A 72,089-nucleotide genomic window follows, 5' to 3' on the forward strand; every position below is an offset into this window, starting at 1 on the left:
TCTTCCACAAAAATATTTCATGGATGCTTTTGAGAATGCATTGCGACAATGGTGCCGAGATTTGTCGCCTCCCGAGAAGTATCAACTCGATTGTATGGGAGCTGGTCAATTGTTGGTGCTTCGTCAAGTCAAGGTGCAACCCTCGTTTCTTGAAGCATGTTCTCGGTTTTGGGATTCGAAACATCATGTTTTCGTTTTCCCGAAAGGTGAAATTTGTCCTCTTGCCGAAGAAGTTGGAGCCATTGGTGGGTGGCCGGGTTGTGTTCCGGTGCTTCTTCCGACTCGGTTGTGCTACAAGGAGAAATTCCGTTCCATGTTGGGCTTGTCAACAAGCCAAGTCAACTTTCTTCTTGCTCCACATGGTGTGGATATGTTGGCTCTTATCAACATCTTCTCGAATCGGTTAGATGCTAATGTCTCGGAGGTTGCTAGGAGAAGGGCTCTTGCATTTTGCCTTGTCCATGTGTACCTCTTTGTTGTTGTCTTGAAGGAGGGGCCGAGATGCCATGGTGGCATGACCCTTATCCATGTGATTGAGCAAATGGAGCATGGTAGAGATCCATCATGGTTGGTGCTTGGAGAGATTATCCAAGCTTTGAACAAGGAAGGCTCTTGTGGAGAAGCTCCCTCTTTTGGATCGCCAAGGATCCTCCAAGTGTGGCTATTGGAGAGGCTAAGGTATGTAGAGCCTCCGGTTAATCCTTCTTCTTACTCCTTCCGTCACCTCACAATGAGGAAGAAGTTGTACCCGGATAGTTTTGCTTCCACCGAGGCCTATTGGGCCGCAAGATTGGCGGAGGAGGGTGGTCCTCATATCCGTTGGGTGGTGCCGTGGTGGCACTTGAGGTCCTTCACGGGGTTGCCCGCTTCGGGTGCTAGTCCTCGTTCTTTGATGGTGGTGGGTTTGAAGGTTGTTTCCTTCATTTATCCCGAAAGGCTCATGAGGCAAATGGGGCGTCAACAAAAGGTGCCCGCTCAAGATACTCTTGTCCAAGAGAATATTTTTCGGAATTCCGAGCTTGTGGAGTTCTTCGAAAGATGGTGGGCCACTCGGCCGCTTTGGGAGGTGCCAAACCCCGTTGCCACGACATGGGTGACTTCCGCTTATGTCAAGTGGTCACGTGCTCCGTCCTTGGAAGAGAGATCCAAATTCCGTAAGGACGAGGTTGTTGACTTGAAGTACCGAGAGGTTGGCAAGGCCAACCGTGCCTTCTTTGAAGAGTATGTTGATGGAGCTACTCCCGATGTGATGAGACCACCGAAGAGGAGGAGTTCTGGCCCCAAGAGTATGGTGGGCCGTGCATTGGCTCGTCTTGGGTCAAATATGGGGTCTTGTGTTAGACCGGAGGCCGTCGCCGTCTTAGATCCGTTTAGGATTCGTTCCGAGGAGGAAGTTCATGCTAAGCGGGCCAACAAGAAGAACAAGGGGAAGATGTACCCCGAGGGAAAAGGCAAGGGTAGAATGGAAGAGTGAAGACCTCCATTACCCATTTTATTATTATGTTGTATTATTGTTGTGAGTTTGTATTATGTTGTACTAGCTAGTTGTTGTGTGTTTTGTGCTAGTTTTACTATATGAGGTGTGTTAGTTGACACCTTAGCTTTGACAAGTTGTAGACTTGTCGAGCTTTATTTGTTGTTGAAATTGTAATCCCTCCCATTATTAATTAAATGAGATGATTTCTCGTGTCGAAAGTTGTGAACGCTTGTTTCTTCCATCCATTGGTAAAGGCAATTCGATTTGAATCGTCCTAAACATTTGCACTTGGGAAAGTGGTATTTTGTGGAAAGGGAGAAAGGCTCATTTTTGTATGTTTGTGGGAAAGGGAATGGTTTTCCCTTTCTTTTTTTTGGGATGTTTTTTTTGATTGTGGGGATGGTTGTATCCTTCTTGTGTAAGAAAGGACTGCCTACGTATCCACCTAAAGAGGTGAAATCAAACCATGATCGTAGTTCGAAATGTTTTGTGAATTTGAATTGGGTTTTGTGGTTGTATCCCTCATGCATAAGAGGGATTGCCTACGTATTCACCTGAAGAGGTGAAATCAAACCATGCTCGTAGTTCAGGAGTTTGTTTTTTTGTAGTGCAAATGGACCTTGCCTTTGACGGATCAAAGGACATTCAAAACGGGCAAGGTGCCGCAGCTTAGACTCGATAAAACATGCAATTTCAAATCAGAACATATTGAGGAACTTGACTTGAAAAGGGTTGAGGTCGGTGCTAGTTGCAAAACTAGGCTAGGTTGTTGGTTGATAGGGTTCAAGGGTAGTATTTCTTGAGTTGGTCTAGGTTGGTCGGGTTTGTAAAGTCCTCCCCATCTAGGTCACTCAGTCTCACTGCGCCCCCCAAAAGTATTTTCTTGACCAGGTATGGCCCGGCCCAGTTGGGTTTGAATTTTCCCCTCGGATCGACAGGTAATGGTCCCCGGACTGACTTGAGGACCAAGTCGCCCTCCCGGATGTTTCGGGGTTTGACCTCTTGTTGAATGCCCGTTGTATACGTCGTTGGTATAGCTGGACGTTATGCAAGGCGTTGAGTTGTCGTTCGTCTAGAAGAGTGAGTTGTTCGTACCTTCGACGGGTCCATTCCGCCTCAGGGACTTGACTCTCCAATAGAATGCGTAGAGATGGGACCTCTAACTCCACGGGTTGAACCGCCTCCATACCGTATGCTAGGTAGAAGGGTGTGGCGCCTGTCGGTGTTCGAATGGAGGTTCGGTATCCCCAGAGTGCGAATGGGAGTTTTCTCGGCCAGTCGCGGTAGTTGTCTTGCATTTTCTTGATAATGGTGACAAGAGTTTTGTTCGCTGCCTCCACCGCTCCGTTAGTTTGGGGACGGTAGGGAGATGATCGATGTCGTTTGATCTTGTATTTGTCCAGCAAAGCCTGAGTTTCTGCCCGGAAGTGAGAGCCTTGATCGCTGATGATTTCATGGGGTACCCCATATCGGCAGATGATGTTGTTTTGAATGAACTTGGCCACTTGTTTGGCAGTCAAGACTGCATATGACTGTGCTTCTACCCATTTGGTGAAGTAGTCGATGGCGACGAGGACGAAGCAATGCCCCTTGGTGCCTATCGGGTTGACTTTCCCGATGATGTCGATGCCCCAGGTTGAGAATGGCCAGAGTGATGTCATGGTGTATAAAAGGGATGGTGGTATGTGTTGTATGTTGGCGAAGATTTGGCAATTGTGGCAATGTTTGACGTAGTTACGGCAATCGGCTTCCATGGTTATCCAGTAGTAACCCAGCTGCATGATTTTCCATGTAAGCATCATTGCACTCATGTGAGGGCCGCATTCTCCGTCGTGAACCTCTCCCATGACTTTCTTGGCTTTGTGATGGTCAATGCAAAGGAGGAGAATTCCTTAGGTTGTTCTTTTGTAGAGTTGATTTTGGTTTATCACGAATTGTGATGCAAGTAAATGGATGGCTCTTTGTCCTCTTTGATCAGAGTTGGGAGGGAATTCATTTTTGGTTTTGTAATTGAGGATGGCTTGGTACCAAGGTTCATCATGGCTTTCCTCGTCGTCGATAATGGCACAAATGTGAGCTGGCTCGCTCCGTCTCTCGACACATAGGGGCATCGACGTCATGTCGTCAGGTATGTTGACGAGCGCGGCAAGTTTTGCCAGGGCATCAGCAAATTGATTCTCCTCTCGCGGCAAGTGGAAGTAGACGATTTGGTCGAAGAATTCGGCCTCTTGACTGATCTTTGCTCGGTAGGGAGCTAAGCTGTCAGATCGGATTTTCCATGATCCGGATTCCTGATTGATGATGAGTGAGGAATCACCATGGACCCTCAGTCTCTTGATACCAAGTGTGATGGCTGCTTGTAGGCCGATGAGACATGCTTCATATTCAGCGGCATTGTTGGTGACGGCGAAGTCTAGCTTGACCGAGATCGGAACGTGTTCTCCTTCCGGTGATATTAGAAGGATTCCTACCCCGAAGCCTCTCAGATTAGATGCACCATCAAAGTATAGGTCTCATGCGTCGGAGTCGGCACAAAGGATGTCTTCGTCAGGAAGTGACCATGTGTCGGTCGTTGGATCCTCGCTGACGGGATTTTCTGCTAGGAAGTCGGCGACTGCTCTTCCCTTGATAACCTTGAGAGGTACAAACTTGAGATCGAATTCAGACAGCATGAGTGTCCACCTAGACAGCCTTCCGTTTAGTACGGGTTTTTCGAAGATGTATTTAACCAGGTCCATCTTGGAGTAGATGTGGACCGAGTAGCTGAGCATGTAATGCCGCAGCTTCTTTGTTGATCATACTAGGGCAAGGCATGTCTTTTCCAGCTGGGTATACCTCGTCTCGTACTCCATGAACTTTTTGCTGATGTAGTAGATGGCTCACTCCCCGTTGCCAACTGTTTGTGCTAGCATTGCTCCCATGGCTGTGTTGGTTACAGTCAGGTTTAGGGATAGAGGAATCCCCAGTTGAGACGGGAGGTTTGGATAGGATTTCCTTTATCCTGTCGAATGCCTTCTGACAGTCGTCGTCCCAATCGGTGTGATCGGAGGCGCAAAGCTTCTTGAATATCGGCTCACAAATCATAGTGAGCTTGGCGATGAACCGGCTGATGTACTGGACCTGACCGAGAAATCCCCGAATCTCCTTCTCGTTCTTAGGCCGAGGCATTTGTTGAAGGGCTTTGATTTTGGTTGGATCAATCTCAATGCCTCTTTTGCTGACGACATGTCCCAAGAGTTTTCCGGAGGTGACCCCGAATGCACACTTCTGAGGATTTAGTCTCATGTTATATTTCCGCAGACGAGCGAAGAATTTCCGGAGGGCATTGATGTGGCCGTCCCGTTCTTTTGATTTGACGAGCATGTCATCGACATATACCTCTACTTCCTTGTGCATCATATCATGTAGGAGAGTGGTAGCGGTTCTTTGATAGGTTGCTCCGGCGTTGATGAGGCCGAAAGGCATGACCGTGTAGCAATATGTCCCCCACTGTGTAGTGAACGCAGTTTTGTGCATGTCTTCCTCAGCCATTTTAATGTGGTTGTACCCGGCATACCCGTCCATGAATGATAGGAGAGCATGTTCGGCAGTGTTGTCTACCAGAATGTCAACATGCGACAAAGGGAAGTCGTCTTTTGGACTTGCCTTGTTCAGATCCCTGAAGTCGACGCAAACCCGAATTCGTCCGTCTTTCTTTGGTACCGGCACAATGTTGGCCACCTAGTCAGAGTATTCAGATACTTTGATGAACCCAGCCTTGAACTGTTTGTCCACCTCTTCTTTGATTTTTAAGGCCCACTCAGGACGCATCCGGCGTAGCTTCGCTTGTTTTCTGAGTTTAGCCGGGTTTGATGGGTATCCGGTGCTCTGCAATTTCTCTGTCAATCCTAGTCATATCTCTGTAAGACCAGGCGAACACGTCCTTGTATTCGTGGAGGAGGTCAATGAACTGTTGTCTTTCCGAGGGGTCCAGGGTTGTCCCTATCCTAAGTTCTTGAGGTGTATTGTTGGTTCCTACGTTAATAGGCTCGGTTTCCTCAATGATGAGGGTTCTGGTTTCCCGTTTGTCAAGTTCTTTGGCTAAGTGAGGTGCGTAGTCACTCAAGTCAAATTCCTCATAATCATTCAGAATTGCATTGCAGTTAAAATGAGACGAGTCATAAGCAAACTTAGCGTTCATTAAGTTGACACGAGCGAAAAGCTCGGAAAGGACAGACATCTCGTGGTCAGTTAGAGGCGACACGACAGAGGAAGTGGCCCCTGGAACAGGCTCCAGGTCATCACCTTTCATTGGAGTGGGGGTGACCTTAGTAGACTCAGCCTCTGAATCAGCCACGACTTTGTGATAAAACAGTGGGAAGGGGAGCTTGACTGGAACTTCCGGAGTGTTAGGAGCTATAATAGACTCTGACTCCGACTCGGACTCAGACTCGGATGCTTCAGCACTTTCCTCCTTGAACATAGGACCTTCTCCAGTTGTGATCTTGAGAATGCGGCCTTGGCGATCGGTCCACTTGATGGTTTTCCTCCAGCCTTGGGTGGCTTTCTCCGGGTCAAGATCGGAGATCAAGGCGGTTGGATCAAGCGATTGTCTTTCAGGGCGATGTTGATGATGTCCTCATAGTCGAGGCGTTTGATGTTATCTTCCCCAAAGAGTAGTGTGACAGCTTGTCCGTCGAGCCATGGTGACGATTTGGACTCGGTTGATGCAGCTTCGATGTTGTCGGGAATAAAGTAGCAGTCCTGGAAGACTTCCACTCCCGGGTATCTAGCCTTCGCCACAGAGTCATAGATAGGCTCCGGAAAGCCGTGTTAGAGTTCGGACTATCCCTCGGGGACAAAGTATCCGTTGAGAGTCAGGTGGAAGGGACGGAGGATGACTCTGTGCTTCATGCATTTTCGGATTAGGAGGTTCATCTCCTGGATGTCTTTGTTAGTAGGTTCGTACCCCAGTCCAAAGGGAATGTTGGGGACCTTAGCCTGTTTCAAGGGAGGCAAAGGGTCCTTTAGTGGATTGAGCGGCAAACCCGGGAAATAACCCTGACGCATCATGATACGGTTGATCGTGAGGCTGGCGAACGGGTCACATTCAGAGGTTGTTAGTTCATCAGTTATGGCGTTCACGGCTTGGAAACCCCACATTTCATTGTCGTCCTCCTCAATGGCTTGGGAGGCTACCCCTCTTCTCATAACTACTTTGATTGGGGAAGCGGGGATCGTGATCGTCTTCCCGATGAAGGGGACCCTGATCTTTTGGTGAAGCGTTGAGGTGACCGCCTTGACGACGTGAATCCAGGGACGTCCCAGGAGCATGTTGAAGGATGCGTCGATGTCGACCACTTGGAAACTGGTTTGTCTTTCTAGTGGCCCGGTTGCGACGGCTAGAGTGATAAGCCCAGCGACCTTACGACGAGTGCCGTCGTACTCCTTGATTCGTTGGGCTTAAATCAGATTCCTTAATACCCAGCCTGTGGGCAGTTTTGAGAGGAATGACATTCACGGCGGAACCGTCATCTACGAGGACCATTGGTATGTTCTTTTGGAGGCACTTCACAGTGATGTACAGGGCCAGGTTATGGTTGGCTCTGAACAGGGGGATATCCTCGTCGGAGAAGACGACCGGGTTGCTCAGATTAGGGGCGTCTCTTGTCATGTGTGCCACTATTTCTTCTGGGGAAGAGGTGGAGGGCACGGTTAATTTTCCCAAGGCCTGCAGCAAGGCCTGTCGATGCTCAAAAGACGTTGCGATCAGTTGCCAAATTGAGATCTCGGCCTTTGCTTTCTGAAGCTGTTTCAGGATTGAGTTCTCGGGAGCCTTTGGTTGAGTGTCCACCTCTGGGACGATTTGGTCATTCGTTGTTGGAACGACCGCTGGGTTGCTCGGATTCTGATAGGGACGTCCGGACCAGGTGAGATGTCCGATTTCCTTTGGCCGCTTCTCCTTTCCTGGGACGACATAGACATCCTCAACATCATCCCGCCATATGCCGTTAATTTCAGGGTCTCGAGGATACCTCGGAGGGGTATTCCTCGGTGGGTAGTTCTTGTGGGGAATATTTTTGTGAGGGCGATTTTTGTGGGGGTAATTATTTTGAGGGTAGTTATTTTGAGGGTAATTCTCATGAAGGTGGTTATTTTGAAGGTGGTTTTCGTGGGGTCTATGCCAGAATGGTCACGGGAGCAATCCATCCTGGGGTGGATAGTTTTGAATGCTTGGGGAATTCTCCCTCGGACGTGGTGTCGGGGGATTGAAGATGAGTCGACGGTAGGCGTCGTCGAGTCGGGTTATTCTCTCGAAAAGGCTGGCAATGGCCTCCTCAACTTGCTGAAACATAGTGAGCATAGTGGCAGCACTGAATACGCACACTCCATCTGAAGGGTCCTTTTCCAGAACATTCACCTCGTCGTCAATTGGCAAGATGAGATGAGAGCAGTCTAGGGTCGGCTCATCGTCAAAGATGGCGTGAATTCCCAGAGGATTCGTCTTGTTGTTTGGCTTAGTTGGTGGGGGTATAGGCAAATCTCCCTTCTCAATCATGTCTTGAATGAGGTGCTTGAGTTTAAAGCAATTTTCGGTATCATGCCCTTTCCCTCGATGATACTGGCAGTAGGCGTTGGGGTTCCAAAATCGAGATTTCTTGGCGTCGGCTGGGTCCGGGGTGGGCCCGATCGGTTGTAGCTTCCCTTTGTCCATGTGCCTTTTTAGGGCACTTGCATAAGTTGACCCTATGTTGGTGAACACTCTCTGGGGGCGTTCAATTTTCTTTGCAGATGGTTCGACGAGGTTGACCTCATCAATCTTGTTTGTCTGACCGTAAGGGCGAGATCCGGTTGAGGTGGATCCTTGATAACCCCTGCCTGTGGTCTTTGCTAAGACACCCTTTCGGAGGTCGTCCTCAATACGTGTCCCCAGAATCTGCAGATCTAGAAAAGTTTTGATATTTTGATACCTCAGTAGGTTGGCATAAACCGGGCGAAGGTTGTTGACAAATTTTTCCACCAGAGTTGATTCACTCGGCTTACTAACCAACTGAGTACTCACCCTCCTCCAACGGGTTAGGAACTCAGTGAACCCCTCTTTGTCGTTTTGGGTTAACACCTCGAGAGTACGGGTGTTGGCCTGGATCTCGACATTGTCGGCATACTGTTTGGCAAACTCAACTGCGATTTCATCCCAGGTGGTAAGGTTTTTTGGGTCCAAGGAGTAGTACCATTGGCGAGGAATTGGCTCCAAAGAGGATGGGAATATCCTGGTAAAAAGTTCCTGTTTGACCCCCTTAATGGCCATGTAGTCTTTGAAAGCACGGATGTGGTTGAGTGGGTCCTCCACTCCCTTGAACTTAGGCACATCAGTCAGGGTGAAGTTATCGGGTAACTGGTCCCCAACAGGTTCGAACCTTCGGTTATTTTCAAGGTGGATGTTGTTACGCCGGGCTAGGAGTTGTTCTTCCAAGAGTTTCAACCTCTTCTCAGTCTCAGTCAGAGGTGGGGTATTATGTTCCCCAATTTCCTTGTTCTCCAGGGCGTCGATACGGGTCTCGACGCGATCCAGGGTGACCTTAAGAGCGGTAAGTAGGTTGGCTAGCTGATCAGTTATGACATCTCTGTTGTTATCATTGTTGTTGTTGGACGAAGCTGAAGACGGGGCCATGGTTCTGAGGCAGAAAAACGGCTCACATTATAACTCAATCCGGCACGGTTCCAAGACAGAACGCAGACAACGCAGAGGACGAGACCAAGATCGACTCAACAAGACGGGGTGACCGTGTGTGGTCCCTCGGTGCTAACTCGATTTATAACGTGACGGTGTTTGACCGAACCTTTGACACGAGTCCAATCATGACGGCGTGACGCCATTGGACGGGTCTCGTGGTGAGACGACTCATAAGTAAAGACCCATAAGTACGTTTGCTTTGACTCGATAGACACGAGGCGGAATTGGAATGGTGGACTTAAGTTTTCAAAAATAGGAATTTTCAAAAGATTCATTTGTCGCTTTAATGGGCGGCTTCCGAAGATAGAAATCTTCGCAAGTCGATCAGTTGAAAAGGGTTGTCTTAAGTTTATTTGCAAAAGACGGTTTGAGTTTGGGTCGGCTCGGAAAACGGTGTGATGCTTCCCAAGACGATTTTGAAATTCAAAATTGTATGTTTTGACAATCGAGTTTGAAATGTTTGAAGAGGTCTCGGGGACGGTGCATAGTCCTCGGGATCCCGAAAGTGTCTCGAGAAAAGGGTGTGTGCTTTTCTCGGGTTTTGAAAAAGCCATTGTTGGCGCGAAACGGGTTAAAATCCGTGTCTAGATGCGGCGATTATAACGGCGTAAAAAGGTGATTTGAAATGGTTATACAAAACCGGGTTTGAAAATCGTCATTACGACGGCCTAGAAAGGCGTGTTGAAATGGTTATACAAAACCGAGTTTGAAAATCGTCATTACGACGGCCTAGAAAGGCGTGTTAAAATGGTTATACAAAACCGAGTTTGAAAATCGTCATTACGACGGCCTAGAAAGGCGTGTTGCAATGGTTATACAAAACCGAGTTTGAAAATCGTCATTACGACGGCCTAGAAAGGCGTGCATCGGTCGGCGAAAGACCAAGGTTTGGCCATTATAACGGCGCAAAAGGGTGTTTTGAAAGTTTGAAAAATGACACGGAAGGACTTATGATAAAGTAGCACATAAGCACTCACAGTTTCATTATATTATGCATCATGCTGACACGGGCTTTGGCTGAAAAGGGTGGGTTACACACCAAGCAATCAAACCCCGATTTGCGAGAGGGATACCAATCCAAACAAAATGTGTAAGGAGGGTGCCCTAGCCTCGTGCTCGAAAGTGATGAAAGCTCTTTGACGAAACAGAAATGTGTAACGTCAATGGTATGCGTGACTCAATCGGGATTCGAGACACGGGGATGAGATAACTCACGCCGACGAGACGAGCCAATTGGTCGATAAGGGTTAGGTTGTGGGCCCGGACAAGGAACCCGACCGTGACCGTAATATCAATTAATGCATTCCAACCAAGACCTCGTTCGAGTCTCACCATCTAGGGATCACAAAGACGTAAGTGTCCTAGTTTTCCCCAGCGGAGTCGCCAATCTGTGGACATGGCCCACCTGCGTATGCCCAGCCGATCTGTGGACAATGGCAGCGGTCTTTTTGAAAGCCACGCTCGGCGGCGTAAATTTGCCTTCGACCGGATCGTTTTTAGATCGGTCGGTTTCGTCTCGGTAAGGGTCTCGAAATGATTAGAGATGTTCGGAGTCGCCACCAAGAATTTGTGGGATGCCTGGAACCCGTTCGAATTCCACTTTATACCTCGGTCAAATCGAAGCACAAAGCAGCGTTTTGACATAGGTACTAAAGATAAGGAAATCGTCCCTCTTTAGCATCCTATCTCTAGAATGACTCTCGTACGCCCTGGATAAGGTCGTCCACTATCCAAAGTTTCCGAGTAAGAGGTGAAGGTACGTATTGGGAAGCCCTTTAATCAGACACCCAATCCCGCCCGCGTTTAGCGACCTCTACTGATCGGTCTTGGGTTGTTGAATGCAAAAGTTGATAAAACGGTTTAAATGCATGAATGCGCATCCAATGATTTAAACCTAACATGTGAGAGCTTTCTAAGTCGGTTGATTTAATCCAAGTATCAAGTATAAGATGTCGAGTTGGATTAATGATTGATTTGCATGCAAGACGGAAATTAAACATCCATTTACCGTATTAGGTTTAGGGTGCATAACATGATCCATTTGTCTTAGTAAGGCATTTTGCAAATGTGGGTCGAATAGTCATCTGATCCGTCCTATATCCGGGTTAACCGGAGTCGGGATCGTCCTAGACTAATGCTGGAAGGGAACAGGCCCTGTACCAGACGGCTATATGAGGTGCGAGCCAGCCGGCGGTGTAAGGGGCCTCCCTCTGGTTTTGAAAATGAGAAATGGAGAGCCTGTTTAGGCGCGGGTTAGCCCACGGTTTATGTGTCGTGTTCTGACCTTTTAGAAAACGTTATAAAACATGTTGAAAATGGGTATTTGAACCCGGTTTGATTTGAAAGGGTCGTTTAGACCGCATTTGTTGATTTGAAGAACTAGACTCGAATAATCATCATTATTTTGATAATATTCGGTGTCGGGTTCGAATTGACAAACTTGACATGAATAGTTTTGAAAATGATTATGGACTAATTGTTTTAAGTCCATTTGAATGTTATTAGTCGATACTCGTCATCGTACCCGAGTTAAAATCCGGCATGGTGTGTAGAACCAAGGATGATTTCGTGTTGGTGACTAATATGTTTGTTTGAAAATGTAAAGAAATGAAATAAAAGGCTTTAAAATACCTCTTAAATGTCATTAACCAAATATTATCACCGAGACACGGATTCAACCGTCATGGTATGAAGAACCAAGGGTGAAAATGCTTTATGGTTAAAACATGTAAAATGAAACAAAAAGGTTTCGAAAATACTTGAAATGGTAAAAACCGATTACAAATATGAAAAATGGATTAAGGGAAATGACGAGAACAAACACGGCTGATCTCTGGTCTGAGCACCCCGTTTAGGCGCGAGCCAGTTGGCGACCTAAGGGGCTTTCGCCTCGGACAAAAATCGATTTTGGCTCGTTTATTCCATGTTTTGGTTCATGTTATGCATGTTTTAGCATGTTAAAGTCATGAAACAAATGAAAACATAATAAAAGAGGATTTTTACACCCTCATACTTACATGTTTGGTTATGGCGAGTGACCGACGTAAGTGTAGCAACTTGTTTGATCGGAAAAAACTCGGTTTAAAATCGTTTTGGTAAGTAAAAGAGTGTTTTAAAAGTTTAGTGATGGTGTAGTGGTCAAAGTGGTCGGACAAGTGGTTTAATGCACGATGACGGTACCAAACAATGTGTAAGGCTCGTGTTTACGATCGGTAGGTCGTAAACACGCGTCGGATTGTGACTTTAGAAGTCGAGTCGAGAATTTTAAGGGAGAAAAGAGGGGGCGGACACTCGCGTAAGTCTCAAATGGGCGACATTTGAGAGGTATTTATTGGAGAATGAGTGGTTGTGTGAGTTTTGAGCGACGTGGCCACCTGGGCTGCTCAAAGAGGCGCGAGCCACGTCGCGGCACTTCGAGTCGTGTTGTCACTATCACAACAAACGCAATCATAATTTGTTCTATCCTAGGTTTTGTAGTCACATGTTTGGTACTTGACCATTCATGAATCCGGGAAAACTTAGTATAGAAGGCTTGAGATATTTTTGGTTTTTGTGTTTGACTCGGTTTGACTCGTTGTTGGAGTCGGGATTTGAATTTTTGAGTCGGTTTTTGGTCCGGTGTCGGTTTTGACTCTAGTTAGTGTCATCGCGACCCCGTCGTTGGGCATTAAACACTCCAGGTATTTTTGAAATGTTTTAAAATGTTTTGTTTTCGAAATCGTTTTAAGTTTTCCGATGTAAAGTTATACACAAACTGTCGATCAAACGCTACGATCCCAAAACATGTTATAGTCCGATAATCATCGGGTGTTTGTTGGAGTCTCAGCAGATACTGGGTATCTACACCTATAGCCTTTTCATGTTCTTTTAACACATCAAGCAAACTTTCCAATTGATTCTCATCAAGTTTTTCATTAACAATCACGGGTTTGGTTTTAGATTCATCAAGGTAAGCATACTTCAAATTTGGGGGGAGGGGTTTTAGAGTTGGAGCTTGTACCTCACTTTCTACCATTGAAGGTTCACTATGGACATGTTCCATTTCCATTATACATTCCATTCTCATGGCATATTCGACTTGTTCCTCAAGCTCCTCACACTCAAACTCCATGACATATTCGTCTAGCTCTTCGGCTTGTATGGTATGATCATTGGTTACTCGTTTTTCTTTAATGGATTGTGCTGCTTCCTCGAGAATGTCATTTATCAACATGGATTGCTCATAGGTGAGCTCTTTGTTGGCTAGAGCGGCTTCTAGGAGATCTACTTCCAAGTCCCAATGCTTGTTTTTGGCCTCACTTGCTTCTAAGGCTTCCAATGCTTGCAAAGGGTCTTTGATGAGAGTAGTACTCATATGGTCCTCTATACAACAATCTATAATATCCATCTTGCAAAGTACACTAAGAGTAAAAGGTGAGAAGTACCTTGAGGAAGTTCTCTCCCTCAAGGTAAAGAAAGACACAACTTAAAATAATTAATGAAAATCAAATCAATTTAACACCGTCCCCGGCAACGGCGCCATTTTTGGTGTGGCTTAAACTCATCGTCAAAAGTTACCAACCAAAACAATATTTATAACTTCACAAACTACTCTTAGTAAAGAGGTAAGTAAAGGTCGGATCCCAAGGGACTGGTATTGATGTAGGATTCTCAACTGCAAATAGCTATGTCTTAGGGTGTCACAAAATGGGTTGAGGTGATATATAATCTAAACTAATCAACAAAATGAAAGTAAAGTAATGAGAAAAAAGCAAGGCAATTAAAAGGAGTTGTAAACAATTGATTAAAGACACTAGGGTGTCATGGGTTCATAGGGGATTCATGGGAGTTGATCATACAAACATATTCTCAATTAGATGCAAGCACTTATTATTGTGATGGGATCGCGTTAGTGTATATCTTACAATCCCTAAGAAGGTTTGGGTCCCGGAGCCGAATCGATTAGATTGTACAACACCTACAAGTAGACTTAATCCTTCTTATTCAACTTTATGCATGGTCTAATGAGGCTCGAGTTGGTTTATGTCTTACAAGCCTCATTGAAGAGATAAGAGATGGGTAAAAAATACAAGGATTCATAGGCTTGCATTTCATCAAACATAACATGTGCATAAGTTGAAATCGCAACAAGCAAGCAAATTAATTATGAAAACATATTAGATTAAGCATAGATCAATCCCCATGTTTGTTTCCCCTAATTCCTCATTAACCCTAGCTAAGGTACTACTTACTCATGATCAAGTTTATCATGCTAATAAGGTTGTCAATCATACCAACAAAGCAAAACATGATGATACCAACAAAGCAAAACATGGTGAATATATGAAAGTGATTAAAAATAATTAAATAAGATTAAGAGAGAATTATACCTATGAAGATGATTCCAAATAATAAAGCAAAGAATAATAGAAGTACTTGATGATTGATGGAAGGTTGTCAATCCTCCAAATAAACCCAAATAATCTTCTAATTACCCAAAATAAAGGAAGAACGATAGAGAAATTAAGGAGAGATTAAGATGTGATTAATATTGATAAATGTATTACAACTAAATTAAGACTAATTTGAGAGTATTAAGATGAGATTAAGAGATGATTACAACTTGATTAAGAGATCATAAGAGTTGATGCTAATCTAGGTAGTACAAGGGGTATTTATATAAAAGATTAGGTACAAGGATTAGGGTTACTAAGGGCTTAAATGACTATTAAGACCCTAAGAAAAGTTGAGGAAATGCTACTCCCTAGGGAAATGAGTGGATCCTCCTTGCTAGTCCTGCCACGATCCGCTCTGTTGGGGCTGGTGTCCTCTACAGTTAGTGCAATAACATTTAAATCTCTAAGAGGATCAAAGGGTATACTTTGTATTATTATCAGTTGGTCCACGTTTATCAATAACGGTTGGCTTGCTAGATAAGTTTGACGTTATTGTCATACTGATGGCGGTGATCAACTGGTCCCTAAAAGTCACACCTATAGGATACGTTTGAGAGATGTGACGGTATGAAAATACAGTCATGTTGATGCCTAAGTTGACTAAGCAGTTAGTCGGAGTTATTGACTAATAATTAGTCAAACGCGATGTTAAGATAATTATTTAATACGGATTAAATAATAATGGCTAAGACGAATTAAGCGGTTAATTCGTAAATTGAATATAAACGATTATATTTAATTGATGTATATTGAATTAATTATACAATATTGTCTTTGTCGGACATGTATTAATATATCGACTGAGTCATGTTACTAGTTGATATTTTAATAACCGATAACCGATGACGATTTATAATAAAATCCCGTCATATACATTTAGCGAAAATCGAGTCGGACCATGAGTTAAAAAATAAGGAGAAAGTGAAAGCCCACTCTCTCCCATTTGAAACCCACGGCCGAAACAACAGAAGGGGAGCTTCTCTCCTTTTGTGACCTAATCATCTCATTTGCAAAGAAATTAGGGTTTCGGGGCAATTTTCTCTGAAATTCTAGATCTCACATCGTAAAAACCTCACAACAACTCTCTCAATATTGCAAGTCAATTAGAGAGTATTTCTAGCACAAGGGGCATAGTCTCAGACGGTCTTGGGTGCAACGATTAGGAGGAAATCTACTTTGATTTCTGTTCTTAGGCCGAATTTCAAAGGACCCGAGGTTGATTCTTGTTCTTTATCGTTTCTCTATTGTTTTTCGTTTATGACCATAAATCGCATGTTAAATTTACGTTATAGTCCTAAAATTTAAGGGTTTTATACGGATATTACCCCACAAGTGGTATCAGAGCGAGGCCACGTAAATTTTTCTTTGTGATTTTCATTAAACGAATTGAATCGATAATTTTTTTTTGCATAAAAAAAAAACCGTGCGCCTGTTTTTGTCTCGGCAGATTTTTTTTTAGTTTGCACGGCCTGTTTTTTTTGTGCTTTGGAAACCGTGCCTTTTGGCTTACGTCTGATCAGACGGTTGATGATTTGTTTTGTTTTCGATTTGTTCTTTGCATATTGTTTTTGTAATCGATATTCACTGCAATATGTTAAAGTTTTATCAATTGTAGGTTTGTTTTCATACGGATTATGTTCAAATTGCAATTGGTTTTGTCAAATCGTTTTTTTGTTTGGTTGATGTTGCTCACGGTTTTGGCAGCTTAATTTTTTTTTTCGTGTATTGCTCTCGGCAATGAGCTAATTTATAAAAAAAAAAAAAAAAAAAAATCGGTCCAGCCGTGACATAAAGAGAGAAAAATGAATTTTTTCGTGTTTTTATTTTTTTTCTCTCGGCCATAATGTGCATAATACGGATTTTGTGCAGTCGCTTGATAGTGAAACGGTTCACTCACGTACCATTCAGTTATTTTAAAGCGATTTAAAGTAACGGATTATCATGGATTAAAATTAAGTTGAGTAAAGCGGTTTTGTCACATAATTTTAATTATTAAAGGTGGTTTGGATAAATTTAACATAATTACGGAATTATGTCACGAATAATTTTTTTTAGTTGATGCATTTTTATTTATCGTTATTTTGAATGCCTTGAATGTTTTAATTACGTATTTAATTTTTACAAACGGTTGTAACTTAGTGTGGCCTTAGTAGAACGTGTTACCGTAATGATGGAACATGGTCTTGGTTGTATTTTGAGATCTCGCATCTCCATTTTGATTTTTCCTTGTAATTACAGTTTTAATTTAGAATGTAAATAAGTTTATTTTTGTAAATTTTTGTAAATTTTAATTGTAATTTTGAGAAGACCAAAGATGGAGATCGGATGCTCACTCCCGCTGCATGGACAAAGATGGAACATCAAGACAAGCTTCTCGGGTCCAACGGTGGATTCCAAAGTTGTATTATGTTCTTTTTACTAGGATAGGCCACACTAGGAATTTTTATTTACGTTTTGCATTCTTTTATTTATTTTATCGTAACGATAGATTGCATCATATTCCGCCTAAAACCAAACCACCTAATAATTGCATGAAAACTGACTCATATAGAGGTCACGCGTTAGTTTTCTTTGATATACAGATATCACACGTTTTTATAAGCCATCACCTAAATTAATTCATTCACGGAATGCTAGTTTTTTCGTTCACTTAAAATGAATTAAAACTAAGTTGATGGGATCTTCCTCGTATAACCAAAAATTGAGAATAGTCTTTATAGGTCAAACTCCAATGAATCCCTTCTTCGTCGGTAGGCATAATATGACCCCTTCTACGTCGGGTAAGTTGGAACTGATTGACCTATTTTATCTCAACACTATGGTCACTAAATGCGATCCTGTGATTATGGTGGACTATAGATAGGATTTACGGAAATCTATCGACCAAGAGTTCTAACGATAGAACTAGCTAAACAGTTGGCTTATCAATTTACGGAAATTGAGTCTTGGGATCACTTGTATTATTCTTGAGGGAGATCAATTATGCAAGTGCAATGAGTCTACACGATTAAAATGAATTTTAAATAGACTTAAATCACCTCGATGAGTTGCTTATTTCGTTTTGTTTTTCCTTTCTTTTCAGTGTAGATCACGATCACTTAAACTGCTAATAACAAAATGGATGGCCGTCTTTGACGACCCAATGCCAAGTGCCACATTGGACCGTGAGTCCCGGCTTCGGATCTTCATGAATCGGATGAATCGGTCTACTCGGCGAAGAATGATGGATCAAACTTCGCGGATCGGGAGGCGGCATTACGGAATCTGCGCTGGCCGACGGGAAGCTCAAATATCGCGAGCCCATCCCGTCAAACCCAGGCCCCACGGTTGGAGCTAACGAGATCGCCAAGTATAACGATTTTGTCATGGAAGCGGGTGCGATTAAAAACGTACTCATCTTTGCAATGGAATCCAATTTGCAGAAACGCTTCATAGCCCAAGGTGCAAACAAGATTTTCACCACGCTCACTAAGGAATTCTCGAAAGCACCGAGAATCGTGACCTATGAGCATACCACTCGCTTCTTTGATGCGAGACTCCAGAAGGGCCAACCGGTTAGCCCACACATTCTCAGCATGATTGAGAATGTCGAGAGACTGGAGGCGCTTGATTGTAAAATCAGCGAGAACATCGTGATTGACCGCATGCTTCATTCACTCCACGATGGTTTTGCGCTCTTTAGAGCGAATTACTATATGAATGATTTGAAGAAAAGTCCTCATGAACTACACTCCCTACTCGTACAGGCCAGAGAAAAATATGAAGTTTAGTGGGAGCTTGAAACAGGATGTTCTCGTTGTGTCAAACAAGGGCAAGGGTAAGGGCAAAGCTCGGCGAGACCTAGCGGTAGGCAAACCGAAGTTTAAGAAGTCGGGATCAGGTAAGAGTGGGCCTGGTGAGTCGAGCACCTCATCAGGCGCGACAAAGAGCAAGACCGAAAACATGGAATGCCATCACTGCCACAAGACTGGGCATTGGAGGCGTACATGTCTTGTTTACCATGAGGACATAAAAGCGGTCGCGTTAAACTTTGTTGGTATGTCTTCTTCCTCTTCTACTTTTATTCATATGATTGAGATTAACCACGCAAGTTACGGAACTTGGGTACTAGATCCTGGTTGTGGTTCTCATCTGTGTAATCATGTGCGGGGGCTCCGAAACATCGAACCCCTCGTAAAGGGTGAGGTGGACCTGCGTGTCGGGAATGGAGCACGAGTGGCTGCCGTCTCGAGGGGAACATACGTGATCCAGCTTCCTAGCGGATTTGAGTTATTTTTATATAACTGCTATTATGTACCCAGTCTTTCTAAAAACATTATTTCAGTTTCTGCACTTGACAAACTTGGTTTTTCATTTGTAATAGAGAATAATACTTGCATTTTCTCATTACACGATATGATTTATGGCAAGGCAGTCTCCATGAACGGAATTTATGTTTTAGATCAGACCACCGAAATATTACACATAATGAATAAGAAGTTAAAGGTTGGTGACAAAGATCAAACGTATCTATGGCACTGCCGTATGGGACACATTAATGAGAAACGCGTAAAACAGCTCATAAAGAATGGAGCTATCTCGGCCTTTGATTTTCAATCATTTGGCACGTGTGAATCATGTCTCATTGGTAAGATGACTCGAATTTCCTTCAAAGGTGTTGGAATGCGCGCTGCTGACCTATTAGGACTCATACATACGGATGTGTGTGGGCCTATGTCAATCACCGCACGAGAAGGCTATAGGTATTTCATCACTTTCACGGATGATTTAAGTAGATATGGCTATGTCTACTTAATGAAGCACAAAAGTGAATCCTTTGAGAAATTCAAGGAATACCAGAATCGGGTACAGAACCTACTGGGTAGAAAGATTAAAACACTGCGCTCAGACCGTGGTGGCGAGTATCTTTCTCACGAGTTTGATCAACACCTCAAAGACTGTGGGATTGCCTTGCAGTTAACTCCACCTGGAACACCTCAGTTGAATGGTGTGTCCGAACGGAGAAATCGAACACTACTTGATATGGTTCGATCCATGATCGTGTTGCCTGACTCATTGTGGGGTTATGCTCTTCTGTCAGCTGCTCTAATACTTAACCGAAGTCCGTCTAAAGCTGTTGACAAGACTCCATATGAACTATGGAAGGGAACGGTCCCTAACTTGTCCTTTATACGGGTTTGGGGCTGCGAGGCTTATGTCAAGTGGAGACACGAGGATAAGCTCGGCCCGCGATCGGTCAAGACATACTTTATAGGTTATCCTAAAGGAACGCTTGGTCATTACTTTTATTCGCCAACCGAACAACGTGTATTTGTTGCGGCAAGTGCGACATTCTTAGAGAAGGAAATTCTCGAGAATGCAAAGAGTAATAGAACCTTCGAACTGTCGGAGATTCTAGAACCAAATACCGAGCAACCATTGGAGGAACCAATTCCTTCAATCCCGGCTGCGGTTAATATTCCTGAGGAACCTAGGAGGTCGGGAAGAGTCTCTATTCCTCCGGACAGATACATTGGTATGGTCGAGGAACATGACATAGATGACATTCTACTCTTAACGAGTAGTGAACCCGCAACCTATAAAGGTGCCATGACTAGTTCTGACTCAAAGCTCTGGCTTGAGGCCATGCAATCCGAGATGGACTCCATGTATGAGAACAACGTATGGGATCTTGTTGAATTACCTGCTAAGGTTCGTCCCCTTCAATGCAAATGGCTTTACAAGATAAAGCATTCTGTGGAAGGTCAACAAGATATCTATAAAGCACGACTAGTTGCTAAAGGTTTCACCCAAGTGCCAGGTTTGCACTACGATGAAATATTTGCACCCGTAGTCATCTTTGCGTTCCATTCGGATTATCTTAGCGATTGCCGCTTTTCATGACTATGAAATTTGGCAGATGGATGTGAAAACCGCCTTCTTAAACGGTTTTTTGGAGGAAGAGTTGTACATGGTACAACCCAAAGGTTTCATCGATCCTGAACATCCTAAGAAAGTATGCAAGCTTAAGCGTTCCATTTATGGACTTAAGCAAGCTTCTAGAAGTTGGAATCATCGTTTCGACCAAGTGATAAAAGAAAATGGATTTACTCGATCGGTCGAGGAACCATGTCTATATATCAAGTCGAGTGGGAGCAAGATTGTCTTCCTAATATTGTATGTCGATGACATAATCCTGATTGGGAATGACATACCTCTCTTAACTTCGGTAAAAGTATGGTTGAAGAACCATTTCGGATGAAAGATGCGGGTGAGGCACAAAGAATTTTGGGCATCCGTATCTATCGAGATAGATCACGTGGGATGTTATCTCTCGATCGGGAGTCTTATATAGACAAGATACTAGAGAGATTCAGCATGACTAACTCCAAAAGGGGGTTTCTTCCTATGGCTCCAGGGGTGCATTTGAGCAAGTCTCAGGCACCAGAGACACCGGAAGAGAAAGAGCGCATGACACGGATTCCTTATGCCTCGGCTATAGGATCAATCATGTATGCCATGATATGCACACGTCCGGACGTGGCATATGCATTGAGTATGACAAGTCGATTCCAACAGCATCCAGGTGAATCACATTGGATGGCTGTCAAGAACATTCTTAAGTACCTACGGAGGACCAAAGATTGGGCATTGACTTATGGAGGCGAACAAAAGCTATGTGCAACCGATTTACGCAGATGCTAGCTTCCAAACGGATCGAGATGACTCAAAATCTCGGTCTGGATTCGTTTTTACTCTTAATGGCGCTGCGATCGGTGGAAGAGTTCCAAACAAAGTGTTACAAAGAGATTCTACGACGAGTCCGAGTACTATGCCGCGTACGAAGGCGCAAAGGAAGCGATATGGATGCGTCAATTCTTACAAGGACTATCGTGCCTAGTTCGAATGACACGATCACCATCTATTGCGACAATAGAGGTGCCATCTTCCAAGCTAAGGAGCCTAAGTCTAGCAACAAGTCTAGACATGTACAATGGAAAGCTCATCTAATCCGAGATTACGTGGAGCAAAAGGAGGTAGTGATAGAAAAGATTGCTACAGATGATAACATAGCAGATCCTCTCACTAAACCATTACGACAAGATAAGCATGAAGGGCATGTTAATTCCATGGGAACTAAACGTGTTCCTGAGTTGTAGTACTCTTTTATGGATTAGATTCATTCTCTTTTGTACTCTATATGACATCATCGTTTTGATATTTATATATTTTGTTTTTCATGTGGATTTGTACGACAATTTTGAACACCACAAAGTGAACTGAACAAACATTATATTTTTGGTCCTTAATTGCCACGTGAGTGATAACTCGGCAATTATTTTGTGACGTTGGTTGATGGTGGGTTCAACGAGCCATAAGTCAAAAGGTTGGTCGACCAATCACGAGGCGAGTTATAAGGATATCTCGTAGGACACAATTGTGACATCGACATGGAGTCCTAAATGTTTTATAACATTCGGTGCCAGGTCGTGGATGGGACCTCCATGGTGATCCTAAGAGTCGATTCTTTTGACTATCGACTGTCTCTTGAGACTAAGGCAGATTTTAGGTGACTTTGGTTTCTTTCTCACGGTCATCCGTAACAGGGGGCCAAGTAGATTTTTTCTGGGTCATTTCATGCTGTGCTTAGATCGGCAGGAGTAGAGTTGAAGGAAATATTCAGCCTTTATCAGGTACTCGATATTTCTCAGGGCCACTCGAGGAGCTGTAACTGAAATGCATGGCCATGCTCGAATACGAATTCGTTTTATCAGTTGAGTTACTCTCTAGTCGGGGAAACCACTCTTGATACAGATCGATTGTAAAATACGACCTTTGCGGATCCGGATCTACAAATTTTACATTGAGTGGGAGAAATTTAAATGAATATGAGAATCGGTTATTGCACATACACTTGTACGGACAAGTGGGAGTTTGTTGGAGCCGTGTCCTCCAATTAGTGCGGATAACGTTATTGCACATACACTTGTACGGACAAGTGGGAGCTTGTTGTGGCTGGTGTCCTCTACAGTTAGTGCAATAACATTTAAATCTCTAAAAGGATCAAAGGGTATACTTTTGTATTATTATCAGTTGGTCCACGTTTATCAATAACGGTTGGCTTGCTAGATAAGTTTGACGTTATTGTCATACTGATGGCGGTGATCAACTGGTCCCTAAAAGTCACACCTATAGGATACGTTTGAGAGATGTGACGGTATGAAAATACAGTCATGTTGATGCCTAATATGACTAAGCAGTTAGTCGGAGTTATTGACTAATAATTAGTCAAACGCGATGTTGAGATAATTATTTAATACGGATTAAATAATAATGGCTAAGACGAATTAAGCGGTTAATTCGTAAATTGAATATAAACGATTATATTTAATTGATGTATATTGAATTAATTATACAATATTGTCTTTGTCGGACATGTATTAATATATCGACTGAGTCATGTTACTAGTTGATATTTTAATAACCAATAACCGATAACCGATGACGATTTATAATAAAATCCCGTCATATACATTTACCGAAAATCGAGTCGGACCATGAGTTAAAAAATAAGGAGAAAGTGAAAGCCCACTCTCTCCCATTTGAAACCCACGGCCGAAACAACAAAAGGGGAGCTTCTCTCCTTTTGTGACCTAATCATCTCATTTGCAAAGAAATTAGGGTTTCGGGGCAATTTTCTCTGAAATTCTAGATCTCACATCGTAAAAACCTCACAACAACTCTCTCAATATTGCAAGTCAATTAAAGAGTATTTCTAGCACAAGGGGCATAGTCTCAGACGGTCTTGGGTGCAACGATTAGGAGGAAATCTACTTTGATTTCTGTTCTTAGGCCGAATTTCAAAGGACCCGAGGTTGATTCTTGTTCTTTATCGTTTCTCTATTGTTTTTCGTTTATGACCATAAATCGCATGTTAAATTTAAGTTATAGTCCTAAAATTTAAGGGTTTTATACGGATATTACCCCACACGCTCGTCCCGTGGTATGGCACGGGCTATTCTGCCTTGTGATCCGCTTGGATCCTGTGGGAGACGCTCGGGTTTTGGCACTTTAAGCCGCTCGTCTTGGGAACAAGCCGCTCGGATCCTGGTGTTCTGATATGCTCGGATCATGCTTGATCCGCTCGGTTTCCTGGACAGAGTGCTTCTCTTCTTTAGCTCCCCAACAATCCACAAGGATCGTGTTGGGGATGCAGGGATCTTTTCATCATTGCCCATTTCACTTTATTATCTACTTAGGCCTCTAGTGTTGGTCTTCTCTTTGATGCTTGGTCATTAGATACAATCCATTTAGCTCCATTTCGCCTCATAAATGCAAGGTTAGCAATCATTTCCTACCAAGGAGACAAAACCTCAAAAAATATGGAAAATGGGAAACTAAAGATAGTAAATGGCCCAAATATGTGTTATAAAGCATATGAACGAGGTTAATTCGGGGACTAAATGTGCTCAAATATGAGTCACATCAGTAGGTCCTAGAATGTTTTGATGTTCTGATATCTCAATAGGTTGGCACAAACCGGTCGGAGCTTGTTGACAAATTTCTCCACCAGAGTTGATTCACTCGGCTGACTGACCAATTGAGTGCTTACCCTCCTCCAACGGGTTAGGAATTCTGTAAACCCTTCCTTATTATTCTGAGTTAGGACCTCAAGAGTACGGGTGTTATGTTGGATTTCAACGTTGTCGGTATACTGTTTGGCAAATTCGACGGCAACTTCATCCCAAGTAGTGAGGTTCTTGGTGTCGAGGGAATAGTATCACTGGCGGGGGATCGGTTACAGGGATGATGGAAAGATCCAGGTGAAGAGTTCTTGTTTGACCCCCTTGATGGACATGTAGTCCTTAAAGGCTCGAATGTGATTGAGTGGGTCCTCCACTCCCTTGAACTTGGGTACATCAGTCAAGGTAAAGTTGTCGGGTAGTTGATCCCCAACGGGTTCGAATATTTGATTGTTCTCAAGGTGGATATTGTTACCACGGGCTAGGAGTTATTCTTCCAAGAGCTTGAGCCTCTTCTCGGTTTCAGTCAAAGGCGGAGTGTTGTGTTCTCCGGTTTCCTTGTTTTCCAGGGTGTCGATACGGGTCTCGACACGGTTCAAGGTGACCTTAAGAGCGGTGAGTAGGTTGGCTAGCTGAGCAGTCGTGAGATCTCTGTTGTCATCGTTGTTGTTGGATGATGCTGAAGACGGGGCCATGGCTCTGAGGTAGAAAAATGGCTAACATTACATCCCAATCCCACACGGTTTAAAGACTAACGCAGTCAACACGAGAGACGGAAGAAACAAAATGGGCTCAACAAGATGAGGGCAACCGTGTGTGGTGCCTTAGTGCTGACTCGATTTATAATGTGACGGTGTTGACCGGATTTTGACTCGCGTTCAACGTAGTGGCGTGACGCCATCGAACGAGTCTCAAGGTGAAACGACTCATAAGTAATGACCCATAAGTAAGCTTGCTTCGACTCGATAGACACGAGGCGGAATTGGAATGGTGGACTGAAGTTTTCGAAAATAGAGATTTTCAAAAAGATTCGTTTGTCGCTTTATGGACGGCTTCCGAAGAGTAGGGATCTTCAAAAGTCGGTCAGTTGAAAAGTTGTCTTAAGTTTGTTTTCAAAAGATGGTTTGAGTTTGAGTAAGGCGGCTCTGAAAATAATGTGTTGTTTCCAAAGACGGTTTTTTAAATTCAAAATTGTATGTTTCGAAAATCGAGTTTTGGAAGGTTTGAAAAGGTCTCGGGGATGGTGTATGGTCCTCGGTATTTGAAAAAGTCTCGAAAAAGAGGGGTGTGTGCCTTTTCGGGTTTTGAAAGAGCCATGTGTCGGCGCGAGATGGGTTAAAATCCGTGTCTTGACGCGACGATTATAACGGCGTAAAAAGGTGTTTTCGAGATGGTTGTGAAAAACCAAATTTTGAAAATCGTAATTACGACGGCCTAGAAAGGCGTGCTTTTGAAATGGTTATAGAAAACCGGGTTTGAAAATCGTCATTAGGACGGCCTAAAGAGGCGTGCTTTTTGAAACGGTTATAGAAAACTGGGTTTGAAAATCGTCATTACGACGGCCTAAAAAGGCGTGTTGTTTGAAAATGCGACGGTCGACGAAAGACCGAGGTTTGAAATGACCATTATAACGGCGCAAAAAGGGGTTTTAAATGACACGGAAGGACTTATGATCACATAACACATAAGCACTCGCAGTTTAATTATATTATGCATAATGCTGACATGGTTTTTGGCTTAAAAGGTTGGGTTACACAACAAGCGATCAAACCCCGATTTTCGAGAGGGATACCAATCCAAACAAAATGTGTAAGGAGGGTTCCCTAGCCTCGTGCTCAAAGAAATTAAAGCTCTTTAACGAAACATAAATATGTAACGTCAACGGTATGCTTGACTCAATCGGGATTCGAAACGCAGGTGATGTGACCATCATTTGAGCATATTTAGTCCCCGAATTAGCCTCGTTCCTATGCTTTTTAGTGAATATTTGGGTCATTTACTATCTTTAGTCCTTTGTTTTGCATATTCCTTGAGGTTTTGTTTCCTTGGTAGGAGAGGAGTGCAAACCTTGCATTTTCATGGCAAAATAGAGCTAAATTGATCGAATCTAATGACCAAGCATCAAAGAGAAGGCAAGTCTTGGGTGCACATTGTTAGGAGATCTTCTCTTTGAAGATTTGTTAGGAGGATCATACTTTTGTTATAAGCTCAAGAACAATCAAGGTAGGAGATCTTGATTGTGCTCATATTACCATAAAAATCTATGTAAGGAAATTGTTTTTCCTTAACTTTCATTTTTATGCTTTTATATTTGCATGCATGTTACATAGATCACCAAAATGATAAATTATGAGATAATTTAATTTTTATTAGAGAGTATAATATGGATCTATGATCATTCAAGTGGATCAGAGCTTAGGCTTGTAATTTGCATGTTGATTTTAAGCATATTAATAAATTATGAGATAGTTTATAAAAACTCAAAAAATGTGCTAGAAGAGGTTTTAGCACGAAATTGTTTGGGACATGCATACCTACTGTTCTCAAAATATTTGTGGTAAAGTTTGGTGATTTATGAAGTTATTTTGCTATTTTTAATGATTTTTGGTAGAAAACCGAGTCAAAATACCGTATTTTAGTTAAAAATTGACTAAAAATAGTTAAAAGTTGATTCGGTCCATGGAATTTTTATAGTATTTCATGCATGTTTTCTACTGATTGTATGCAAAAGGTTGAAGGTTGGTTTGATTTTTTGCATGTTTATTGATTTTATGAGATAAAAGTCGATAAAAGTGAAATAAATTAATCATAATTTCGAAACAATTGATTCTACCCTTGATAAATTTATGTACATTCGATAATATTATTTAAATATTAAAAGTGAATTTTAAAATATGTTTTCACCTTGTTTTGATGTTTATTGGTTTTAGTGGTTAAAAACCGATAAATATCGATCTTTTTCTTCATAAATTTTATCCGGATTTTTGGGGCAATTTTTCTGATATTTTGGTGTTCTTGGGAGTGTTCCAGAATATTCAAAATTTTTGTTTCAATTTTTTTTGGGTAATTTTTCAATTATTTTGGATTTTTATTTAAAAATTATGATTTTACCGATTAACTTAGCAAAATATCACCAAATCAAACTAATTATACATCATAAAATTAGTGAGGACTAATTTTGAGGTCCAAAACAGTTTGGACAATTAGTTTGGACTTAAATGAGATTTAAGAGTTGATTATTGATTTTTACATGTTAAAAATCGATTAAATCCACAAACACCGAGATGGATACCAACGATTGATGGATAGGGCGATTTTGGCATCATTTTACAGCATTTTAAGCATATTTATTTAAGTTGAATGAATGATTGTCATTTATTTAAATTATTTATCTTGTTGTACCTAGTATGGCCTAGTTTATTTTAATCGTTATTACCCGAAATGAATGGGAATATCGATTTGTTTGTAATTAAATACAATCTCGTATCGTCGGTTTGTAATTAATTAATAGTTTTATTTATTTTTATTAATTAATGTATAATAGGAATAGCTATGTAATTCATTTGTAATAGTTATTTTCACCGGCATTTCCAAAAGACGGATTACATCGAGACGGAGTCTATTTTTGGAAGGTGTTCCAAATCCCACAAGAAGGAGCCACTTTTGGAATGAAGAGGCAAGAGACCAAGGAGTTGGTTTCCGATATGTAATAGTCTAGTTTTTATTAACTAGGTGGTCATACTAGGATTTATTCATATACTTACTTGTTTGCTTGTTTTTATTTTCGCGCATGTCAAAATCGCCATTCACATGCATTTTATCTTCGCGATTGTCAATTCACGTCATTTACATTCACCGATTTAGTTCACTTATGAGGAATTTATGACTAAATTGACAAGATCTCTCACATAACTAAAATTGAGATTAGCCTTACCAATTAGTAACACCTATGAATCTTTTGTTCATTAGAGCCACGCTCGCCCAAGCGAGGTGTTCTCTTTTTACCTTGAGTAAGTAGGGTGGTAAGCGGTTATCACACGTCAAAATTGGTTGGACTCAACGGGATATAAGACGGTCTTGTGTTCCGGGGCTAGTAGATGGATTTAAGGAAATTCTTCGACCAAGAGTTCTAGAGGTAGAATTAGTCAACGTGACTTACCGAATTTACACAATTATGGGATGTTTCGCCCAAGCGATGCTCATTTTTGTTTAATATTTGGATCTTGGAATCATTTATATAATTTAGTGGGAGATCATTATATAAATGTTAAAACTTGTTAAAGATGTTTCACAAGTAAAATTAAAACATTGAATGTTAATTTTTCCTATTTTTCGTTCATTCTCATAAATGTATGACATCGCACACTACATCCTCCTTTCTCTATTTATTGTTATACTTGTTTCATTCTTTCATAGAAAGCGGTTTCTTTGAAGGAATTAATGATTGGTAACATGATTTTTAATTCACCTACATAAGCTTACAACGATTTTTGCGGTTATTATACAACTTAATTAACGACCATACATATTAAAAAAGGGTTTCATGTTGCAAACTCATATTACGAGTTTAAAAGGAAGTCACATTTTATCAAGAGAGTCTTGATTTCGAAAGTGACACCTCCGTCATGATGATGACATATTAGTTTTAATTACTCAAGTGTAATACAAAAGTTTGCGAAAAGAGTTTTCAAAAACACTTATAATACTCCAATATGATACCGTCAAATGGCTCACTTCGAGAAAGGCCAAATCGATTGTTTATGCGCTAAAGAGTTTAGGCATATGATAACAATTGAACAGTTAGGTAGTCCAATTTCGCAAGAAATTGAGATTTTGCCACATGTTGCACTCACTTTATAGTAATTCACTCTTACTAAGTGTATAAAATATCACGAATGACATGAAGAGAGGTCTTCATGAGATTCATTTTTGCTTGATTGAAGCAAAGAGGAATGTGAAAGTGAGTGGGAGATAAGAAGAATCAACCCTAGATGTATGCGATAGAACAAAAGGTGAAAGAGACATCTACTCAATGGATAGGCTAGTTCCACTATCTTGGTATGAGATACCAAGTATGGGTCATTTCTTTGTAAAGAAGTTTACATGAATTGACAAAACGTAAGACGTCTAGCATAGGACATTTTTGTATCGAAATGGTGCTAGAGTAGCAATGATTTCGATAAGGACAAATGTACCTAAATTTGGTTTTAAAAGAATGTAATAATCTATGTTTATACATAGAAGGCATCACTCATGTGATTTAAAACAAAATGTTGTACCTACTCCTATGATAACTTGGTGGTTGGTTTAGACCACTTAAGTTAGAGGAATTTTACATTCTTCACGAAAACTAAATATTATACTATCTTGTAGATTTTAAAGTCTCTTATCTGGTGAACCCAATTCATCAAATCTCAAGTAATTTCGTTTCAAACGAGTAAATGAAAAGCACATTGAACAACCATTTGATTGTGAGTCTTATGGTATGTGTGCATGTATTATGTTTTTCTTTTGCAGAAAAGAAACACAATAGTGAGGTGATTTACCATATACATACGGATGCTTAAGGTCGATAGTTGGTTATATATATATACTTCGTTACTTTTACCGTAATGTTAAGTAGATATGAAACCTCATATCTATTTAATAAGACATAAAAGTGATTTTTGAAACGTGGAATATTTTCAAAATGAAGTAGTAAACCAAAAGCACGTCAAGATCAAGATGTTGATCGGAAGTTTCAAAGTAATGACTTTGAAGATCAAATGGGTAATATCAAGTAATGAGCTTGATAATCACTAAGAAGATTGTGAACCACTTCACATAATACCTTCTCCTTGGGACACCATAGAGTATGGTGTAGTCAAGTATATAAACCGAACTTTATGAGATAAAGGTTGAGGTTTTTCACAATTTTTGTAATCTATTTTCTCACTAAAAGTTTAAAACCCGTCTATAATAGCCTAAATGACTCCATATGAGATATGGATAGGGAGAGTCCCTAACTTGTCTTTTTATACATTTGGGACCATAAATGTTTATGTTCAGAACCAATTTATGTATTTGTGAGGGTTATACAAAATTGAACCACTTGGTTTTTACTCCTCCAAAACGAGAACAAAGAGTTTGTGGCTCGTAATGCTGTCTTTACAGAAAGATTTTCATTTTCTGGAAGACAGAGTGGGAGAAATTTTGAACTTACGGAAGTCCAAGACCCACAAACTGAGTACAATGCAAGAAGATGTTCTTTATTGAGGCTCAGTGGTGAGTACAATGCAAGAAGACGTTCTTTATTGTGGCTCAGTGGTTATAAGGAGATAATTTTTCGATAATATTGCGTTACTTTTTAAAAGTGACGAATCTTAAACCCTCATCAAAGGCTTTTTTATAGTATGAACTCTATGTGATGGCGTGTCGCCATGCAATTCGAATTGATCTCCTTGCAGACGATGCGATAAGGAAGGAAACACGAGATGTTTTTGAGACTTGATTTAAGGTGAAAACTTTGGTTGGTTACCTTGATCTTGTCGTAAAGGTTACATAAGATATTTAAAATTTGGGCTTGTTATAGAGAGTTTGTGACAACCCAAATGCCTTTATCAATTCGTATGGTCTTAGCAATATAGCCTCTCATGAGGATGAGTTTAGGCAAAAGGATAACGAAACTTTCTCCTTGAATGTATCTTATGGAGGGAGAAGTTTTGTTGATGTTGTCAATGCTAAGAAGCCTAGCATGCTTGAAAGATCCCTTTTGTGATCTATATACGTCAAAGAGTTGGAACTTTGGGTTCAATCATGTAGTCTATCAAAACGGTATTACTCGAGTGTCGAGATAACATGATGATACATGGAGTTTAGTGGGAGTTAAAGTGAGTTTCTTAGTCTAAAATATGTGCTTGACATATTAGTGACTATAAATGTAGCTAAGGTGATACTTCTTAGTCTAAAATATGTGTTTGACATATTATTGACTAGAAATGTAACTAAGGTGATATTTCTTAGTCTAAAATATGTGTTTGACATATTAGTGACTAGAAATATTCTCGGGTGAATACTTGAGAGTAGCATGGCGCATATTAAATATCCGGATCTAATGAGATAGATCTCTATGAATATTAGCATTATAGTCAAGAGACTTATGTGATAAGATTCTTGACTCGTTCAAGTTGTTGAACAATTAATATGATCTCTTGTGCTTCCGCTGCCGGATCTATTAAATATGCTAAAAGCTTCTCTCGTCGGGACTTATCATGTTGAGAATATGAGAAGTCATTACCAATCATTTCCTAGTGAGTGTCACTAGATGATTATCAAGAGCATCCTCGAGTACTTGCGAAGCACTGAGGATTTACTCTTGTAGTTTGGAGGAATTTATGAATTTTGTGTAAAAGGATTACACGGAAACATTTCTATGCTTATAAGATGTTATGGGTCTCGTTAGGAATGGTTAGCATGTAAGAGTGCTATGTGCATAAAGAATAATATGTATAAGAAGTTATACATGTATAAAGCAAACATGTATGAGGAGTCATACATAAAAGATGTCATATGAAGGATGTGTATATATAAGTGTTATACGTACAAATCATGAACGAAAGCTAAGTACATTACAACATCCGATGTTGTAAGAGAGATAGTTGATAACCGGAATTTAATGGGACTAGAGTAGTTCTGTAGCCGAATATCGTATCCCAAGAGACTGTGAAAACAGTGGGAGTGTTTGACTGGCTTTAGAACCAGAGTCTAAAAACTTGTTTAGACGTGTACTTAGAAATTCTCTATGTGATGAAAATATTGCATAGAACAAAAGAAAATAGCAATGGAAATTAGAGTGATGCAACTGTTACTTATCCTCTAACCAAAGCCGTAGACATGATGGTTATGTCATCTCAATGTGAATTGAGGTGTATACCTTAATTGCTAAATATCGTTATGTAAATATTGGATAGAGTATTGATATTTACATAAGTGACGATCGCATTCATTGTTAGAGTTTCTTTAAGAACTCAATTATTCAGTTTGACTGAAAACATTGAATACCTTGTTTATCTGAATAAGTTGTGGAGACAATGTGGAACACTATTCAAGTGAACAAGATGAACATTGTATTTTGTCCCTAGTCACTTAATGAGGTGACGTCTCGGAGTGACTAGATTGTAAGTCGATTGATGGTTGTTCAACACCATGAGGTCATACGTGATGACTAGTCGATTACATAGGCAGAGTGTGTGACACTTTGCTGGACAGTGACCATTTAGAGAGTCCCTAAGTTCTATTATAGACGCCTGGTCGTGGCGGGGATCTTTAAGATGTTCTAATGAGTCGATTCTTTTGACTGGAGACTATTATCTGAGCAAAGTGCAGTTTCCGAGTGACTTTGGATTTTGTCCTAGGTCGTGCCGTGAAAGGAGGCCAAAAGGGCATTTACTAGGTCATAGTGATCTGTATTGTGCAATAGGATAGATAGAGCATACAGGAATTGTCCACCCACGTTGGGTAACTATATCTCAAGGCCACTCGAGGAGTTAATGACTACAAATGCGTGGCCACGCTCGGAAGTAATCTGTGAGAGATTTTTCCGGTCAGGTAGTCACACTCCCGATCGAGAAAACCACTCGCGATATGTTCATTTGCAAGTACGACCTGAAAGACACCTTGCATTGAGTGGGAGATTAAAATGGACAAGAGAATTGGTGGCGCACACCTTGTGTCGGACAAGCGGGAGATTGTTGGAGTTAGTGTCCTCCACAATAGTGCGTTTACATAATAAATCTCATTAAAGGAATATCATCAGATATTTAATTATTTGATCCTCGTCAGTTGATTAACGTAAATCGATAACGGTTGGCTGACTAGAGTTTGACGTTATTGTCGTGAGACGGCGGTGATCAACTGACCCCTTTCGGTCACACCTAAAGGAACGAACTCTAATTGACAACTAATTAATTGTATGAGATACAATTTATTTACTCCCTTGATTTGTATACTAAAAGGTTAGTCCATTATTTTAGAGAGATTTCGAGGTTCGAACTCGAAGTACGACAGTTATTATTTAATTATGCGATAATTGAATAATAAATTATGGGAGACGGGTTTTAGTTAATTAATTGTTAATTCACTAAAATTGTACTAATTGATTAATGTGATTAATATTAGTACGTAAGTAATATGTGTAGCGGTACACGTATATTTACGGAGTGATTTGGACGAATTTAATTGGAAGCATTTAAACATGAAACGATGTTTAAATAAAATTTACACGTATTTGTGCGACAAATATAAGAACCAAAATGGACCCATAAATGGGACATTGGACCGTGTAAATGAAGTTAGTGGATGATCATAATCATTTCACTTTTACTTGTTTTTCTTCCATAAGTGTCATATGATCATTGTGCATGTCATAATGTTTTTAGACAAAAATTGAAACAAATCCACTCCTACACACTACCACTCCCACCTGGTTTTCCTCTTCTCTATTAAGACCATTTTTTGTTCATTTTTGCATGTAAGCTCATTCATGTGTTTTGCATGTGAACAAAAACTACTTATCTCTCTAAAATAATTATCGATCCTTTACTAAGTTGTTAGTAAACTAAAATAAATAATTACTAAGAGTGTTAGTAATATTTACATATTATCAAGGGAATTATTCTAACTAGTTACTAATAAATACTTGTTAGATTAATTGGGTTGAGTTCTTGGGTGCACATTGTTAGGAGATCTTCTCTTTGAAGATTTGTTAGGAGGATCATCCTTTTGTTATAAGCTCAAGAACAATCAAGGTAGGAAATCTTGATTGTGCCCATATTACCATAAAAATCTATGTAAGGAAATTGTTTTTCCTTAACTTTCATTTTTATGCTTTTAAATTTGCATGCATGTTACATAGATCACCAAAATGATAAATTATGAGATAATTTAATCTTTATTAGAGAGTCTAATATGGATCTATGATCATTCAGCAAGACTAGAAGGCCTTTGTACATATTATAGTAGATGGGCAATGATGAAGAAATCCTTGCATCCCCGACTAAATCCCAGAGGATTATTGGAAGAAGAGAGGAAGAAAAGAAGAAAGGAAGGCTGGAACCTAATCCGCTCGTCCAAGACTGCAAAGATCCGAGCGTCTTTGCCATAGGGACGCCCGTCCAACCACGCCCCAATCCGCCCGTCCAAGAATCAATCTGCCCGTCCAGCCACCCCAGAATCCGCTCGTCCCGACCCTTGGACGCCCGGATTCTCTTACAGGCCCATACGTCCTCTTCTCCCCTCCATTAAAGATGCGCATATTTTTGGAAGACCGGCAGAAAGGAGACTCGTATCTTTTCTGAGAGGAGCGATTCCTCAAGGACTTAATCGTCATTTAAGCCCTTAGTAAACCCTAATTTGTGTACCTAATCCCCACTATAAATACCCCATTAGTCTAGTTAGATTAATCATGTTCTTCTTATCAATCCTTAGTGTAGTTTATATCAATCTAATCTCTTCTTAATCTTGTAATCAACTTCTAATCAAATATTAATACAAATCTCATTTCCTTAATTTCTCTTTTGTTCATCTTTTATTTTGGGTAATTGAAGATTATTTGGGTTATTATTGGGAGATTGACAACCTTCCAATCATTCATCAAGTACTTCTATTATTCTTAGCTTTATTTGGGAATCATTAGTAGGTATAATTCTCTTAATCCCTTTTTAATTATTGTTAATCATCTTCATTTATTCATCATGTTTTGCTTTGTTAATATGATTGACAACCTTGTTAACATGCTAAACTTGATAATGAGTGAGTAGTTTCCTTAACTAGGGTTAATGGGTAATTAGAGGAAACCAACATGGGGGATGATTCATGCTTAATTTAATATGTTTTCATAATTTATTTGCTTGCTTGTTGTGATAATCTCAACTTATGCACATGTTATGTTTGATGAAATGCGAGCCTATGAATCCTTGCATTTTTTACCCATCACTTACCTTTTCAATGAGACTTGTAAGACATAAACCAACTCGAGTCTCATTAGACCATGCATATAGTTGAGTAGGGAGGATTAAGTCGACTTGTAGGTGTTGTACAATCTAATCGATTCGGCTCTGGGACCCAAACCTTCCTAGGATTGTAAGATATAAACCAACTCGATCCATCACAACAATAATTGCTTGCTTATAATTTGAGAATATGTTTGTATGATCAATTCCCATGAATCCCCTATGACCCCATGACACCCTAGTGCTTTTAATCAATTGTTTACATCTCATTTTAATCATCTTGCTTGTTTACTTTTATTGCTATTTAGTTTAGTGATCTTCTTATCTCAACCCAAATCATGACACCCCTAGACACCGCTACTTGCAATCGAAAATCCTACATCAATACCCGTCCCTTGGGATCCGACCTTTACTTGCCTCTTTACTAATAGTAGAGTTGTTTGTGAAGTTATAAATATTGTTTTGGTCTAGGTGCTCCTAACGACAAGTATCCGAAAATTAAGCTCCAAGTGAGTCCGACCAAAAATGGCGCCGTTGCCGAGGACGGTGTTAACTTGATTTGATTTTCTTAGATTGTTATTAGTTGTGTCTTTCTTTGCCTTGGGGAAGTAAAACTCCTCAAGGTTTGTCCTAATTGTTTTCGAGTTGTTTGATATTTTGCATGTCTAGAAGATCACAAGGTAACTTGTTACCCATTGATCACGAAATTGAATGGACTTTGACAACCAATAGAAGACTTGCTAGAGGTACTTTGAGAGGTATTTGTGAGGTTGTATATATTCAACCAAATACTATTGTGTTCATCAACCCTTTTGCAAGAGAAGGTAAGGAGAACCCAACACAAAATCAACCCACAATGCCTGAATTTTCATCACATTCCGTACCAACCGAGGAGAACCTACCCAATGGTACTCCCACACCACAACACTTAACCGGAAATTTCATTGCTAAATCCGCATTTATCCAATTAGTCGAAAGAAGCCAATTTGGGGTAATGCCTAGTGAAGACCCTCACTCTCACTTAGAAACTTTTTGTGACTATTGTGATGCGATTTCACAAACTGGTGTGACTCAAGACCAAATTCGATGGGTCTTATTTCCTTTTTCTCTAATCGGCACCGCAAAACAATGGCTGAAAAGCCTTGATAAGGCTACTCTTGGAATTGACTCTTGGAAGAAGTTAGCTCTAGCTTTCTACAAAAAATTCTACCCTCCGGAAAAGACTAACATGCTAAGAGCTCAAATTACTGGTTTTAAGCAAAGGGATGAAGAATCTTTGTATGAAGCTTGGGAGCGGTTCAAAGGAATTTGTCGCTCATGTCCTCATCATGGACTTAGCGAGTGGTTCTTGGTACAACAATTTTGGAATGGTCTTTATGAAGACTCAATAAACATTCTCAACATGGGATCAAATGGTATGTTCACCGAAGTTGACGATAATCAAACTTGGAACAAGATTGAGGAAATGGCGGTCCATAATTCACAATATAGTAGACCTCGCAAGGCTACTAGAGGAGAAAAGCATGAAGTGGACTCTATTACTCAATTGGGTGCTCAACTTAGTGCTCATATAGATACCATCAACCTAAAGTTTGAGAAGGCTATGGCTAAACTTGAAGAAGCCTCAAAATCACCAAAGCATCATGTTAATGCCATGGTAGCATCTTCATCAATCCCAAGTGGGATATGTGAGAATTGTGGAACTTTGGGACATGACCAAAGTGAATGTAGGGGAACAAGTGAATGCTTTTCAAGCATACAAGAGTGGTACCCCTTATTACAATGAAAACACCAAATTCCACCCAAATCTCTCATACAAAAGCCAAAATGTTTAAAACCCTCAACAAACATACACCTCACCTCCCATAAGAAACCAAAATGAAAGACCCTTTTTCAACCAAAACCAAGGTTACCAAAATCAAACTCCATACAATCAACAAAATGACCAAGGTTTTGATGTTCAAAAAGCGGTCCTCCAAATGCAAAAGAATCAACAAGAATTTTTCACTCAAATGCAAAACGATAGCCAAGCAAAGGACATCACCATCAACAACATCATAGCCTACACAAAAATGTTGGAAACCCAATTGACCCAACTAGCATCTTCAAACTCTCAAAGACAAAAGGGGCAATTACCACCTCAAGGTAATCCCCCAAGACATGAAACGGTTAGTGTCATTCACTTGAGGAGTGGTACGAGATATGAAGGACCAAAGAAGCAAGTTGAGGATGAAGTTGTGGAAGCTAGTGACAAAGAAGATGTTGTGCAAAACTCTACGGAAGATGAACCAACAAAAGAAGAAGTTTCAAAGAAAAGTCAAGAAAAGACCAAGGAGAAGGAGCCCATTGTGATTAGACTTCCATTCCCAAGTATTCAAGCTAAGCCTAAGTTTGATGACCAACTTGGAAAATTCATGGAAATGGTGATGAATTTGGAAGTCTCGATTCCTTTTACGGAATTAATCAATCACGTGCCGGCCTATGCAAGTACATGAAGGACATCCTTACGAAAAAAAGTTGATTCGGAAGCTTGAAACTATCGCCTTCACTAAGGTGAGTAGTGCAATCCTTCAAGGGAGTTCATCTCCGAAACTTAAAGACCCGGGAAGCTTCTCAATACCGTGTACCATTGGCGACACCACGATAAACAAGACTTTGTGTGATCTAGGAGCAAGCGTGAGTGTTATGACGTATTCGGTTAGTAAAAGGCTAGGGATGGGAGAGCTTAAATGTACCAACATTACACTCCAAATGGCCGATAGATCGACGAAGACACCATTAGAGATATGGGAAGATGTTCCCGTGAGAATCGGAAAATTCTTCATCCCGGTGGACTTTGTCATTGTTGACATGAAAGAAGACTCCAATATTCCGATCATCCTAGGTAGACCTTTTTTGCACACCGCGGGTGCGGTTATAGATGTGAAGCACGGAGAGCTTACTCTAGAAGTGGGAGATGAGACCATAACTTTCAATCTTGACAAGACCATGAGAGCTCCTCGTTTGCATGAACCATGCTTTATGGTTGATCACTATAGCCGGAAGGATGATAGGAAGAAGTCGGAATTTCAATGGAAAAAGAAATTTGATTATGCCCCATCAAAAGAGCAAGGAAATAGCAACAAAGAGAGCTTTAAAAGCTCACCCATGACAAGTGAAGAGGATGGCCTCATTGGCCAAAACAAGAAAGAAGGAGAGTTGTCCCTATCAACTCAAGAAATTTTTAATGATCAAGTAGACGAAGTTTGCGGTCTTTGGGATGATGAGTTCGAAGGGATATTCAATCCCTATATTGGTAATGCTATGAACCAAGACCATCACGGAGAACAACAAGTGCAAAAATCTATTGAGGACCTTTATCATGACAATGAACAAGCTTTCGACTACTTCTTCAAGGTGTTGAGTAACATCAACAACACCTTGAACATGCCCCCTTGACATCACACATTGGATGAGAGTTTGGTGGAGTCCTCCCTAAACCACCATTTGTAAATATTCTAACTCCCTAACTTGCATTTCAAATTTTTACATTGCATTTTTGTCATTTTTGGACTTATATTTTTGTGCCTTGATCAAGATATTCATCATTTTGAGAGAAGTGAGGGAGGAACTTATGATTTTATTAATGTGTAGTGCTTTGACTTAGTGTAGGGATAGCAATTGCCTAGGCTATTCATACCTTTGTAGTGCCCCTACAATGAAGAACACGAGACTTGAAGAATGAAAATGTTACGGGTTATGCAGTATCCACGGATGGACCTGAATCCGTGTGGACAAGGAAGAATCTGAGCGTCCAAAAGGGAATCCGCTCGTCGTCAAGGAATCCGAGCGTCTAAGATGAAATCCGCTCGTCTGGCAGAGCTGCAGAATTCAAAAAAATGGTCTGTCACAGAATCCGAGCGTCCCAATTGAGAATCCGCTCGTCTGATTCTGGACGCTCGTCTTACAGAGAAGACGCTCGTCTTTCTGCTGTTGATTTTTGAAGTATCTCCCTGTAACAGAATTCAAGTGTCCGTCCAGGAAGACGTTCGTCCCAAATTGAAAAATCCGCTCGTCTTTGCTGAAAGACCCTCGTCCTGTGGCGTCATTTCCTGAGGCAAAACACGAAGAATCCGAGCATCCCAGCCCTTGGTCCGCTCATCACCTGCTGCTATTTCAAATATAACGGGTCTCTTAAACCCTTACCCCTCATTCAGTTTCATTTCTTCTACATTCAAACACTACCCAAAACCCAAAAACCCTCATCCTCTACATCAACAAAACCAAATTTCCTCAACCAAATTCAACAAAATCAAATCCAAACTTCCTCACAACAAAAATTAATCACTTCTTTTATAACAACAATTGATTCAAACACCAAAATATTCAACCTTTGAGTCGATTTTTAAGATACAAAGCAACATTCTTTCATCTTAAATCGATTTGGGCATAACTAACAATTGGAGATTTCAATCTTTCTTTTGTGTAATCTAGAATGGCAAGAACTAAAGGAGGTAACAAGGCACCCCCAAAGAAGACACTTTCAAAAAGGCAACAAACTCTTCAAGCAAAACAATTTTCAAAGGCATTGGTAGTCCATGAGTCAAGGTTGGAGGTTCAACAAGCTCCCCCTATGGAAGCTAAAACATCAACAACTCCGGTCATTGAGCAATTATCCAATTATCCGGAGGTAATTTTCACTTCCGACTCTCATAGGGATAAATTTGTTCTCTTTTCCAAGAAGACCATTATGCCTACAAAATTTATTTGTGAAGATGCCTTGACAAAGTTGGGTGTTCTTGAACAAACCAAAACCTTCTTTGAGGCTATGGGATTGGGCAAATTGTTTACTATGAAAGAATTGACATACCCCTCCCTCACCTTGGAATTTTTGAGTTCCTTGAAAGTCACAAGGGTGGAGACTAGAACCCACATCGAGTTTCATCTTGCAAATGTTGATAGGCGCATCACTTATGGCGAATTGAGTAAGATTTTAGGCCTTAGCGATACCCCGAAATATACAAAGATCCCCGATAAGTATGACCCCGCTCCTCTTTGGGAGGCAATTTCCGGAAACAAATTTGTGCGCTTTCATGATTGTCGTGCTCTATTAATCCACCATCCGGGCATTAGAGTGTGGCATAAGGTCATTGGGAATACTTTGATAGCAAGAAATGGCACTAATCATCTTACCAAGCTCGATTGTGTTCTTCTTGAGTTGGCCTTGAACATAGGAAGGGAATATACTAAGCCATATAATGCTCTAAGACTTTTGGTTGAACGATGGCTTAATGTCGATTGTGGTAAAGAGGGCACCGCTTTCATTGTAAATGGAGGACTAGTTACCCATTTGGCCAAGCACTTTAACCCAAATTTCAACAAAGACAACACTTATGTGGCGGTTAAAGGAGGTCGTCTCATTAATATGGACACCATGATTCACAAGTTTAAGTGGGTCAAGCATGATTCTCTTGACACCAAATATGGGTGGTTAACCAATGAAGCTAGATCCTTCACTTTGCCCTCAAAGATTTGCCGATTGAGTGTTCACCGACCAAACTACCTTCTTCCACTCTCCGAGGAGACCGAGTACATTATTCAACAACAAAGAGGTGAGATTGACGAGCCCTCCTCCTCCATTGTCACACCACCCTACCCATTTGAGTATCACGAGTTCAAACCCAAGGATGTCGAGGTAGGAAATGATTACTTGACTCTACTCATGAGGGAAATGCACAAGCAAGCTTACAATGATAGAGTGGATGCTTACAAGGCCCAATATCCGCCCCTCCTACATCTAGCTAGGCAAGGACATCTTGATCCATCATGTCCTTTGCCTAGTTGGGCGGATAGGGAAGTTTTCTTTCCTAGCACCTCTAGTGGTGGAAGACCAGGTGGAGAGGAGATTGTTGATGAGGGTGTTGATGAAGAAGGTGAAGAATAAGAGGTTCAAGAGAATGTTGAAGAAGAAGAAGCTCAAGAAGAGGAAGAAGAAAGTGAGGAAGAGCAAGGAAGTAAAAGTGGGAGTGGAGATGATTCCACATCTATGGAGGAAGATGATGATAATAATGATATGATGGAGGATTAGCAAACCTTGGAGGCTCATACACTCTTTCACCCCTCTTATGGTTTGTCTACTTCTTTTGTTTTCTTTATTTTATTTTGATCATTTGTTTGTGGTAGTCCTAGCAACAAGGAGGACTAACACCTTGGCTTCATTAAGGTGTTCTTTTCATTGTTCCCAACTTGTAAAATCCAAAATGACAATTTGTAGTTTCATGCATTGCATTCCATGTACATGAACTACCCCGAAATTCAAGACGTTAGAAATAATGTCTATATTGGTTTGGGGAAGTCCATGCATATGCATCGGAAGCTAATTTAAATTATGCTCTCCGCCATAACAAAAACCCATACATCATGTAGTGTAGCTTAGTATAGATTGCATTTAGTTTAGAAATCATGCATCATGCTTGCATAATTTCCTATCGTATTGGCCATTGAGGACAATGCCCATACTAGTGTGGGAATGGGAAATTCTAACTTGACTTTTATTCAAAAATCCAAAAAAATCAAAAATTTCGAAAAATCCAAAAAAATTGAAAAATTGAAAAAATCAAAAACATGTTCATTTCCTTTTTAGTGTAGTCTTGTATATATTGTTTTGTATATAATGTGTTTGTTCATCCTTGTTCACATTGATTGACTACGCCACATCCGAGACATGAGGATATTGAAGACCGCATGGTATAATCTTTCCAATCTCCTTTTTCCTCTTTATGTTAATGACTATGTGGCTTTATTTTGATTGATGCGGTAAAAACAATGTGAATTTAGGATTGCATTTAGATTATTTGGCATACTAGTTGGTAGAAGCAAATGCATTAGGATGTATAAATGTTAGTTGCATCATGGCATATAGTTGCATGTTAGAAAACTTTTGTGAAACCGTCTACTTGGGAAGCTTGACAAGTGTACATAGGCCCTAGTAGATGCTTTTTCTTCTTAAGACTTTTCTTGTTAGAATACTTGTAAAACACCCTAGGATGTGTCATGCTAGTATCCTTTGACCCATGGATTAAGGCCTAGTCAAGAGTACCTTGTGGTGTGATAACTCCTTGGATACCGTTTATTCCAAGGTGACCCTTGAAACCATGCAACCATCATTCATCCATGTTCTACCATACATTTTGTCATCAAAGGGAATGGGCACAAAAATTGTTCAGAAAATTTGAGTTCAAGAAATGAAATGAAAAGAAAAGAAAAAGTTTGCAGAATGCATCAAAAGAAAAGAGGAGTAACAAAAATGAAAACTCCTATGCTTCAAATATAAGACACCCTCGTTCTAATTGGGGTGACTTTGAAAATGTTCAAACGAAAATGCAAAAAGTTGAAAGTTGTCAAGTATTGAAATGCCAAAAATCAAAAGAAATGGCAAAAAGAAATTGTTCTCAAATGTTATATGCCACAAAAAATTGTCTTGCAAGAAGGCATCCTACCTCATGGTTGTCTTGTTGTGAGTTGAAGGGGCGGAGTGAGACCCGCTAATTGTCTCATGTCGGCTATATTAGTAGGATAGTTTAAATAAGGGTCCTAGTTTTGTCACCTCTTTACTCGGGACGAGAAAAGGTTCGGTTTGGGGATATTTGATGTGACCATCATTTGAGCATATTTAGTCCCCGAATTATCCTCGTTCCTATGCTTTTTAGTGCATATTTGGGTCATTTACTATCTTTAGTCCTTTGTTTGGCATATTCTTTGAGGTTTTGTTTCCTTGGTAGGAGAGGAGTGCAAACCTTGCATTTTCATGGCAAAATAGAGCTAAATTGATCGAATCTAATGACCAAGCATCAAAGAGAAGGCAAGACTAGAAGGCCTTTGTACATATTATAGTAGATGGGCAATGATGAAGAAATCCTTGCATCCCCGACTAAATCCCGGAGGATTATTGGAAGAAGAGAGGAAGAAAAGAAGAAAGGAAGGCTGGAACCTAATCCGCTCGTCCAGCGTAGCAAGACGCCCGTCCAAGACTGCAAAGATCCGAGCGTCTTTGCCATAGGGACGCCCGTCCAACCACGCCCCAATCCGCCCGTCCAAGCATCAATCCGCCTGTCCAGCCACCCCAGAATCCGCTCGTCCCGACCCTTGGACGCCCGGTGTAATACCCCGTAGTTTAGTGAAGTTTATATAACTAATTTACGTAATTCGAATAATTGATTATGACGGTTATAATTAATAATTGTGAATAAGACAGAATAATATAATAAATAATAGAATAATAGAGTAATGGGTCGGAATGGTAATTGGGTAATAATAATATACGATAATTTATATGGTAATAGTGAATGATTATTTGTTATAATAATAATAATAATAATAATAATAATAATAATAATAATAATAATAATAATAATAATAATAATAATAATAATAATAATAATAATAATAATAATAATAATAATAATAATAATAATAATAATAATAATAATAATAATAATAATAATAATAACAATAATAACAATAATAACAATAATAACAATAATAACAATAATAACAATAATAACAATAATAACAATAATAACAATAATAACAATAATAACAATAACAATAATAACAATAATAATAACAATAATAATAATAATAATAATAATAATAATAATAATAATAATAATAATAATAATAATAATAATAATAATAATAATAATAATAATAATTGTATTTATAATAATAATATTTGTTATGAGACGGTAATTAAATAAATAAGATAATAAAGAAAGACGAGATTGGAGTTGGGGCATGTGCTATAGGGCTTGGGTCGACTATATATGTTGCGTAAGTTGGTTGGTTGGTTGATTAATTGTGGGGATCAGATAAGTACTAATAATAGTAATAATAGAAATAGTTGCCTTAAAGACGGATTTCCTAAATTAAGAAGGGATTAGCTTAACTTGTCTTATAAAAGTGAAAATATTACATCTAAATTGTCATAATAAAATCTGGAATTTGAAGAGAGAATTGGGGATCTAGGGAAGCGTGACAAGAGACTCAAAATCAACAATTAACTCGAGGTAAGACCGTCTCATGTATACACCTTCGCTTTGTTATAACTCGTAAAGTAGACCACCGTATGACTAACTAAAACCATGAACATGACCGTGGGACACCAGAGGTTGACCGGACCCATTGTTGACCACCGTTGACCGGCAGGAAAGGGTTGTTCGAAGGGTTTTTTTGAAGGGTGGTTGGGTTGTTACCGTATAACTGAAAACGCAAAATTTAACTCGTAACTTTGACCATCGTGACCTGGGTTGGGGTTGGTTGGTCATGGGAAGAGGATTCGAGCATCGTGGTGGTGTCTGGGTTGTCGGAGATGGTGGTTTGTGGCGGTGGAGGCGGTAAAAATGCGAAAACAGGGGAATGATAGTGTTTGTATGGGACCGTCTTAAGACGAACGCCATAGCCGTGTTTGTGGCTGAACCAGGAAGTTTAGGTTCTGATTCTGGTCGTGGGTTGTGGGTGATTCTAGGGTACGGTGTTGAACCGTAGTGGTGGTGGTTAAGGTGTATAAAACGGGTTGTGTGTATAGGTCAGGCGAGTTGGTTGCTGCTGCTGTTTGTCGTTATTGCGGTTGGGGTAAAGGCTGTTTTGGGGTCGTGTGTGGTGGTTGTCGTGGGTGAAGACCACCGTATCTGGGTTTGATAGGTTGGTAATCCACGGTGGTGGGAGTAGGGTGGTCATGGTGGCAGTAGGGTGGTGAGTTGCGTGAGTTGTGTATGTTGGTGTCGGGTTTAAGGAGGGAAGTTAGGGCATGGGTTTGTGTCTTGTATGTCGGGTTATTGGTGGCTGGGAGGGTCCAGGGACACCGTGGGATGGGTGGCCAGTCACGGTGGGAGTGATAGTGGAGTTCGTGGTGGGGGTAGTGTAGGACGAGATGGTTGTCGGGTTTTTCGGTATTGTGGTGTCGATTGTTAGAGCGCGGGTTTAGGGACCCCTTATGGAGGCTAGGGTTGATGGAAGGACCGGTGTAAGGTGGCTGGCAGTGGTGGCCCTCGGTGGTGACGGTGGCAGGTCTTGGTGGGTGTGGGTTGGGTAGCTTACACGGGTTGTTGGGGTATTGAACATGGTTTAAAACCATGCACGTATACGGGGGGGTGTGTGTGATAAGTGTTACGGGTTTGCATGGGTTATGGGTAATTGGGTCTTATTTATTTAAGACGGGTTTTACGTAATAATAATTTACACGGGAATTAATTAATATATTTAAAATATAATTGAATAATTAATATAATAAAGTTAATAAATAAATAAATAATTGAATTATAATATTTTGATTAGGTGACGGTTGTGAAGAATTATAATCGGATCGGATTGCTTTATTTATTGGATTGCTTGAGTTGCGTAATTGGAAATTGCTTATCAGGTAGGGAGAAATCCTACTCAACTTTTACTCGATAATGTTTGTTGGATGATTTATATTAAAGTGAATTGATCATATGAGAATTGTGTTGGTTGATATCATTGAAATTGTTGGAGGGGAGAATTATATTGTAAATGTTGGTTGGATTAGTTATGATGGAGTTACTATTATTGCATTGGTTATTCAGTTTAATACTGGCAGACATCCCTTCGTGGTGATGTAGATTAATATTGCGGTTATATTGGCAGACGTCATGGTAAAAGCCTTCGGGTGACGTATTTTAGATTTATTCTGGCAGACGATATTTTATCGTATTTACTCGAGGCAAGCCCCAGATTGGTCTGCAGGCCATCTGGTGGATATTAATCAACTATATGTTGAGGCAGACATTACCTTATGGTAATGTAGTGTGTGTTTACTCACCTTCGGGTCGAGGCTGCGCCGGCCAGGGATTGGCGGGATGATTAGTGTAGTAAGTAAAAGAAAGGAGCATGTTGTCATGGGGTTGTGCAATGAAAAAGGAAATTGAATTGTTTATCGTATGTTTTTGTTGTTAGTATTTATTCCTACTCAACCTCGCGGTTGACTGTGTATTCGTGAACACCTGCGGTAAACCGTTTTATGGGGAGCAGATTTGACAGGTACTAAAGATTAGCTGACTCGGGAGCATTGGGATGAGAGCTCGACTTGGACCATAGTTGAAGTCTAGATCACTTAGAATAATTATATCACTTTATTTATTTCCGCTACGAGATGTATTGTATTTTATGTTAAGTTTTAGTTGGTTAAGTTGTAATAAACATGTATTCATTAAAGTTTTAATTTAAAGTACTTTGGTGAGTTGGACTTTGTTATTCACTACCTCGGGAAACCGAGATGGTAACAGTCCTATTTATTTGGGAATGTCTAGCTAAAGGCTCCTAAATAAATGGGGGTGTTACAAAGTGGTATCAGAGCATACGATCCTCAGGCCTAACCAATGAACATAATAATGAACATAGGATGTGTCTAATAAAATGAACCCGGATAGAAACTGTTACGAGCCCACTTAAGGCTTGGGATGAGTTAGGGGCCCCCTCACACCAAACTTCTGGCCCTTTCAGTTTCGAACCGGATACCTTGAGAGATGTTACAGTGAGGGGAAATTTAAAATGAATGTTGTTATTTTGTCTTAGGAGTTTTTGGTTGTCTTGGTTGACTATTGGTTTCGTTGATGATTGCGGTTACAGGAACGTAACCTTACTTTTAAGGTAATCGGAATGTGATATGATTTTAAAGCGTTGTTTTAAGCATGATGATATGGGGAAATTACGTTGGCATGTATGTGGAGGGTGTGAATATGATTGAGCATGTAAAGCATTAATTATTGCGTGGAATTGTGAAGAATGTGATTTTGGTTGATTTCGCAAAATTTTACCCTTGATTGTTTTAGCTGCCATTTATTGTCTGTTTTAAATTCTTATACGAGATTTTTATGTGTGATACCTTTGTGAGTTAGCTTTCATATGCCGCTAGTCTCATGTTCAAATAATATACAGTTTAGGATAAATAAATATTTTAGTAGACAGTGGTCAGAATATTCTTGTACAGTTGTGTTTTCGTTCACTGTTTTTGTACAATTTTCCATTTAAAAAATACTTAATGATTTATTATAATTCCAACTCCACTGTTTAATAGACTCATGTAAGTTTTCAAATTGATGAGCCCCGTCTCAATTTAAATTTTTGACAATTAATAGTGATTTTTACAAATTGACCTAAGTTTCTGACAAGTTGTTGTGAAATGTCTGTTTCGACCAAGTAGTTTGTAAAATGCATTATAAATTGAGCTTATGAGTTTTTGACTTCATCCTTTCTCTCATGATTTACTAACTCTCTGTATTTTCTAAAGAGTATAAGTTCTCAAGAACTAATTACGTTATTATTTATCTATGATTTTTAGAAATTATAACATGTTTTCCTAGCCTTTTGATGTATCAGTTTTTGTTTCTTATCTTTTGAACATTGATATTTTGATGTTGTAAATTATGTGAAGTAGGATGACATGTCTAGTGCTATGCGGAATATGTTCCCCTAAGCCTATATATTGTTAGAAATCATTATCTCATTATTTAACATATTCATATATGTGACAATCTATTTAGTCATAAAATAAATTATGATCTTATGCATGCAAACATAAATAAGTATAGAAAAGAAATCGTCATTCTTACTATGAAAGTTTCGGATTTTGGGCACAAGTAAGATCTCCTTCTTACTTGTTCTTGAGCTTTCCTTATATGGAAGAACAAAGATTCAAGCTTAGAATCTCTCCCAAAGATGTATACCCAAGATAACCTCTTAAAAATTAATATTATTAATACTAGAACAATATTAATCTTACTAAAATTGACCCAAAAATATTGTTTTGTCCTCTTGAAATTTTCCGCCAAGAGGGATGAATTTTTGGAGTTTTTATTTCTCTTTCTAAACTTCTCTAAGTTAAGTTTTGAATGAATAATAATAATGCACAACTAGTTTGGATATATGTGCATTATAGAGATTATAAAGGGTAAAAACCCTTTGCTTGCATGGTTGGGAAACCGGGTATGGAAAGGGATTAGGGCCAATGCATGACCAAGATGCTCTTCACAAAAGCAACTAGGTTTGCATGGCTATCAATTACGTTAATGATTATGCTTTCCACTTAAAATGATCAACACAATTTTTTAGCCTAATACTCCCTTCATTTCGGTCCATATAAGATAAAATGGGTTCCATTTTATCTTTGTCAATTTATCAATTTGTCACATGTCACAAGTCATGTAAAATTGTCATGCATTTTTAACATTTTAAAAATCAACGTATTAATAAAAATACGTCATGTACAAAATCGACTTAGTAATTCATAATTACTTGTACCAAAACAGTTTACCAATTATAAATCACAACATCTTGTATTTATAATAAATTATTCATTCAGTTTCAATTGTTTCCGTAAACAATAATTTCATCTAAGTAATAAAACAATTCGATCACTTAGACTGTATCTTATTTAATCAAATTACAATGAGACACGTAAATATTACTACCAAAAAACGTCCGTCAATTTTAAGTAATTTAATTAACTCGTATCGTCATACGATCAATTAAATATTCAATTAAGAGTGTTACCCTTTAGGTATGACCTAAGGGGATCAACTAATCACCACCGTCACACGACAGTAATGTCAAACTCTAGTCAGCCAATCATTACTAATATGTGTGGACCAGTTGACTGTAAAATATTACTTCCCACATGTATTCTTAAAATGAGACTTAAACATGTGATCATCATGATCGACAGTTGTGATCGCATTATTGTCGGAGGACACATATTCCAACATATATATGTTCACATTAAATGCATCCATGTCTAAGTTAGATATCATTATGAAGAAAAGATTAAACTAAACAATTATGTGTATTTGATTATAAATTATTATTTAGTTCGGCAATGTATTCGTCGATAGCTAAAGTAATAAGTTGAAGTTTAAATAAAGACCAGTTTGAATATCTTATATGATTAGTTATGCTATTTAGAAGTAAATCAAAGGCTTTGTTATTCATTTAATCATTACTTGGAGTTGTGTCGGAAATAAAAGTTGTCTTATGTTACAGTGTGTGTTCTTTATTTTGTGGCATTATAACAATTATTTGATTGTTCCTATTGTTTGATATTCCGAACTTCGAGGACGAAGTTTATTTTTAGGGGGAAGGAATGTAATACTACGAATATTTTGGGTTATTGGTGTGTTACCTTGTGATAAGATTGGCGTGATTGATAATCGTAAAATGCTTAATTGTGTCGGATGGTGCTTAGTTATGAGGATGTTATAAGTGTTGTGGTAGTAGTTGTGGGCGAACTTCGGGACGAAGTTAATTTTAAAGGGGTAAGACTGTAATACCCCGTAGTTTAGTGAAGTTTATATAACTAATTTACGTGATTCGAATAATTGATTATGACGGTTATAATTAATAATTGTGAATAAGACGGAATGATATAATAAAATAATAGAATAATAGAGTAATGGGTCGGAATGGTAATTAGGTAATAATAATATACGATAATTTATATGGTAATAGTGAATGATTATTTGTTATAATAATAATAGTAATACGATAATAATAATAATAACAATAGTAATAATAATAATAATAATAATAATAATAATAATAATAATAATAATAATAATAATAATAATAATAATAATAATAATAATAATAATAATAATAATAATAGTAATAGTAATAATAGTAATAATAATAATAGTAATAGTAATAATAGTAATAATAGTAATAATAGTAATAATAGTAATAGTAATAATAATAATAATAATAATAATAATAATAATAATAATAATAATAATAATAATAATAATAATAATAATAATAATAATAATAATAATAATAATAATAATAATAATAATAATAATAATTGTATTTATAATAATAATATTTGTTATAGGGCTTGGGTCGACTATATAAATAAGATAATAAAGAAAGACGAGATTGGAGTTGGGGCATGTGCTATAGGGCTTGGGTCGACTATATATGTTGCGTAAGTTGGTTGGTTGATTAATTTTGGGGATCAGATAATTACTACTAATAATAATAATAATAGAAATAGTTGCCTTAAAGACGGATTTCCTTAATTAAGAAGGGATTAGCTTAACTTGTCTTATAAAAGTGAAAATAGTACATCTAAATTGTTATAATAAAATCTGGAATTTGAAGAGAGAATTGGGGATCTAGGGAAGCGTGACAAGAGACTCAAAAATAACAATTAACTCGAGGTAAGACCGTCTCATGTATACACCTTCGCTTTGTTATAACTCGTAAAGTAGACCACTGTATGACTAACTAAAACCATGAACATGACCGTGGGACACCAGAGGTTGACCGGACCCATCGTTGACCACCGTTGACCGGCGGGAAAGGGTTGTTCGAAGGGTTTTTTTGAAGGGTGGTTGGGTTGTTACCGTATAACTGAAAACGCAAAATTTAACTCGTAACTTTGACCATCGTGACCTGGGTTGGAGTTGCTTGGTCATGGGAAGAGGATTCGAGCATCGTGGTGGTGTCTGGGTTGTCGGAGATGGTGGTTTGTGGCGGTGGAGGCGGTAAAAACGCGAAAACAGGGGAATGATAGTGTTTGTATGGGACCGTCTTAAGACGAACGCTATAACCGTGTTTGTGCCTGAACCAGGAAGGTTAGGGTCTGATTCTGGTCGTGGGTTGTGGGTGATTCTAGGGTACGGTGTTGAACCGTAGTGGTGGTGGTTAAGGTGTATAAAACGGGTTGTGTGTATAGGTCAGGTGAGTTGGTTGCTGCTGCTGTTTGTCGTTATTACGGTTGGGGTAGAGGCTGTTTTGGGGTCGTGTGTGGTGGTTGTCGTGGGTGAAGAACACCGTGTCTGGTTTTGATAGGTTGGTGATCCACGGTGGTGGGAGTAGGGTGGTCATGGTGGCAGTAGGGTGGTGAGTTGCGTGAGTTGTGTATGTTGGTGTCGGGTTTAAGGAGGGAAGTTAGGGCATGGTTTGTGTCTTGTATGTCGTGTTGTTGGTGGCTGGGAGGGTCCAGGGACACCGTGGGATGGGTGGCCAGTCACGGTGGGAGTGATAGTGGAGATCGTGGTGGGGGTAGTGTAGGACGAGATGGTTGTCGGGTTTTTCGGTATTGTGGTGTCGATTGTTAGAGCGCGGGTTTAGGGACCCCTTATGGAGGCAAGGGTTGATGGAAGGACCGGTGTAAGGTGGCTGGAAGGTTCATGGTGGCAGTAGGGTGGTGAGTTGCGTGAGTTGTGTATGTTGGTGTCGGGTTTAAGGAGGGAAGTTAGGGCATGGGTTTGTGTCTTGTATGTCGTGTTGTTGGTGGCTGGGAGGGTCCAGGGACACCGTGGGATGGGTGGCCAGTCACGGTGGGAGTGATAGTGGAGATCGTGGTGGGGGTAGTGTAGGACGAGATGGTTGTCGGGTTTTTCGGTATTGTGGTGTCGATTGTTAGAGCGCGGTTTTAGGGACCCCTTATGGAGGCTAGGGTTGATGGAAGGACCGGTGTAAGGTGGCTGGAAGGTGGCTGGCAGTGGTGGCGCTCGGTGGTGACGGTGGCAGGTCTTGGTGGGTGTGGGTTGGGTAGCTTACACGGGTATTTGGGGTATTGAACATGGTTTAAAACCATGCACGTATAGGGGGGGGGGGGGGGTGATAAGTGTTACGGGTTTGCATGGGTTATGGGTAATTGGGTCTTATTTATTTAAGTCGGGTTTTACGTAATAATAATTTACACGGGAATTAATTAATTAATTAAAATATAATTGAATAATTAATATAATAAAGTTAATAAATAAATAAATAATTGAATTATAATATTTTGATTAGGTGACGGTTGTGAAAAATTATAATCGGATCGGATTGCTTTATTTATTGGATTGCTTGAGCTGCATAATTGGAATTTGCTTATCAGGTAGGGATAAATCCTACTCAATTTTTACTCGATAATGTTTGTTGGATGATTTATATTAAAGTGAATTGATCATATGAGAATTGTGTTGGTTGATATCATTGAAATTGTTGGAAGGGAGAATTATATTGTAAATGTTGGTTGGATTAGTTATGATGGAGTTACTGTTATTGCATTGGTTATTCAGTTTAATACTGGCAGACATCTCTTCGTGGTGATGTAGATGATTATTGCGGTTATATTGGCAGACGTCATGGTAAAAGCCTTCGGGTGACGTATTTCAGATTTATTCTGGCAGACGATATTTTATCGTATTTACTCGAGGCAGGCCCCAGATTGGTTTGCAGGCCATCTGGTGAATATTAATCAACTATATGTTGAGGCAGACATTACCTTATGGTAATGTAGTGTGTGTTTACTCACCTTCGGGTCGAGGCTGCCCCGGCCAGGGATTGGCGGGATGATTAGTGTAACGAGTAAGTAAAAGAAAGGAGCACGTTGTCAGGGGTTGTGCAATGAAAAAGGAAATTGAATTGTTTATCGTATGTTTTTGTTGTTAGTATTTATTCCTACTCAACCTCGCGGTTGACTGTGTATTCGTGAACACCTGCGGTGAACCGTTTTATGGGGAGCAGATTTGACAGGTACTAAAGATTAGCTGACTCGGGAGCATTGGGATGAGAGCTCGACTTGGACCATAGTTGAAGTCTAAATCACTTAGAATAATTATATCACTTTATTTATTTTCCCTGCGAGATGTATTGTATTTTATGTTAAGTTTTAGTTGGTTAAGTTGTAATAAACATGTATTCATTAAAGTTTTACTTTAAAGTACTTTGGTGAGTTGGACTTTGTTATTCACTACCTCGGGAAACCGAGATGGTAACAGTCCTATTTATTTGGGAATGTCAAGCTAAAGTCTCCTAAATAAATGGGGGTGTTACACCCGGATTCTCTTACAGGCCCATACGTCCTCTTCTCCCCTCCATTAAAGATGCGCATATTTTTGGAAGACCGGCAAAAAGGAGACTCGCATATTTTTTTAGAGGAGTGATTCCTCAAGGACTTAATCGTCATTTAAGCCCTTAGTAAACCCTAATTTGTGTACTTAATCTCCACTATAAATACCCCATTAGTCTAATTAGATTAATCATGTTCTTCTTATCAATCCTTAGTGTAGTTTATATCATTCTAATCTCTTCTTAATCTTGTAATCAACTTCTAATCAAATATTAATACAAATCTCATTTCCTTAATTTCTCTTTTGTTCATCTTTTATTTTGGGTAATTGAAGATTATTTGGGTTATTATTGGGAGATTGACAACCTTCCAATCATTCATCAAGTACTTCTATTATTCTTAGCTTTATTTTGGAATCATTAGTAGGTATAATTCTCTTAATCCCTTTTTAATTATTGTTAATCATCTTCAATTATTCATCATGTTTTGTTTTGTTAATATGATTAAAAACTTTGTTAACATGCTAAAATTGATAATGAGTGAGTAGTTTCCTTAACTAGGGTTAATGGGTAATTAGGGAAAACCAACATGGGGGATGATTCATGCTTAATTTAATATGTTTTCATAATTTATTTGCTTGCTTGTTGTGATCTCAACTTATGCACATGTTATGTTTGATGAAATGCGAGCCTATGAATCCTTGCATTTTTTACCCATCACTTACCTTTTCAATGAGACTTGTAAAACATAAACCAACTCGAGTCTCATTAGACCATGCTTATAGTTGAGTAGGGAGGATTAAGTCGACTAGTAGGTGTTGTACAATCTAATCGATTTGGCTCCGGGACCCAAACCTTCCTAGGATTGTAAGATATAAACCAACTCGATCCATCACAACAATAATTGCTTGCTTATAATTTGAGAATATGTTTGTATGATCAATTCCCATGAATCCCCTATGACCCCATGACACTCTAGTTCTTTTAATCAATTGTTTACATCTCATTTTAATCATCTTGCTTGTTTACTTTTATTGCTATTTAGTTTAGTGATCTTCTTATCTCAACTCAAATCGTGACACCCCTAGACACCGCTACTTGCAATCGAAAATCCTACATCAATACCCGTCCCTTGGGATCCGACCTTTACTTGCCTCTTTACTAATAGTAGAGTTGTTTGTGATGTTATAAATATTGTTTTGGTCTAGGTGCTCCTAACGACAAGTAACCGAAAATTAAGCTCCAAGTGAGTTCGACCAGCAGGGATGAGAAAACTCACGCCGACGAGACGAGCCAAATGGTCGAAAAAGGTTACGTTGTGGGCCCAGACAAGGAACCTGACTTATGACCGTAATATCAATTAATGCATTTCAACCAAGACTTCGTTCGAGTCTCAGCATCTAGGGATGACAAAGATACAAGTGTCCTAATTTTCCCCAGCGGAGTCACCAATCTGTGGACATGGGCCACCTGCGACGCCCAGCCAATCTGTGGGACATAGCAGCGATCTTTTAAAAGCCACGCTCGGTGGCGTAGAAATGCTTTCGTCCGGATCGTTTTAGATCGGTCGGTTTCGTCTCGGTAAGGGTCTCGAAACGATGCAAGAGATGTTCGGAGTCGCCCCCAAGCATTTGCGGGATGCTTGGAACCCGTTCGAATCCACTTTATACCTAGGTCAACCAAGGCAAAAAGCGGTGTTTGACATAGGTACTAAAGATAAGGAGTCGTCCCACTTTAGCATCCTATTTCTAGAATGACTCTCGTATGCCCTGGATAAGGTCGTCCACTATCCAAAGTTTTTGAGTAAGAGATAAAGGTACGTATTGGGAAGCCCTTTAATCGGACACCCAATCCCGCCCGCGGTAGCAGCCTCTACCGATCGATCTTGGTTGGTTAAATGCAAATGTTGATAAAACGGGTAAATGCATGAATGCGCATCCACAAGTTTGAACCTAACATGTGAGCTTTCTTTGTCGGTTGTTTTATCCAAGTATCAAGTATTTGATATCAAGTTAGATTTAATGTTGATTTGCATGCAAGACGGAAAATAAACATCCATTTACCGAATTAGGTTTATGGTGCATAACATGATCCATTTGTCTTAGTAAGGCTTTTTGAAAAAACAATGTAAAAGTGCAGATTTGTCATCTGATCCGTCCTGTATTCGGGTTAACCGAAGTCGGGATTGTCCTAGACAAGTGCTGGAAGGAAACAGGGTCTACATCAGGCAGCCTAATATATGCGCGAGCCTTTAGGCGATGCAAATAGGCCTGTCCTAGTTTTAAAATTGGAAAATGGTTGGCCTATTTAGGCGCGAGCTGGCAGACTGTCCAAGGGACGTCTTCTGACTGCTAAAATGTTTGTAAAATGGTTTAAAAATAGGGTGTTTAAACCCGTCTTGGTTTGAAAAGTTCGTTTAGACCACTTTTGCGTTGATGTAAGGAACGAGACTTGAATAATCATCATTTTATTGACAATAGACATGAATAGTGTTGAAAATGATTATGAACTAATTGTTTTAGGTTCATTTGTTTGTGATTAGTCAATGTTTATCATCGTACTCGGGTTTAAAACCGACATGGTATGTGGAACCAAGGATGATTTTGTGTTTATGACTAATATGCTTTTTTTGAAATGTAAAGAAATGAAATAAAAGGTTTTAAAATACCTTTTAAAATGTGATTAACCAAATATTATCACCGAAACACAGATAAAACCGTCATGGTATTAGGAACCAAGGGTGAAAATGTTTTATGGTTAAATGTTTATCATAAAAATGATTTGAAATATTTGAAATGGTAAAAATCGATTACAAATAAGAAGTGAAATAAGGAGGAATATGAGACCAAACACGGCTGGATTAAGGCATAGAGGGGTTTAGGCGCGAGCCCTCCTGCCATACAAGCATCCCCTGTCTCCGGCTAAAATCCGATTTTGGCTCATCTAGCCTATGTTTGAATCATGTTATGCATATTTTAGCATGTTATAGTCATAAAACAGATGAAACACGTGATAGAAGAGGATTTTTACACCCTCAAACTTACATGCTAGGCTTGAGATGAGAAATCGACGAAAGTGTATCAACTTGTTTGGTCGGAAAACTCGGTTTGATAACCGTTTTAGCAATGTAAAAGAGTGTTTTGTTTAGTTTAGTGATGGTGTAGTTGGTCAAGATGGTCAGTCAAGTGATTTAATGCATGATGACGGTACCAAACAATGTGTAAGGCTTGTATTTTTGATCGGTAGGTCGAAAATACGTGTCGGTTTGTGACTTAAAAAGTCGAGTCTAGAATTTTAAGGGAGAGATGAGGGGGCGGACACTCACGTAAGGTATTATGGTGTGTAAAGGTGGGTATTTATAGAGAAATGGGTGGTTGTGTGCGTTTTGAGCGACGTGGCCGCATGGGCTACTCGAAGAGGCGCGAGCCATTTCGCGGGCCTTCGAGCTGTCTTGTCGCTATCCCGCAACTGAAATCATGATTTGTTCTATCCTATGTTTTGGATGACAGAATTTGTACTTGACCATGAATCATTCCGGGAATACGTAACATGGAAGTTTTGAAAAGTTTTGTTTTCGTGTTTGACTCGTTGTTGGAGTCGAGATTTGAATTTTTGAGTCGGTTTTTGGTCCGATGTCGGTTTTGACTCTAGTTAGTTTCATTGCAACCCCGTCGTCATGCATTAAACACTCCAGGTACTTTTGAAAAGTTTTGAAATGGTTTGTTTTTGAAATCGTTTTAAGATTTTCGACGTATAGTTATACAAAACTGTCGATTAAACGCTGCGATTCCTAAGCATGTTGTAGTCCGATAATCATCGGGTGTTTGTTGGAGACTCGACAGATACTCGGTATCTACAATAACTCTTTCTTCGTTTCCCACGGTCTGAGCTAGCATAGCATCCATAGTTGTTTATGTCATTGTAAGGTAAAGAGACAAAGGTTGGTCTTTCTGTGGCGGCATAAGGACATGTGGTTTAGCTAAAATTTCCTTGATTCTGTCGAATGCCTTTTGACAATCGGCGTCCCACATGGTGTGGTCTATCTTCTTGAGCTTCTTGAATATTTGCTCACAAATCATGGTTAACTTGGAGATGAATCGGCTTATGTACTGAACTTTAACCAGGAAACTTTGTACTTCTTACTATATTTGAAGGTGTGGCATCTCGATCAGAGCTTTGATTTTGGATGGATCAATCTCTATTCCCCTTTGGCTGACTACATATACTAACAATTTGCCATATGTTACTCAGAATGCGCATTTCTGAGGATTGAGTCTCATATTGTACTTCCGAAGCCTAAGGAAGATTTTGCGAAGACTGGCGATGTGGCTCTATCTATCTTTGGATTTGACAATCATATCATCGACATAGATTTCCACCTCTTTATACATCATGTCATGCAGCAATGCCAAGGCAGTTCGTTGGTAGGTGGCTCCAGCATTGATTAATCCAAATGGCATTAACGTGTAGCAATAGGTACCCCAGGGCGTGACAAACACGGTCTTAGGCATGTCCTCTACAGCCATCTTAATCTGATTGTAGCCTGCGTACCCATCCATGAATGACAGGAGTGCATGATCTGATGTATTATCTACTAGTATGTCGATATGTGGCAATGGCAAATCGTCTTTTGGACTGGCCTTATTCAGGTTTTTGAAGTCAACGTAAACCCGGATTCTCCCATACTTTTTGGGCACATGGACTATGTTAGCCAGCCAGTCTGAATATTTGGAAACTTTGATAAACACGGCCTGAATTTATTTTTCTACTTCTTCTTTGATCTTGAGAGCCCATTCTGTTCTCATTCTGCGAGGCTTCTGTTTCACAGACTTGAACCCTAGTTTAATTGGAATTCGATGTTCGGTAATATCTCTGTCTATTCCTGGTATGTTCTTGTAAGACAAAGCGAAAACATCCTTGAATTCATGGAGGAGGTCGATGAAATGAGCCCTTTCAACTGGGTCTAAGGTTGTCCCTATCCTAAGTTCCTTAGGTTCTAGGTCTGTCCCTACATTGATAGGTTCGGTGTTTTCTATTAATGGTGCCCTTTGCCCCTCTTCTAGTATCCCTTTAATTATATTGGGAGGCAATTTTATTGAGTCTGGGTTGGGATTGTCCTCTCAGTATCGCCCTAAATAGAATTGCAATCAAAATAACACAAGGAGTAACAGAATCTGATTTATTCATATTAAAGTTTGAAAAGAGCTAAAACAAAGATGTCATCTGAGCTGTGGTCAGTGGCGGTAGAGGAACGGTCTCTGGGACATTCCCCAGATTACCGTTGCTAGACGACGCTAAAACAGGAGATAAGAGGAGATATGACAGGAAGGGGAGTGACAACAGGAGGAGACACCCTAATGACTTCTCTAGACTTGAACTCGGATTCCGACTCAGACTCGAACTCGTCATCTTCTGGTTCTCCTTTAAACATCTCTCCTTCACCAGTTGTGAGCTTGAAGAGCTTTCCTTGATTGTTCGTCCACTTGATCGACTTTCTCCATCTTGTTTGCATCTTGGCTGGATCTACATCACTAATCAAAGTTGTTGGATTGAAATGGTCATCCTGAAATACCATGGTAATAATCTCGTCTTGGGTTGCCCTCACAAATCAATCTTCTCCAAATAAATAGTAGCACTACTACAAATATAGGCAATAACAACGCCCCATTAACAACACATACTAATGCTTAATACGTAATAACATTGTCAATTGGATTATTTCATTTTGGCGCAAATCAGTGAAAGTAATAACAACGGTTAATTTGTTAAATCCGTTGTTAATGATAAACACAATGATTGTTAAACTAGAAACCGTTGTCAATTAACTTAGAGTAATAACAACAGTTTAACATGTAATACTTAATAACGTTGTTAATTGAATTATTTAATTTTGACGCAAATCAGTGAAAAATAATAACAACGGTTATATCCAAAAAAAAAATTATTACTAATGACAACGGTTATTTAACTAGTAACCGTTGTCAATTTAAAGTAATAACAACGGTTAATCGGTTAGAAACCGTTGTCATAAGTTTCAGTGTGTAAAAACAAAAACAAACTCTCATATCCAGCACACAAACACACAACACACAACACACAACACACAACACACAACACACAACACACAACACACAACACACAACACACAACACACAACACACAACACACAACACACAACACACAACACACAACACACAACACACAACACACAACACACAACACACAACACACAACACACAACACACAACACACAACACACAACACACAACACACAAACACAAACACAAACACAAACACAAACACAAACACAAACACAAACACAAACACAAACACAAACACAAACACAAACACAAACACAAACACAAACACAAACACAAACACAAACACAAACACAAACACAAACACAAACACAAACACAAACACAAACACAAACACAAACGCACTCTCCCTCGCCGTCGACACTCTCCCTTGTCGTTGCTCTGTCATCTCCGTCACCGTCGTTGTCGTCAATCCCTCATCGTCTTTGTCTCTTTATCAAGTATATATCTCTTCATTATTTTCTATGATTATTCAACAAAAAAAGGGTTTTCTCCATCACCGTCGTCTTAGTCTTTTGTTTTGGTTTGTTTGATGTTGTTGATGATTTGTTTGATGGGTATCATTCAATAGTTGTTTTTATTTTTTTTTTCATCTTAAATTTGGGTTTTACGATTTATTATGTTGCTATAAAAGTCTCTGAATGTCTCTCTTTTTCCTACGTTTTGATTGTTTTACTCTTTATTTTGATATGGTTCGAACTTGGATCAATGATGCAAATAAGAGTGACCTCATCTATAAGGATGGTTTAGCAGAATTTTATGAAATCGTTGCAAAAAATTTGAAAGGTTCTTCTAGTATTCCATGCCCTTATGAAAGATGTGGTAATATTAGGTATATGGCTTTTCTGGACGTTAAAATTCACTTAGAGAAGTATAGTTTTAGTTGTTCCTATACCCGTTGGATTTTTCATGGGGAATTATTAGAGGAAGATGAAAGTTTTGAAGAAGGTGATAATGAGGGGATAGGTGCAGAATACGAAAGGCTAAGTGATGACGAGTTTGCTGAGTTAGAAACAGACATTGGTAATACATCCGAAGCTGGTTTTGATACGGGTGACAAGTTGAATGTTGGGTCTACTGATAATGAAGAGAAAGATGATGAGCCAAATGCTTTTGAAGATGTAGGTGATGACACTAATTTGGATGACCTAAACTACCTGTATGAGAAGTTGCGTGAGTCTGAAGCGCCTTTGTACCCGGGTTCTGAGTACACAAAAATGTCGGTTGTGGTGAAGTTGTATAATATCAAGGGAGCATATGGGGTGAGCGACACGTATTTCACTAGTTTATTAGCCTTGATAAACGACTTATTTCCAGATGGTAATGTTCTTCCTGTTAGAACATATGAGGCTGAGAAACTAATTAGAGAAGTGGGTATGAAATATGAGAAAATACATGCATGTCCAAAGGACTGCCTATTGTACCAAAAAATATATCAAAACTTAAGTAGCTGTCCGATTTGTTTTGAGTGGCGTTAGAAGGACAATGAAGGGATCCCGACTAAGGTGTTGTGGTATTTTCCAGTAATACCAAGAATTATAAGGATTTATTCAAATATAGAAGATGTAAGAATGAAGACTTAGCATAAAACTGGAAGAATAAATGATGGAAACCTAAGACATCCGACAGATGGTATACAATGGAAAGCGATTGAGGCTAAGTATCTCGTGTTCAGCAATGAACCTAGAAACTTACGTCTAGTGCTGTCCAATGATGGAATGAACCCACACGTAAACATGAGTAGTCAACATAGTACTTGGCTAGTAGTGTTGGCTATTTATAACTTACCTCCACATGTGTGCATGAAAAAAAAAGTATTTGATGCTGTCGTTGTTAATTTCCGACCCTAAACAACCTGGAAACAATACATATGTCTATTTGGAACCTCTTCTATATGATTTGTGAATTTTGTGGGATTGTGGGATAGAAGTATTTGATGGATATAAGAATGAAACTTTCAATTTGAGAGCGATGTCATTGTGTACAATATCTGACTATCCGGCTTATGACGACCTTTATGGACATATTGTGCATGGGAAAGAGGCTTGCCCATTATGTGAAGAGGATATTATATCAGAATACTTGAAGCATTCTCGCAAGCATGTGTACATGGGAAATCGTAGGGGGTTACATTGTGATCATCCTTATCGTAAGCTTCAGAAGGCGTTTAATGGGTACGCCGAGCATCGTGCGAGTCCTAAGATTTTGAATGGGCATGAAGTTTATGAGAAAGTTAAGGAAATTGACATAATATATGGGAAAAAAGGTGGCTCTAAATTGTTTGATCAATATTCTTTGATAAACTTCCATATTGGCCTGACCTGGAGGTTAGGCATTGCCTCGATTTCATGCACATTGAGAAGAATGTCTGTGATAATATCACCAACACCCTCTTGAATGTTCCCGGCAGAATAAAAGATAACAAAGCAGCTAGAGAAGATATAACATTGATGGGTATTAGGTCGGAGTTGGACCAAAGAAGAGAGGTAATCGTACATTTTTGCCGCCAGCAACTTTTACCCTTTCACGGGATGAGAAAAAAGATTTATGTGCATGCTTGAATGAAATTAAGGTGTCACAAGGTTATTCGTCGAATATCAGAAGCCTTGTGTCGATGTAGGACCTAAAACTCATCGGGTTAAAGTCACACGACCGTCACACTTTGATGCAATAGTTATTACCTGTGGCTATTCAATCCATTTTGCCCGACAAGGTACGATATTATTTAACTAGATTTTGTGTATTCTTCCAGTCTTTTTGCGAGAAATTCATTGATCCCGCTGATGCGGTCTTTGCAAAACCTTGTTATCACCTCTCTTTGTCAGTTGGAAATATATTTTCCACCCTCGTTCTTCGCTATCATGGTACACCTGACTGTTCACTTAGTTAAGGATATTTTGTATCTTGACTCCGTGTACTTGAGATACCAGTATTCTTTAGAAATATTGATGAAAGTGTACAAGGACTACACATCTAATCGGTATCGGCCAGAAGGCTGTATTGTTGAGTGCGCTATTATCGATGAAGCTCTTTCATATTGTTAAGCGCACCTCTCCAGTGACGAGTTAATTGGAGTTCCTAAGAATCGCCATAGTGACTGGATGGCGGGAAAAGGCATTAGGGGTCGTGTTGAAAAAATTTTGACACGTGACATGTTGCATTTAGCACATATGTACGTGCTTCAAAACGATGATGAGGTGCAATCTTATATTCAGCAGCACCAAGATGAGCTCAAAGACGTTTACCCAAACAAGAGCGAGATATGGATTGCAAACGAGCATAACAAGAGATTTGGAGACTGGTTTAGGAATATTGTTTTAGATTATAAGAATTAGTATGGTGATGCCATATCTACTAGGTTACTACATCTCGGCTTAGGCCGAAATGCGAGAGCAACCTTTTATAGTAGTATTGCCATTAATGGATATACTTTTTACACCCGCGAGCAATATGAGTTGAATACGATGCAAAATAGTGGTGTTTGTTCTGAATTTGAGGCGATGCACTTTGCTAGTTCAAAAGATAAACATCCTATTTGGGGAAAAATGCAATATTATGGTATAATTCAAGAAATATTAGAATTAGATTACATTGATTTCAAAATACATGCATTCCGATGTAAGTGGGTAGATAACAACAACAGTGTTCGAAAGGATATATGGGATTTACGTTGGTGAATCTTGACAAGGATGGAAATAAGGATGATTCGTTCATAATGGCATCACAAGCTAAACAAGTGTTTTATGTCACCTATCCTATGGATAAGAAGTGGTATGTTGTACTATATATAAGAAGTAGACGGGGTGCACCCGATAATGGTGATGATGATCAGGATGTCGTATTTGAGGGACTGGATCACCGTAAGATATCAAATTTTGATGTTGTTGACGATGATAACACTCCAAGCATCTATATGTGTGATGATCATGGTGAAGGTATTTGGGTTAACGAAGAAATTTTGCCAGCCAAAAAATCGTCCTCGATCCTGAGATGGTTATATGAGTAAGTATATATATTTGTTTTTATTTGTTTTTTCTATCATTCCAGCACGAACTGTTTCGATTATTATTTTATAAACTTTAGTTTAAAATTTGTTCTTGTTGATGAATTTTATGCTCGTAAATTGTTGACATTTAACTTACATCACTTTTCTACAGTTTATAGTAGTTTGTAAATTCGATTGTTAATTAGCAAGTTCTTCTTTGCTTATTCAAATGTCGCTTATCTTTGCCCTTACCATTATGCATACAGAAAAATATGGAAAATTGGTGCAAAGGCTGGGTAGTCAATAATCTGGATGAGGATAGAGAACGCTTCCATGCAGATTATGTCAAAGCAAAAACAGATGCCCTGTGTTGGTTTGGTCAACATAAAGAAGACGAGTTCAATGGCAACTGCAACCAATCCTAATATGATGTTTTAACTGATCCAAATCTCATTTCAATTATCTTCCACCTTCTTATAGCTGTTCGGATAAGGCAAACATGGCCATGGTATGTAAACCTTGGGCTCAGCTGTTTCTTTTTTATCCAAAATCACCTCGTTTTCTGTTGGCATACCTTCGAACTTTACGCGGCAATGATGTCAATGGCATGAGGATAATGCGTAGGAATGGTAGACTAATTTCCCAAACATGCAAGTGCTTTATGACGGATAATAAGGCGGCCAAATTTATCATGTATGTTCAACAACGAAAAAATGTATTGTAGAGACCCCGTCTTAATCCACTCAATGATATTCAAAACAAACAAGTAAATAAGATATTGCGGGATATGCCAACCTAGGTACATCAAGCAGCGAAAGAAATTGCAGCACCCGTACTAGTTCGTCGAACTTTCTATTTAGTTGAATTAGTTTATTAGATCTAGGTATAGCAGCCAATATCATTATATAGTTGATGTTGTATATTGATCTGATATGTTGTTGTTGCTGTGGTTATTTGATGTTGCTAATGTTGTTGCTATTAATTGATACGGGTTTTTAACAGTAATGCACTGTATTTGTAATTTAAAAAAAAAAGAACAATAATAACGGTTATTGTAAAACAAACCGTTGTTATTAATAATAACAACGGTAATCATAAAACAAACCATTTTTATTACCTTCCCTCCAATAAACTATTAAACGCGCGCATTACTATCAACAACGAGTTTATCAGATAAAACCGATGTTATTACCTTCCCATTCACTCTTTTCACAGCGGATGTCTTTTAAAAGCAACGGGTATAAACCGTTCTTAAAATACATACAACAACGGTTTTGTGTCATGAAACCGTTGTTATTACTTTCCCACCAAAATATTATTCAATATAGGGTCTTATTTTCACAACGGATAATTTATAACGACAATGGTTATAAACCGTTGTTAAAATATTTGACAACGGTTATTTTATAAAAAAATCCTAACCATTGTTAAAAGTTTTAACAACGACCCAAACGACAACGCCCGCTTTTTTTTATAACAACGATTCTTAGCCGTTTTTATCCTCTATATCTATAGTAGTGTAGGCTTACAGCTTGCCCATCGAGACAAAGTGTCTGACGAGCTTTGACAACAGGAGTCGTTTCTTGGGGATTGAAGTAGCAGTTATGGAATACCTCAATTACGGCTAGCCTTTATCCTTTGAACATCCATGGCTCAGGAAATCCATAAAAAGGTTCGAGATTCCCTCCATGATGAAGTAACCATTCAGTGTATGATGATAGGGTCGCATCCGGATGCCATGATGTTTGCGATCAAGAGTTTGTGCGAGCATCTCGTAGGCCTCTTCTTTGGTTGGTGTATATCCTATCCCTAGAGGTATTTTCTGAGAATTACCCTCTTTAAAAGGTGAGAAGGTATTCTGATGAATAGGATTCAATTACATGCCATGGAAGTATCCCTGAGATTTCAGGATGTGGTTGACCACCAAGTTGGAATATGAATTGAAATATAAAGGGGCGAGCTCACTATCTATGAAATTGACAATCTGGAACCCCCCCCCCCCCCCCCCTCTCTACTCGTGGACTAGATCTGCAACAGTTGGGTTTTTGAACATCTTTTCGATCACAACTTTGATAGGTGATGAAGTGATTGTCACAACTCGACCATTGAGTGGGATATTGATTTTCTGATGAAGTGTAGACATCACGGCCTTGGAAGCGTGAATCCAGGGCCTTCCCAGAAATATATTGAATGATGCTTCGATGTCGACTATTTAAAAGTTAACCTTCCTTTCAATTGACCTAGTGGCCACAGTAAGGTCGGCAAGTCCCACTACCTTTCAACATGTTCCGTCATATGTGTGAACATCCTGATTGGTTGGACTCCAGTCTAATTCTTTCATCCCTAATCTGTATGCAGTTTTAAGTGGCATTACGTTAACTGCAGAGCCATCATCCACGAAGGTCATTGGCACATTTTTCTTTAAGCACGTGACGGTGATGTATAGAACCAAGTTGTGGGCAACACCAAATGGCGGTAGGTCTTCGTCTGAGAAAGTAACTGGTTACTTAACTTGATAGCGTCCTGGTGGACAAAGTTGACCATATCGTTAGGAGTAAAGTCAGATGATACATTGAGTTTGACCAAAGCTTGGCGATGTGGAAACGAACGGGCTACCAATTGCCAGACTGAAAGATCAGCCTCAGTCTTTTGTAGTTGTTTCATTAATAAGTTGGTAGCTAGTTCCTCATTCGTATCTGTTTGAGACGTAGAAGCTGAGTTGCTTGTTTGCCCTTGAGTGACATTTTGGTATGGACGACCTGAACGAGTGAGGTGATTGACATCAAGATATTCAAAGGTTTTGACTAAAGAATGCTCTTTGAGGTACAAATCTTTATCATCATCTGCTCACACTCCATCTATTTCATTTTCCTTGATCTTCTTTAGTTGCACAATTTCAGCTTTCAGTTCGACGATTCGTTTGACTAAATCATCTACTACTGCAATAAACTCTTACATAGTGGACCTGTCAGATAGAGTAGCGGCTATTTGCCTAGCCTTCTCTTCTTGGGATGTGGCGTTGGGTCCCTTCAGCTGGGTGACAATGGCTTCTACGCTAGTGACTTGTCTACTCACGCTTTTTGCCCATGCAACAAAGTCTTGAATGGTAGGCGCAATGGTAGAATAAAGTCTTTCTCCTTCCACCATGTTGATCTCATATTCAATTGGAGAAATGAGATGTGAGCAATCTAAGGTGGATTCTTCATCTGTAATCATCAAAACCCCAAGAGGATTTTGAATGTTATTAGGCTTGCTTGCGGGAGGGATAGGTAGCGTGCCATTCTCGATCATATCTTGGATGACATGTTTTAATTTGTAACAGTTCTCTGTATCGTGCCCTTTTCCCTATGGAATTCACAGTAAGCTTTACCATCCCAAAATTTAGACTTCTTCTCTAGGTCAGGTGTAGGTCCTATAGGTTGCAACCTACCTTGCTTCATCAGCCTTTTAGTGCATTGGAGTATGTATCACTGATGTCAATGAATTTCCTTGGTGTATTATTCCTCTTTGAAGTTTCCACGAGGTTAACTTCATCGGTCTTGCTAGTGGAACCATAAGAGCAGGTTCCAGTAGAGGTTGTGTAACACCCCCACTTACCAAGGAGCCTTCACAAGACCCTCCCTGATAAGTAAGGACGTTACTATCTCGGTTGCCCGAGGTAAGTACATCAAATAGACCATAATAAAACATTTATTAAAAGTATCCTTAATGTTCATACAAACATAACAAAAGAAATACAACTCTGAAACAACTGAAAAGCACAACTAAGCAAAAGTGACAGCAACAGCTAGCTGGACAGCGTGATGACTCGATCCCCTCCATAACCCGCAAGCAACATCAACATCCAATACCTGCTAAACCAACTCCTCACCATCCCCGAATGGATCACCACAGTTTTGAAAATAATAAAAGGGGTCAGTAAACTGCATAACCAATATAGAAGAATACAGAGATACAATCAATACACAAACCAATCCAAGCTGTAGCTAGTAACCATCCTCCAAACTCCAATAGTAACCAGTAACCGACTACACACCGAAGTGTGTAGCCCTGCCAGGTTACCCATCGCAACAGGTAACCCTCGCCGCCAGTGGAGGACCGCAGCCTTGTCAACCTAAACCCCGCTCATCGCAACGAGCGAACCCAGATCATTAATGTGCACATACCCCTTGTGAAGGGAGTCCCAAGAGGCGAACTTGGGTGTGAAGACCATCTCCCGAAAATGGCTTCACCAACAGTAACCAATAACCAATATCACAATCCACCACAATCCAATAAAACATGTTATAAAATCAATCTCAATTCAATTACACAGTCAACTGTGTAGAGAAACCCTACCTTTCCGCAAATCCACATAACGAATCCATCACACCACGTCAAGCAAGACTTCATATCGTATCCTACAACAATAATCGTACCCTATCACTAAGCTATTCAAGATCTACTGAAAAATAGACAGTTAGTCACAAACTCACCTTGAAGAACAACCGATGCAAGTGACGGCGACAAACCCGACTTGATGACCTCATGCATAGACCGCCTCCCTTCCCGGATTAGTGTTCAAAGTTATCCAAGATGTGTAGAGTGAGATGAGAGAATTGGGAGGGAGAGAGCTTAGGTTTTAGAAATGATAAAATGAACCGTCGAAATAACTTATGTTTTGGTCGTCGCGTTTTATAATAACATGCTGTCAGACGAGGTACTCGGTCGAGTATGGACATACTCGGCCGAGTACGCTGCACTCGGCCGAGTACCCCAGATACTCGGCCAAGTGGCTCCTACTAGGTCGAGTATCGAGCCACGATGACTGCGTAGTCTTTTTACAGTGTGCTTCCCAAGGTCAAAAAGTCAGTCAACGGATCCCAAAACAGGGCGGGTATTATAGTCTTCCCCCCTTAAAAGGAACTTCGTCCCCGAAGTTCGCCCCACACTCCAATCGTAGCGCAACAAGGGAACAAGAAAGATCACGTAGTACACATGCAATCACCAAGTAACGCCAACGTATAAACTATAAACTACAAGGTCATTATCATTACATGTATGACACCACCAAGTTTATTATGACGACCATAAAACCAACGTTTGCCAAAGTATAAATACCGTTTTACCCAAACAATTACATTGCTACCATATCCTTCCACTAAATCGTTTAGAAAACAAAACTGATGACATTAAAATAGTGTAAATAAGGACGATTGAGAGTTATTAGAACAATAGTTTAAAGAATTAAAAGCAACCATTTAAAGAAGTTTCGTGAGTTTTGCAAATTCTTTTGCCGCGATGTTATCTACCACTCTAAAAAGGAACTTCGTCCCTGAAGTTCACTCCAAACTATAGAAGTAAGGCATATATATATATATATATATATATATATATATATATATATATATATATATATATATATATATATATATATATATATATATATATAGAGAGAGAGAGAGAGAGAGAGAGAGAGAGTTAGGTTCTTGTGAGTATTGTTTCTTATGGTGAGTTGTGAGTTTGTGCTTCGAAATCTCAGCCACTAGATTATATTAGAGATGAATGGTCAAGATCTAATCTTACCTGTCATATAAAATCAATGTAATTTACTTATTTTCTCTTTCTTCTAGTGCTACTTTTTTTTTACTTTAATTCTTTTTATCTCCTTTTTTTTACCTCGTGTTATTATGCTTTTTTTTTACAACTTTGATTTTTTTTTCTCTTATGTTTTTCTCTAATTTTCTCATTATGTTACCTAATTTTCTTTTTCTTTTTGTACCAGATTTTTTTTTTACTTTAATTTTTTTTTACTCTTATTTTTTTACCTCGTGTTATTATGCTGCTATTGTGATTTTTTTCTCTTTTTTTTACCACATGTTATTGTGCTGTTATTGTGTTGTTATTGTTATTCCGTTGTTATTGTGATTTTATTCTACTATTACTTGGGTTTTTTTACGACTTTGATTTTTTTTTCGTTTTTTTACCACTTGTTATTGTGCTGTTATTGTGATGTTATTCCGGTGTCACTTTGATTTTTTTACTACTTTGATTCTTTTTACTACTTTGATTTTTTTACTCTTTTTTTACCGCATGTTATTGTGCTGTTATTCTGGTGTTATTGTGATGTTATTCCGGTGTCACTTTGAACTTTTTACTACTTTGATTTTTTTTACTCTTTTTTTACCGCATGTTATTGTGCTGTTATTCTGGTGTTATTGTGATGTTATTCCGGTGTCACTTTGCTTTTAATTTTACTACTTTGATTTTTTTACTCTTTTTTACTACCTGTTATTGTGCTGTTATTCTGCTGTTATTGTGATGTTATTCCGTAGTCACTTTGATTTTTTTTTACTAATTTGATTTTTTCTCTTTTTTTACCACATGTTATTGTGCTGTTATTGTGTTGTTATTGTGCTGTTATTGTAGTGTTATTGTTTTTTTTTTTGGTACAACTTGTTGTAGATACCCGTATCCGTCGATATTGGAATTTATAGAGAACCCGACAAACACCCGATGATGATAGGTCACATGTATTCTTTAGTTGTCATTGTCATTATTTGGAGCTCGTTTTACGATGTAGAATGGGCGTCGTCGATGAAGTATTTTATTAATTTAAATGATATTTAAATTAATGTTTTTTTAAGTGAGTTCATTTTATTAATTTAAATTATAGCTTTTTTAGGTGAATTCAATTTATTTTATTTTATTTTGAATTTATTTTCCCAAGTTTATTTTATTGAAAATAAAATAATTTTTTGATTTGAAAAATCATTTTATGAGTATATTTGGTTTGAAAAATCATTTATTTTAATGTGTTAATTGATTTGAAAAATCGATTTAAAAATCGAAAAGAACTCGTTTCAACCACACGTTTTTGAGCTCGATTTTAGCTCGGTTTTTGAGCCCGTTTTCTTTACGAGTTGGCACGAATATCGAGTACACTAATCAACCTAAGCCTCTACCCATCCAACCCCAGTTCGAACCCCATAACCATGGCCCAAATCCCGTCTCAAATCACCCCCAACCAGCCCGCAAAACACGAAGCACCCCTGTTTTGCAGCTCAAATCCCGAGCCCAAAACCCGCTCCAAATACCACCTAAACCCGTGCCCATTAACCCTAACCCATACCCTAGTATCCTACCCATATTACCTTAGCTTAACCACCAAGAAAACCCCTCACAAAGCCTCTCAAACCCTCACCAAAGCTGCTGGACAGCAGCTATGCACGAACAGGCCCGTCTGCCTCTCTCCCCCCTTTTACCTTATTTTAACTCCTTATAAATACCACCCCTTCACCATACATTAATTCCTCTAAGTTCTCCATACATACAAACGTCACTTACAAGCTTTAAACTCCAGAAACAAACCCTAATTGCCTCTCAAAAACCCTCCACAAAACCGACTTGCAAACTGGAATAGTTTGTGTGTCCTCTTCGAAATACAATTCGTTCCTCCTTCAAACATCCATTAAAATTCGATTTTCTTGTTCCTAATTAACCATACAACATCCATCTACACATTAGACAAAGATTTACGAGCCAAATTGCCCTTGAGAGTACACGAATTCCCTCGAAAAACAGAGTGTTATACACTCTGTTTTCGCGGCTTTTTCCTGTCTGTCCAGTTCTGTTTGTGCTCGTTTTTCGTGCCCAATAACTCAAAACGAGCAGGGGTTGCTTTAAGATCTCTGTTCTCCTCTCTTTCTAGTTTTCAAAACATCTTTTAAATCGAATTTTCACCGTGAAACGAGAGAGAAATCGCTGTTTGAAAGTTGCTGTCCAGATTTGCCAAAAACGTGTTGTTTGCTTGTTTCTTCGTCGACGACGGCCTCTCGAGATAAAATCTATCATCGATTACGACCCAAGACGGTGTCAACGATATGTGTAGGTTGAGGGTGCATCAAATCCTCCTCTTTCTCCCTTTTATTTCGTTTTTTATGTTTGTTTTTTATAGTTTGTTTTTATTTGTTTATCGTTTTTGTTTATCGATTGTTATAATTAACTACGAAACTAGTTTAGTCCGAGTATGAGTTAAAGTACCACCATGAACACCCGCGTTGACTTGAGATGGGAAAGAAACCGCTACATCAGTCGGTCGTACACCCCCGTCTCATTTACATATCCTCGTGTTCATGGTAGGGCATTAATAAAACGATTTCTGACTTCGTCCTTCGCTTTTGACCCCTCCTTTGTTTCGTGTGATTTGATCTACCCCTGGACCATTTACATGTTAGTATGACCTCTGGTTGTTAACATATAACTCGTTTAGATGACATTAGATCAATTTAATAACCTAATTAGACACCTTAGGGTACATCGACATAGCTTTAAAAATCAACTGACGATTCTATAACTAATTGAACGCATCTCTCTTTTCACTCGATTTCTCGCTAGCATAGGAGTGCGTGATTAGCACCTTCCTATTAACACTCTATGAGTAGCATTAATATCGTAACTCCTTGACCTAATTTGACCCCTTTAGGCCGTGTAGAATACACATTTGCGCGACATCCTTTCAATCGATCAACGTCGTTTCTAACTTGTTTTTCTAGCCCGCTTTCGAACTTGTTTCGCAATCAATTGATCTAACTAATGAACCTGACCTAGGACCTAGGGTAGCCATGTCTAGAGTGGCCATGGCCTGGCCGTGTCCTTCGGTCTTTCTTGCTTCGTTTTTTATGAATCGTTTGTTCTTTATTGTTTTGTCGCTTGTAATTTATCGTTTGTTCGTCGAGTTGTAATTTTCAAGTTAGCTTTCTTTTATCGAGTCAAAACCTCTTCCAAAAACCTTAGTCTTGTTTGGTTAGATGGTTGTGCCTCAATGCATGTAAGAGCGTAGTAAATCGCATGTTGTTTAAAGCAACATGGCCCGATTTATGCTAATGCATGCTTTGGTGCGTAGCCCTATGTCTAATTCGATGAGATTAAGTGAAAGCACACATTACGAGGAGTGACTCAAGGCCGTGAGTCATGTAAGCCGTGGGCCACCCCTTTGTGCATGTTTTTCTAGGCCGAATGGCCGTGTAATGTGTCATGTACGGTGTTGCATATAGCAATTGTATTTAGATCGAG

The 72,089-nt window shown here is 39.5% G+C and overlaps 1 non-coding gene across 1 annotated transcript; it reads right to left on the reverse strand.

Moving 5' to 3' along the window:
- Positions 1 to 36,345: 36,345 nt before the first annotated feature.
- Positions 36,346 to 36,452, reverse strand: LOC141624945 (small nucleolar RNA R71). The gene has a single exon (XR_012534748.1). It is a non-coding gene; the product is annotated as a small nucleolar RNA R71 (small nucleolar RNA).
- Between the last annotated feature and the right edge of the window lie 35,637 nt (positions 36,453 to 72,089).

This window comes from Silene latifolia, chromosome X (assembly GCF_048544455.1).
Source record: "Silene latifolia isolate original U9 population chromosome X, ASM4854445v1, whole genome shotgun sequence".
Lineage (NCBI taxonomy): Eukaryota > Viridiplantae > Streptophyta > Magnoliopsida > Caryophyllales > Caryophyllaceae > Silene > Silene latifolia.